The sequence below is a fragment of the Vigna unguiculata genome, chromosome 7 (assembly GCF_037176805.1).
Source record: "Vigna unguiculata cultivar grain cowpea cultivar isolate G323 ecotype 2 chromosome 7, ASM3717680v1, whole genome shotgun sequence".
NCBI classification, from domain to species: Eukaryota; Viridiplantae; Streptophyta; class Magnoliopsida; order Fabales; family Fabaceae; genus Vigna; species Vigna unguiculata.
The window spans coordinates 9,512,942-9,585,030 of NC_140798.1; the positions used below are offsets into that span (position 1 = coordinate 9,512,942).

The 72,089-nt window shown below is 30.9% G+C and overlaps 4 protein-coding genes, 1 non-coding gene and 1 pseudogene across 7 annotated transcripts; all 6 read left to right on the forward strand.

Moving 5' to 3' along the window:
- The first annotated feature begins 2,346 nt into the window (after positions 1 to 2,346).
- LOC114192108 (acylphosphatase family) lies at positions 2,347 to 3,834 on the forward strand. 3 transcript variants are annotated; one of them, XR_003606062.2, is made up of 3 exons: positions 2,347 to 2,623; positions 2,713 to 3,039; positions 3,560 to 3,834. XR_003606062.2 is itself a non-coding variant. In XM_028081698.2 (2 exons), the coding sequence occupies exons 1-2, from the start codon at positions 2,471 to 2,473 to the stop codon at positions 2,977 to 2,979; spliced, it is 420 nt and encodes a 139-aa protein (XP_027937499.1). In that variant the 5' UTR covers positions 2,347 to 2,470; the 3' UTR covers positions 2,980 to 3,302. The 3 variants fall into 3 exon arrangements, 1 of the variants encoding a protein (XP_027937499.1); XR_003606063.2 differs by having other exon boundaries at positions 3,564 to 3,834; XM_028081698.2 differs by lacking the exon at positions 3,560 to 3,834 and having other exon boundaries at positions 2,713 to 3,302.
- Positions 3,835 to 4,559: 725 nt separating this feature from the next.
- LOC146884601 (very-long-chain 3-oxoacyl-CoA reductase-like protein At1g24470) lies at positions 4,560 to 9,860 on the forward strand (annotated as a pseudogene).
- Positions 9,861 to 19,646: 9,786 nt separating this feature from the next.
- On the forward strand, positions 19,647 to 19,728 carry TRNAS-UGA (transfer RNA serine (anticodon UGA)). The gene has a single exon. It is a non-coding gene; the product is annotated as a tRNA-Ser (tRNA).
- Positions 19,729 to 23,720: 3,992 nt separating this feature from the next.
- Positions 23,721 to 24,341, forward strand: LOC114192726 (auxin-induced protein X15-like). The gene has a single exon (XM_028082523.2). It carries the CDS (start codon positions 23,845 to 23,847, stop codon positions 24,166 to 24,168), a length of 324 nt encoding a protein of 107 aa, XP_027938324.1. The 5' UTR covers positions 23,721 to 23,844; the 3' UTR covers positions 24,169 to 24,341.
- Positions 24,342 to 32,683: 8,342 nt separating this feature from the next.
- Positions 32,684 to 33,860, forward strand: LOC114191134 (auxin-responsive protein SAUR71-like). Its single transcript, XM_085675379.1, has one exon. It carries the CDS (start codon positions 32,855 to 32,857, stop codon positions 33,239 to 33,241), a length of 387 nt encoding a protein of 128 aa, XP_085531505.1. The 5' UTR covers positions 32,684 to 32,854; the 3' UTR covers positions 33,242 to 33,860.
- Positions 33,861 to 56,890: 23,030 nt separating this feature from the next.
- LOC114190431 (auxin-induced protein 6B-like) lies at positions 56,891 to 57,655 on the forward strand. The gene has a single exon (XM_028079309.2). It carries the CDS (start codon positions 57,012 to 57,014, stop codon positions 57,390 to 57,392), a length of 381 nt encoding a protein of 126 aa, XP_027935110.1. The 5' UTR covers positions 56,891 to 57,011; the 3' UTR covers positions 57,393 to 57,655.
- The last annotated feature ends 14,434 nt before the right edge of the window (positions 57,656 to 72,089 follow it).

A 72,089-nucleotide genomic window follows, 5' to 3' on the forward strand; every position in this document is an offset into this window, starting at 1 on the left:
AACAAATGAATTAAAGCAATAAAACTTGATTTTGGATCTGGTTGTCAATAAAGTAAACTTAATAGTAGACTTGTGGCATCTTGAAGTCTCAAGTCTCTTTCTTCTTCTCAAGTTTCAAGGAGTCTCTTTCTTCACAAGGAATGTAATATGCCAAAACCTTAAAAAATGGCTCTTAGAAAAGAAGAAAACAAGGAGAGGCAAGAGAAATCACAGAAAGAATAAAAAAAGAAAATAGAATCTAGATTAATTATAATAAAATAAAAATATAATTATTCTCTTCTTCCTAAATAAATCATAATTTACTAAAAAAGTGTTTTAAGTCATTAATTATCATTTTTAATACCAATAATAATTAAAAGACAATAATAATAATTTAACTCAATTTTATTCTAAAATATAAACTTATAATTAATTAATAGAGTTATATTAGTAATAAATATTTTTTTTGAAGTTTTTTTCTCTTAAACATAGTTTTATAATTAATTTAATAGAACTATATTAGTATTAAAAAAATTTGAGGTCTTTTTTTTAAACATAATTTTATAATTAATTTAATAGAAAAATATTAATAATAAAAAAAACAATTTAATATATTTTTTTTTGGAGACCTAAAACAAATATCCAAATTAATTATAATAGAATAAAGAAATATAATCATTTTCTTCTTCGTAAATAAATCATAATTTACTAAAAGAATGTTTTAAGTCATTAATTATCATTTCTAATACCAATAACAATTAAAAGATAATAATAATAATTTAACTCAATTTTATTTTAAAACATAAATTTATAATTAATTAATAGAATTATATTAGTAATAAAATATTTTTTAAAAATTTTTTTAAACATAATTTTATAATTAATTTAACATAACTATATTAGTATTAAAAGTATTTGAAAACTTTTTCATAAACATATTTTTATAATTAATTTAATAGAAAATATTAATCATAATAAAAAAATAATTTAATATACTTTTTGGTTGAAGACCTAAAATGAATATTTTATTCATTTTACCCTTAACTCATCATGTATGCTTCCTCTCATACTTACGGTGAAGCCATTATCCTACAATGCTAAAACTCAAAAGCCTCTGGGTTAGCCCCAAGACTCCAGAAGATATCCTTCGATATACAAAAGCTCTGTACTTTTATCTCATGCATGAAACCGTAAAATACATACATAACTCACCTACTTTTGATCCAAGATTCTTGTGAAGAGAATGTTTAAATTATTTGGTAAATTATGAAAGTAAGGTAAAATGTTCTTTCAACAAACAACATATAGAAATAAAATTATAATTTATTGTGAAATTCTTTTTCTTACATGAAATAAAAAAATACAACTACCATTTGCCATTTATTAAAAATATTTACAACTTCCATGAAATTAAAAAATTAAAAAAATTATAATTTAATTAAAAACAAAATATAATATAATTTAATTAAAACAAAATATATTTTTTATAATAGCTTAAAAATAAAAAAACCAATCTAACCCTTTACTCTATAATTTATAATTTTTTTATTATAATTACAATGACATTGTTTTAGAATGTAATTCAACAAACAACATTGCTCTTGAATTACGAGAGCTTCATTGCAAACCATGTACAATGCTCGAACACAAGTTTCAGCAACATAGTAATCTTTGAACTTTGCATTTATAGTGTACATTAATTTTTTTTTCATAGTGACATATGTTTATATTGATTTATAAAACCATACTAAATCGATTTCTTGAAAAATTAAAAACTTATAAACAAAGAAAATTTTATTTAAGATGATATTTTAACCTCTTTTTAATCTATTATTTTAATTAATATTTAATTATTTATTTTAATTTTTTAATAATATGGCATTATAATATAAATAAGATAATTGAAATGAGAAGTTAAAAAAAACATCATTATTCCTTAAAAATAATATTCATAAACAGAAATGCCTTCTTTTTTTTTTTAACTTTTGGGACAATGCGAACCTTAACTGCGATCGTCGGTGACGAAAACCTTGACGCCTCTGTTCCTCAAAGCGTTAACCACGGTCCACACCTTATCTCCGTTGTCCACACTCTTCTTATCAATCTCCTTCTCAACGTTTAAGTGGACCCCACCTCCCACTCCTACCTCCGGAGCCTCCGTTTTCAGCCGCATCGCCAACACCTCCCCGACGGACGCCGCCGACCTCGCGTCACAGCCCTTCCCCCATTGGAACGCGCTTCTCAGTGCGTGCTCCACGCTCGACGCACTCGCCACCTCCCTCCCGTTGTTCCCTTCCACCACTTTCGCCGTCATGTGCTTCGCCGACACAAAAACCCTTAACACATACCTCATTCCCATCTCAATCCCAATCCCAACGCTTTGGGCTCCCCAATATAACTTGGGCCTTCCTCACTTGGCCCAATACAAATCTAGAAACCCCGATTTTAATCCCAGACACATGTGGCATCAAGGATAATACTAATCGGAGCAATGGCACCATCTACTGTTACGCTTATTCCGCCACGATTCACACTCTTCACGTATCCTAGAAACAACGCTTCTAGAATCTTCCATTTCCGTTCTCCTCTCAGGCGTTCTATCTCCGCCATGACAACGCAGCAAGGATCCTCTTCTACCAAAACGGTGCGTAGAGACGAACTCAATCTTAATTATTGTTATATGCCATTTGTGGTGCGATTGTGATTTAGATTGGCCATTCTGATTGGGTGCAGGAGAGAGTGGTGATAAAGGGAAGGGTGCAGGGAGTGTTTTACCGGAACTGGACGATTGAAAATGCGACGCAGTTAGGGTTGAAGGGGTGGGTGCGCAACCGGAAGGACGGTTCCGTGGAGGCTCTGTTCTCTGGGAATGTTGATGCGGTGCAGGAGATGGAGCAGCGGTGTCGACGTGGCCCTCCCGATGCGCTTGTCACGGGGCTTCAGGTTTTTCCCTCCGATGATGATCCTGGTACTGGATTTAACCGCAAACCAACGCTTTGATCTTCTATCCTTCGATCAGTTCCGTAATTTCACTCGTACGTACCTGCCACCGACCTAGAGGTAGTGAATCTGTGCACCTATCTTTTTCATGCTGTGGTAGTGTATAGGTTGTGTATGGAGAAGAATAAGTAAATTTAGCTTTTAGTCTCGTGCACTTGTTCTCGGATGCCATTTTAATACATAGGTTCTATTTTAGTCCTTCTGCAATGCATTAGTTCCTTAAGTTGCGAGTCTGAAGGTAATGTACTTTGAGCTTGTTTCATTGTAGGAGATGAAAATAGAAAGAAAATTAATAAATTTCTCAACAAGTATTTATAAAAGAAGTGATAATCTTTTTTAGTTAAAATTAGTTCATTTTTAAAAAATTGTCTTGTCAACGGAGATATATAAGAGTTGGCTTGTGCTATTGTATTACTATTAAAGGGTAAATGAACAATTTACCTCCAATCCTAGATCCTAGGTATTTTCCGATGTGGTTAGCGGAATTTCATATGGTTTTGTTTATCTTTCCATTCATATGGTTTCATTTGTGTACACAAGATCTCAGTTAGCTAATGTTTTTGTCAAATTTGGTTTTAAGCTAGACATCGTGGGACATGAAAAAAGATAACAAGAGGGAAGATATTTTTTGGTGGTACCGGTTTGTTGGAAGTTTGACGGTTATTGTGTGGGTTGCTGGTGGTGTCATTTAGTTTTGCATAGGTATGACTTCTTTCCGTTTTTCAAATACCTTAGAGTTGCTTGATGTGAAATTAGGAAAAACCATCTTTCCCTAAATCTTTTACAAATATGTCAGCACAAAATCGTAAATTTGTCTAAGATCCTTAATAATACATGTAATATTTCTTTGTTTCATTTACATTTTTCTTGTCTAAAGAAAATATGGTCTCTATGCAAATTACTGAAGAAATTTATCTTGTCGATTTAGAAGAATGTAAAAATTATTTGCATGGAAATATTTTATTAATAAAAGGGATAAACCAATTACACATTTGGATTTTTGTATAAAGTTTGATATGGCTTGAATGTATTTAGGTCAATGGAGAATCATTCCGCTTAGTAAAGGTTTTATGAATTTGTTTTTCGTTTACTACAAGACATGCGAAGGATTTCGGTAGTTGGGACTTTGAATTTATTTTAACGATTTTAGTAGTTGGAACTTTGAATTTATTTTTTGTCACTCTTCGTGATTTTGCTTAGACCAAAGATTTTGTCTCATTTTTATGAAAATGACGAAAACCTAATGTTAAGTACGCGTACATGAATTTTTTTGGAGTATTGACAATTAAAACTATCTTCTCAATTGTGTGTGGAGTACACCCTTATCCTTGATGATTGCACTATGATTAGGTCTCGAGGATTTTTTTGGTTCGGTCTTAGTTAATTCTGATTTGTTATCTGATTTATTGGAGAAGCCGAATTTTTATGTTTATTGCTAATTTGGAATACAAAAATTTGTCTCATTTTTTCTCTCATTATAAAATATTTGGTCATGAATTATCTCATTGTCAGGGATTATAGCAAGATGACAAAGCCAAATCTGAAACTTGGTGGAAAAAACTTTCATTTTAAGGTTAATGATGAAAGGGAAAAAGATAGGCTCTGCACAAAATTTGGTTCCTTGTGGAGTAGTATGTGTTTTTGGGACTGTTGCTGGGATTGATATTGTTGAGGTGTTACTTCGATTGCTAATGATGAACAATCTTGGTCTTTGAAAGAGCCTCTAATTCACCACTTGTGGGAATCTCTATGTAAATCAAGTATTTTCTAGTCCAAAACTGGCTGAACTAGAGGCTCCTTCCTAGACGATGGTTATTCACCACTAGCGAACTAACACTCCTAACACTACCAGCTCCAATAACAATCCTAGAAACATAAATTGCTTTGCAAATTCCACCACAAGTTGCAAAGGAACTGAATCTTGAGTATAATTGGTTTTATTTTTCTCCTTCTTGAGCATGATTCACAAGTCAAAAATTTTGATTAAAATCCATCAACAGGTTTTTCTCCATTGGATTTGGCTTTATCATCTTGTTACAATCTCCGACAATGAGATAATTCATGATCAATCCACAAGGAAATTTCTCATATTTCACATAAACAATAAATATAAAGCTCGACTTTTCCACAAAAATTTGAGAAGGTAAATGAGATAACAAGTCAACATTAACTAAAACAACACAAGCAAAAAATCTTTCAGACATAGTCATAGTGCAATCGTCTAAGAATAAAGGTGTACTAATATCATGTCAATCGAGAAGATGACCTTTAGCTGCCAATACTTCAAAAGAAGATAATAAGTCATGTTTGTGTACCCAACATTGAATTTTAGCTGCCAATACTTCAAAAGAAGATAATAAGTCATGTTTGTGTACCCAACATTGAATTTTCGTCATTTTTATAGAAGTAGTGACAATTTTTATTCCAAGAAAAAACATTGAGTGCTAGAAGATAAATTCAGAGTTCCGATCTCTAAAATCCTTCACATGTCTAGCACATCCATAAAATTCTTTAGCAAGTGAAATGACCTTCAGTTGACTTAAATGTTTCCAAGTCATATCAATAATTGACAGGAAGTACAGATCCGTGGAGGCTTTGTTTTCTGGAGTGTTGATGCGGTGCAGGAGATGGAGTGGAGGTATTGACTGAAGGTTGTATAAATCGCATTCATAATGTGCAAAGTGGAAAAATTGAATCTATTCTGGTTAAATCATGCATACTCGTACCAAGGAGACAAAATATTTAAGAAAAAAAAATCGTAATTGGTAATGATGGTTTCAAGAATTTCTTCTTCAAACATATGACGATCGTACACATTTATTCGTACCGACATTAATTTTTGTTGCGTCAACCTTGACTTGGGAAATCAAATTCTCTGACTATTCGAAAACTATTGAAAGTTTGTAGTGTAGAAAACTCATTCTCATAAAAAAATTGCTGCATTAACTCTCAGGGTTTTTAAAAATAAGCTTCCCACTTATTTCTGAAAACACTAAGAGGGTAGCGCAACAATCCTTTGTATGGAAATGAGCTCTTTCTTTTTAAGCTTTCAATAGGTTTTCACAGCCTAGAGAATTTGGTTCCAAAAATTAAGGGTTGACATAGCAAAGATTAAACTCGATATGAATACATATTTATATGTTTGGAGGAAAAATTTCTCGAAAACATCATTATCAATTAAGGTATTTTTTGTTAAATATTTTATCTCCTTGATATCTAGTATCCATGACTTAACCAAAATAGATTCAATTTTTTGCACATTATGAATGTAATTTATAACCTTCAATTGGTTGGTATTAGTGTTTGTATTTTTGGTTAATTCTGTGCTGCTGTTTTTTTATTTATTGATTTTAGAATTCAATAGATTTAATGATCTGGACTGGTTTTCGGAAATCAATAAATTTAATTGATTTTGCAATTTTGAATCTTTTGACGAAACTTCATGGATGAGACAATCTGATTTTTCGAGTTGGGAATTTTTCAGAATTGGATTTCAGGTTGATATGGCCGTTGGGAGGTTGTTTTTATTTTGATATAAGATTAAAACCTAAAACTCCTGTGATATAAAATCATACAACATTGCAATATATATTAATTGCAATTAAGTTTTGAAAACTAATGAAATTAATTGTTTTGAATTTCGAGTGCTGGAATTTATTAGACATGATATTAGTTTAATTGATTAGGGATATAAATGGATTTTCTGTTATCTGATTCCTGAAAACTTACGCATAAGAAGACCATATGAATTCCCTTTCTTTCACTATTACCATTTTGTAAGGCGTTCTAGGTTTCATATTATAACCCTTGCGAAGAAGAAATATCGTGTGGTGACAGATGGCAGACAATTGAAGTTCTAGATATAGATAAATTAATGATGATTAATATAATTATAATAAATGACATATATTAAGTTATGTTGTTTCCATGTATATTAAATTTCGCGATTTAGATAACACAGAATACAAGTGATAAGAGATATTAAACATGGCAATTGTTTCCATTTAATAATATTATATTTGAACTGCTAGTTATATACTAAAGTGGCTTGTTTCATCAAATATAATATAAGTTAAAATGTCTTTTTTGTCTCAATTTTTATCAAGTGTTATTTTTTGTTTCGTGTTTAAATAGGTTCTAATTTCATCAATTTGGGTTTTTTTGTTAACATAGTTTAAATAATTAACGCCATGTGTTATTGTGATTTTTTGAATTTTTTGAATTTTTATTAAAATTTTTATTATTTTATTATTTATTTAATTTTTTTTTAAATGTACGTGGTTTTTTGAATTTTTTATTATTTTAACTTTTTGAATTTCTTTTGAATTTTTTTTGAATGTTTTTAAAAAAATTTTAAAATGTAATGTTTTATATTCAATTTGGTTCTTATATTTGTTATTTTTGTTCAATTGAGTTCTAATTTTTGTTAAAATTTACCAATTTAGTTTCTTTTAAAAAATTGAAACTAAATTTAATTTTTCTATTAAAATTCACATTTTTTATTAAATATTTTTATATAATATATTAAAATTCACATCATTATAACTTTGATATAAAAATTAAATTTGATTGATAGGGACCAAATTAGTTAATGTTAACAAAATTGGGACTAAATTGAACAAAAATAACAAATATAAATATAAAACATTGACTTTGATACATAGCACACTACTGGATGGATTGACACTTCTGGATTGACATGTGGACATTTAATTTTTTTTTTTAAAATAAAAAAAATCACGAAGTGACACGTGGCACGTTAATGGGTTGACACATGTACATTTAAAAAAAATTCAAAAAAACCACGAAGTGACACGTAGGACTTATTTGAAAAAACTTGACAAAAATTGGACAAAAAGGTATTTTAACCTATAATATAATATTATATACATTGAATTAGATAGTTTTGAAAGTTTCACTTTCAAATATTGTTTTTTATTTGATCCCAAACGTTATCTTTAATCTTGAATGCAATTTTTAATGGTGATATATAAATTTAGAATTATATATATTTCATAAACTAATTATATGATAACATAAGTATTTAATTTATATATTTATATATGATATAAATATTAATAATTTTATATGATAAAATTAAATGTTTCAAAAATATTAATTTAATTTATATAATTTCAAATATAATTTGTATAAGAAACATTTTATTTTAAAGCATGTTATTATTAATTTTTAGAGATAACTGGATTATCAAGGGACTTGTAATTAAAGGGATTAATAAGACATTTGATGCAACTTTAGAAGAAAAAATAATTTTTTTATTAATTGTCTAGATAACCTAGGAAGTGTAGAGATTAATTACATTATAATTTAGGAGCAACCACAAACAAGAGACTACTTATTATTATTTTTAATTTTGAACAATATTAATATTGTGTATACAAGAGAAAATACTTTATTCATATATTTTAAGATATTATATTTTTATTGAATTAAATATTGATTTCTTTAAAATAGCTATTGCAATGAGTCACAATATTTTTTATATATCGTCTTGACTGTCTAGATCAGACTTGATTCCTGAAAATGGTCTAGACATCTCAAAGATGGCTTAAAGTTTATGGGTCCAAAAATTGAGCCTAAGTTTGTCCATTACTATCTGATATTTTTTGAATATTTTAGTGAGTCAGTTGTTATTTTTATAACCATTTTTTCTATAAATTAAAGATTAACTCCCAAGGTTAGGGCAACTATCTATCTTGTAGCCTTAGTCCTTTTATTTCACCTGAGGTGAAGAGAATGTTTAATTATTGTTTCAATAAGAGCACTCAGATTTTACCATAACATTAACGTCGATCGTGGGGTCTGGTCAAACTTGATCCCAGCCCTATTTACTGAAAAAAAACACTCACCGTATCATCAAATTTCGTGTCCTACACATCACCGGAAACTCCCTCAACGTTTCACTCTTTCATCAGTCGTTCCTTTGACACATGTGATCACAACCTCGCACCACTATCAAACCCTCAAATGCCTCAACCTTCCCCTCTTCGTAACAGTTCCTCGTCGCACCAAAACACACAATAGTTCCCTCATTCTCTCTTTTCCCGCATGGATCTTCCAAATCTGCTTTTGATTCGAGAAGACCCTAATCCGAGCCTACAAGTTCCTAGGCTCTAGTCACTGAAGCCACCTACGGCACCGGAAAGGCCTTCGCCTGTCGGCTAGCATAGCGAGGGCTCAACCGCATCCTCCTCAACAAAACCCTACAGGAGTTGGAAGCAGTTGAGCGTGAAATCAAGGCGAAGAGTCCGAACGCGTGCATAAAGTTGGTGGCGAAGTGCGGGGAATCTGTCGGAGGGGCTGCGGTGTATGGAGGAGGCGAGTGATGAGTTGGATGTTGGCGTGTTGGTGAACAATATGGGAGTGATGTATTCGAACGTGATGTTCTTTGACGAAGTGGAGGAGAAGGTGTGGATGAAAATGGTTAGAGTGAACGTGGAAGGAACAACAAAAGTAACAATGTGTTCTGCGTGGGATGTTGGAAAGAAGAAATGGAGCAATCGTTAACATTGGTTCTAGAGGTTCTGGAGCTACAATGGTCTCGCGCCTTCTGGTCCTCTCTTAACGGACTATGCTGCCACCGAGGCTATGAAAGTAGAAAATCTATGGAAAATCTAAAAAAGTTGTTCAACGTTCGTCAAAGAATAGTTGTTAATGGATAAAGATGACAAATAAACCTGTCTCCGTGCGTATTGCTCAAATCCGTCCCCGTTTTGACGAGGAATCCCTGTATTGATTGAGTATGGGTATGAGTATTGGGTATCTGTCTCCGTTATATCCTCATTCATTTAAATTAATAAAATATTCACAGTTAATTAAATAACCATATATATATATATATATATATGTTCTATTTTTTATTTTTTCTAATTATTTGGTTTGTCATGAAATTTATTTGCATCTTCAATATATTTTTCATTTTATCATAACATTTATGTAATTATGTTCAAATGATGTATGTCATTTATGGGTATGAGTATTGGGTATCTGTCTCCGTTATATCCTCATTCATTTAAATTAATAAAATATTCACAGTTAATTAAGTAACCTTATATATATATATATATATATATATATATATATATATATATATGTTCTATTTTTTATTTTTTCTAATTATTTGGTTTGTCATGAAATTCATTTACATCTTCAATATATTTTTCATTTTATCATAACATTTATGTAATTATGTTCAAATGATGTATGTCAATTAAATATTTATGTCTCACATTTGAATATTTCTATTATTTTTTGGGTTAAATATGTTTTTGGTCTCTTAATTTTCATTAAATTTTGGAACTAGTCCACTTCAAAACTTTGGACTAATTTAGTCTTTCATCTTTTGAAATATGTGAATTTAGTCCCTTTAATAAAATTTGGTTAAGTTTATTTGACATTTCAAGTGCGTTTCAAATGTGTCAAACAATATAAACAACTCAAATATAGTCCTGAAATGTGTATGAAACATCAAATTAACCTAACAAAATTTGATTAAAAGAATTAAATTCACATATTTTGAAAGATGAAGGACTAAATTGGTTCTTCGAAATGGACTAATTCCAAAATTCACTAAAAGTTAAGGGACCAAAAATATATTTAACCCTTATTTTTTAATATTTTTATTTATTGTATTTTTTTTTGCATGAAAATGTTTAACACTCTCAATTTAAGTATTTAATAACATAAATTTTTCATTTACTAGGTAATATAAAAAAATCTTCTTTACTTATTATTAATAATTTTTGTTTCAATTGAAGAACTATTTCGTTTCGCTAAAATAATTTTCGTTATTTCTCAACCATTGAGTATATATGTTGATATTTGAAAAGTTTTCTTAGATCTCTAAGGTATTTTTCATCTTATCATACCCTTAATTATACATTTATTTTTCTTTGTATGATTTCATTCAATAATCTTTTAAATTGTTTCTAAGACATACATTTGTTAATTTGCTAATTTTTTAATTTTTTAATATTTTTTTTATGGTTTATTTTCATCATGTGGAATACTATTTTGATATATTTTATATAATTAATTTTTTATTTTCTAACTCATTATCAATTATACTGTAATTTTGTCAGTATAATTGTATAAATAAATTTTATTTACTACAATATAAAAATTTAGTGTAATTGTCATGATTTTTTTTATCACCATCCAACATATATTGAAATTCAAAAGATACAAGATTTATGTTAAAATTTTATTATTATTAGTCTAATATTTGTTCTTTGCGTCATTTTTATCGAATGATGTATTATAACTTTTATTAGTGTATCAAAAAGAGATTTATTAGAATTTGAAAAATTGAAGTAAACAAACATTTAAAATGTATTTTAATTTGAATATTTGTTTTTCTATTATATTTTTTAAAAAAATATTTTTAAATTTCATCAACTAGGTTCCATTAATGTTTGCAAATTTAATAAATATTTTAGTTTTCATGAAATTTTATTTGGTATTCTAATTTAAAATGTATACAATTATAATTTCTTTCAAAATATTTGATATCGAAGAAATAATAATTCTGTTAATATTGAATATTTGATAATATTATGTTTTCTTTAACATAATTTTTTATTATTTTAAAAAAATTAATTAAAATTTGAAGCAGTAAAATAACGGGTACGAGATTATATCCGTTACCAGGTAGAGATAAGAATGAAACAAAAATTTGATACCCGTTAAATTTGGGTTTAGGGATAAGGATAATTTTTTGCTACAAAAATGAGTATGAAATAAAAAAACTAGTCCTTGCCTCACTCGGTTGTCATCTGTATTAATGGAGGTTTTTGGATATTGCCATCCCTATTAATGGAGGTTTGTGGACACTGAATTCACGGTATCGTATTACAATATCTGGTTTAACCAACTTAAATATTTATATTAGTGTTATATTAATATTATAATTTTAACAAACGTAAATATTATATAATAATAATGAAATTATTTTTAAATAGTTATAATTAAATCCTTAATTAAATTTTTACATCGAAAACCGTATAACTCAAAATTCAGGTTTTACTAAATCTTAAGTTATTTAATAAAAATAAATTACTTTTAAGCAAAATAATACTTGGAAAAAATAAAATACTGAATCTTAAATCATTTAGTAAGAAGTAAATAATTTTTAAGTGAAATGCTATTTTGGAAAAATTAATTTCATAAAATAATAGGTAAAAATATGTCTTTTAAAAAAATAATTATAAAACTTTTTATAAGAAACAATTGTTTATTTTCAAATGTTATACAATCTATTTCTATTTAGTAGAAGTGAATTATTATTAATTGAAACGAAAAAAACATCGAGCTCGGATCGGAGGCAATGAAGTGTTGTTAAAACGACAAACCTCGAGTTTAGCTCGGGAACGATGAAGAGTTGTTCAAGCAACAAACTTCGAGCTCCACTCAGATGCAGTGAAGAGCCATTAAAGCGACAATTATCGAGCTCAGCACGAGGGCGGTGAAGAACCGTTAAAATGACAAACCTCGAGCTTCGCTTGGGGCCGATGAAGAGTCGTCTAAAACGACGACCCAAGCTCGGCTTGGAAACGGTGAAGAGTCATCTAAAGCGACGATCCAAGTTCGACTTAGGTGCGGTGAAGAGACATATAAAACAACGACCCAAGCTCGACTCAGAGACAGTGAATAGTCATTTAAAACGACGACCCAAGCTCGGCTTGGGGACGATGAAGAGTCGTCTAAAGCGACGACCCAAACTCAGCTTAAAGGCGATGAAGAGCCGTCTAAACTGACGACCCAAGCTCGGTTTGGAGGTGATGAAGAGTTATCTAAAGCGACAACCCAAACTCGGCTTAGGGGTTGTGAAGAGTCGTATAAAATGACGACCCAAGCTCAGCTTATGTGCGGTGAAAAGGCATCTAAAACAATGACCCAAGCTCGACTCCGGGGGCGGGGAAGAGTTGTTTAAAACAACGATCCAAAGTCGGCTTGGGGGTGGTGAAGAGCTGTCTAAAGCGACAACCCAAGCTCGACTTGGGGACGGTGAAGACCCGTAAAGCGATGATCCCTTTGAAACCATGACTTATTTTTTCAGCCTTTACGCCTCATATATTGATGCTCAAGGCTAGGGGGTTGTGTACTGTCATGATCATCCAGGGTCAGACTTGATTCTTGAAGATGGATAAGACGTCCCAAAGCTGACCTAAAGTTTATGGGCTCAAGAATTGGGCCTAAGTTTGTCTGTTACTAGTCACTTATTAATTTTGTAACCACTTTGCCTATAAAGTAAAGGTTAACTCCCCGAGTCAGGAGCAACTATCTTCTGGCCTTAGTACTTTTATTTCACCGCAGGTCAAGAGAATGCTTCATCCTTCTTTCGGTAAGAACACTAAGATTTTTATCGTAACAATATGTAATAAATATTTTTATATGTATTAACATATCTAATTATTTTTATTAGATATTTTAATATGTATGCTTTGTCATTGCATCCAATACTTCTTGATGGAAAGTTGGTAGGAAACAATTTTTTGGATTGGTAACAAAATCTGAGAATTGTTCTCATGCAAAAGAAAGACGGTGTTGATAAAAATGATGTTGAATATTTCTTCTATGAGAAAGAACATTGGAAAACGAATTGCCATAAATATGTTGATTTGTTGAAAGAAAAGAAATAAGGTGAGACATTCATGAAAAGTGTTTTCATGATTTTATTAATTGTTATTGATCTTTCTCTATGGGTATTAGCTACTGGTAGTAGCTTTAACATATGCACTTTGTTGCAAGGAGTACAAGTAACTAGATGTAAATTTTCAAGTGGGAAGTGGAGCAAGTGTTGTTGCCAAAGCTATAAGAATAGTTTTCTTAATAATGCCGATCGACAAAGTGCAGTTTTAGAAGATTGTTTTTATGCCCATAATTTTGTTTCAACATTATTTCAATTTGATGGATAATCTAGGTTTTGATATTGTTTTTTAACAAAAGTGTTTGCTCGATTTATAATAATAGTTATAATGATTATTTATATGTGACTGGACATATCCAACACAACATTTATCTCTTACCTCATGTGAATTATAAACCTATTATACATGTTTCTAGTCTTTAACGAGAAAGATAAGTAAATAAAACATATCTTTAACATTGTAGACTCAGTCATGTTAGAGAGAAAAGAATTAACAAGTTACACAAAGAAAGGTTATTTTGACCATTATGATTATGAATCATATATAACTTATGAATCTTGTCTCAAAAGCAAAATGAACCATTTATATATATCCAGCGGCTTCCGATTCAAAGAGATGAATGCATGATGATAAACTTAAGAGAGAAGGCAGAAGGTTCTTAAAAAATGTTTATAAAGAGATTGAGTGTTTTCAATGTAATGGGATTCTTTTATGAAATTTATATTTATGTGTAAACTTTTAAATTAAATAATAGGATCTCATTATCTAAAAATATTGTTACTCTTAAAATTACATTTTCTAGGTTCTCTCAACCATTAGAGCAGGGAAGGGTGTGTAGCGAAAAAATGTTATGAAACTAAATACTGAGATAATTATATATATATATATATATATATATATATATATATATATATATATATATATATATATATATATAAGTCTTTTACGTTACCTAATAAACTATGAATATTTTATTTAAACAAGAAAAGGGACTAGTGGTTGATCTTAATCAAAAAATTTGAATGGGCTAAAATAATATACTCAAATTTTATATATTTAATTATTATTACTAATATAACAAATATATATATATATAATTTAATATTGAAATCCTTGTATGTTTTTCTTAAAAAAATTATAGTTTTGAAATTGTATTTGATATGAAACTCATTTTAAATAAGTTTTTTTTTTTTAAATTTCATCTCTTTTCTTGGATATTTCATATTTGAGAATGTTTTCTTATACTAAGTTCCAAAAAATTAATATGAAACATTTCGTCTATAATTCAAAAGAATTAATATGAAACTTTCCACTTATAATTCTTTGAATCTTAATAAACAGTTTTCTAATTCAACAATTGAATTCCTAGTATCATGCTTAAAGATAGGTTAAGAAGGAAATTTATATTATTTTCATCTTCAAAGATATCTTCCTTTTTATCACTTCCAAAAAAAATGAATCTATTATTTTATTTTTCATCCATATACTTATCTAAAAAAATTAAGGTTTAATTACTCTGATGATACCCACTTTGGTATAGGTATGTCAATCTAGTACCCACTTTTAAAAAAGTGTCAATTACATCCTAACTTTTGAAAAAGCACTTCAAGACAGAGTTGACTAATGCTGTTAGTCAACGTGTCTCGTGTCAGTTTATGATTTTTTTAATTTTTTTTAATTTTTTTTTAATTTTTTTTAATTTTTTTAATTTTTTTAATTTTTCGAAAAAAAATAAAAAAAATGCCACGTGTCAGGTCCTTGTGTGTGACACGTGTCAGTGTCACTATCTGATGTTATTGTGTTGATTTCGATTTAGTCCTTATATATGTCTTTTTGTTTCAATTTAGTACCTACTTATGTATATCTGATTCAATTTTGTCCCAATTTTTTTAATAAGTAAAATATTTTTCTAATCCATTTTTTATAAGATTAAAACTAATTAAATATAAATATTTTGACAAAATTAAGTACTAAAATTTATATTGTTTCTCTCAATTTCAGACCAAATTTATTATTTGTATAAATATTTTACTAATATTTTTTATTAAAAATGACTTTAACATACTACTTTATTAATTATTTTTTTATTAAGTACTCATTTTTTGTTAATTTTTATTTTCGAAATAGAACAATATTGTCTCTTACTAATTTTAAACCAAAATTTCTATTTGTCTTAATGTTATACTATATTTTTTTTATTAAAAATGACTTAATAAAATGACTTTTACCACTAAATTTTAATATAAATATCAAATACTTAATTTTTGTAAAATTTTTATACTTAATTACTTTTAATTTTATAAAAAATGGATTTTAATTATTAAAAACAATTAGGTGAAGATTGAATCAGATACACATAAGTAGGTACTAAATTGAAACAAAAAGATATATATGGAGACTAAATTGAAATCAACACAATGATATCTGATAGTGACATTGACACGTGGCATTGTAATGCCACGTGACATTGACAATGTCACGTGTCACACAGGGACCTTACACGTGGCATTTTTATTTTTATTTTCAAAAAAATAAAAAATAAAATTAAAAATTAAAAAAAAAATTAAAAAAAATTAAATAAAAATTAAAAAAAAAACACAGACTGACACGTGACACATTGACTAACAACGTTAGTCAACTCTGTCTGAAAGGGACCTAATTGAAGCACTTTTTTAAAAGTTGAGATGCAATTGACACTTTTTAAAAGCGAGTACCAGATTGACACACCTGTACCAAAGTGGGTATCATCCGAGTAATTAAACCAAAAATTTAATACTAAAATATAATTTATCAAAATTTAATAAAAAATTGAGAGACGTAATAAAAAAAATGATAATCATGTCTCATTTAAGAAATGGTTATGAAAAAACATATAGTACATAACTTTTCTTTTTATATTCATAAAAAAATAAATATACAAAAAACTCATAAGATAAAAAAAAACTAAATATCAAACTAATATTTTCTTATCAAGAGAAAGGAGATAGTTATCTTTTTTATCTTAAAGAGAACAGATGAGAACAAAGCGAGAAAATGAATTTATATCTAACTTTCTATTTCTTTCTTAAAATAAAAATAAAAAGAAGAGATGCAAAAGTAATAAATGAATACAATATGTGAGAAACTTAAAAAGAAAGAGAACACAAATAAATATGTCAATAAATTTTTTTATTCTTTATTATGTTTAATATTTTATTTTACTATTTATTAATATTAAATATTATATTTTATAAAAAATAAAAATCAATCTAAAAAATTTTTAAAAAATATTTTTAAAATAGTTTTAAAAAAAATTAAAAAATCTTGGGGAGGCCATGACCCCTGCGAACCTTCTAAGATATGCTACTGAAAGGGACAAATATATACATACACATCTCATCTCTATACCTAATTAAAAAAATTAGATATTATTCATACTTATACCCAAGGGAACTTAATGTTAAAAATGAAAAATACTAATTAAAAAGATGATTACAAATTTAGAAAATTTGTAAATTTGTTTTTATAAGAAAATCTCAAAACTTAAAATGTTATAGTTTTCTTATTTAGAATGTTTGCAATTTTAAGATCTTGGTCTAATTATTTTAATGTTTTTCTTATCTTAAACGGAATAGTTAATGGAAAATGTTGGTTAATTATCATTATTGTTATTTTTGAAGATTAATAATATTGATTGCTTAATTTAAATATTTTTTAATAATTATTTTTCATTAGTCATTACTAAAAATAAATTTTATTTATATATGAAATTATAAATGCTAGTAGATAATTGTGAATAGTCTAATTTAAAATTACATGTAAAAATTAATGTATTTCATTTAAGAATTTATTGTAATAGTGATTGTTATAAATGTTATACGTAAAGAAGAATGATGACATATACGTACAATAAAGTGACGTCATTTTTAAATAAATTTGAAGTGTCACTTCATATAATTATGAATAGCATATGCTAAATGTGGTTTTATATTTTATGATGATAAGATTTATAATTATTTAAAATAGTGTCACATACACATGTATAATAAATATAAGGGTTGTAAATTATATTTATATATAAGTAGTGAAAATACATGTATCAACATTTAATTTTTTATTATAATTAATTAATTAAATTTTAAAAAATAATTATAAAATTTAAAAGATAAAATAAAAAATTAAAATTAATAAAATAAAATTGATAAAAAAATATGAATATAAGAAAATAATTATGAAGTGATTATAAAATTAATCTATTTTATTAATAGGTATGATAAAAAAATTTTAAATAAAATATCATTTTAAAGACATTTTTCTATAGTGACCAGCATACCACAAAATAAAATTATCTTTATTTGAATAAAATTACGTAGCGGTGGCAAAACTAGTCGACTAGTTTGTTATTAATTCATTAAATCCGGTCGTACAAACTCATAAACAAAAATAGGCCACTTGTGATATCTCGTCACCTTTTATTTAATATTTTAAAGTTTTTTAATTTTTAATTTTTAAAATTTTTATATATTCATATAAATGAACATTAAAAATATATTTAATTATATAAAATATTTTTTGAACTTTTAATTGATCAATTAATATTTTAATTAGATAAATTAAAATAATTATTGTATTTACATATTAAATTACTATATTATAACTAATTATTAAAATTTAATTTGTAAGTATTAATAATTTAAATTATGATATATATATATATATATATATATATATATATATATATATATATATATATATATATATATATATATATATATATATATATATATATATATATATATATATATATATATATATATATATATATATATATATATACCTTTCAAAATATAATATAAAAAAGTTAATTTTTAATTAATTTTGATTTTGATTTTTAATTTAAAATAGAAATTATGCCACCGACTAGATCGAACTGATCCAGATTTTAGTCCATCAAATTACAGGTTAGATGAGTCGAGACAAAACAATTTTTTATATTATATTTTGATTTTGATTTTTAATTTAAAATAGAAATTATGCCACCGACTAGATCGAACTGATCCAGATTTTAGTCCATCAAATTACAGGCTAGATGAGTCGAGACAAAACAAATAGATTAGTTGAAATTTTCAACCTAATCCGTCTTATTTTGAATGGATTGACAGTCTGTCTGAAAGATTTAGACCATTTTACTGTCTTACAATTATGTCATCAATCCTTAATTTCTTCTATTAATTAATTTCCTAAAGTAAAAGAACTTAAATCTCGTGACTTTACTACCAATTCTTTGAATTAAATCTCTTAACTTTCCTACCAATTCTTTGAATTAACGTTGTCAAGACTGCACTAAGAAATGAGTTTAAAAAAATATCATTCCTCTTCAATTTATTCATTGATTAAATTGAATAATTATGATGGTGTGATTATGGGATCATACAAAAGCAAACATTAGTTGACACTAAAACTGTTATTAAATAGCAATAATAGTTGAATTAGCTCGCATGCCATGCATAGCAGCAGGAGAAACGAGGAAGCAATTCTGCTTTGAATTCTGTAATTACTAATTAATAACTAACTCTGTGTAAACATTAAACTTTTGTTTTTATGCTGCTACCATCAAACCAAACAAAATTGCTGTAATATATTTGAAAAAAATATTATATGAGAGATATTTTAATACTTTTACTACTAAATCAGGTCGATCACCTCTAATTTTTATATGACTATTTTAATTATTCATAAAAGTGTATTAACACACACACCAAAAGTGTAACAATTGTAGACCTAAAATATATGAAGTTGCTCGTGAGCCTTGATGCATATAAAATTGAGTCATAACCAACGTGCTTTCATCATTGTCAATAGAAAGTCAATACTTTCTATTATCAATTTAATTAATTTTCAAGTGGCAGCATCAAATATAATGATACTACTTCAATAATCAATAATATATTAGTTAGGTAATAATAATGCTAATTTTACACGTAAGAATAACTTTTAACAGTGTTTATTTAACAAAACGTCGATATGTCCGAGTGGTTAAGGAGATAGACTTGAAATCTATTGGGCTTCGCCCGCGCAGGTTCGAACCCTGCTGTCGACGTTTTTTTACCTTTTTCTAACAGAAATAGCACACTTGCAGATAATTAAATTTTATTATATTTGAATTCTCATGCTTTCTACACTTATAATTGGAATTTTTTTTACGGATAATCAAATAATTGTGTACTTTTAAACATAAGATTGTTTTGAATATTTTTTTTTAAAATATTAATTTACATGCATGCATACTTAGAATTAGATCTTAAAACCATTTAAACCCTAACAACTTCGATGGTTTTTTTCTCAAAACATAATCTTTGTTATTACTATTGATCATAAATATTTTCTATTGTAATATTTTTATTTTCAAAAAATGTATAATAACAAATTTAATTTTGTTCTTACTCGAATCTTGAGGTAGATGTTTTGATAGGTGAATGGTCGTAGACCAGTTTCAAGCATTTCACATGATGATTTTACTGAAGGGAAATTTGTCTGCAGAAAATTCTTCAATTGATTAATGAGATATCAATTTTATATCCTTATCAAAACAAAGACCAAAGACCTTTTAATAAGATACTGAATCCTTAGGTCCATCAAAGACCATTAATTGAACAATCCAACTCATCACAAACCGTTTATGAAAAATCTAATATATACAATATAGTTAATCATATGTATTATCCATACATTAATAATAATTGTACAATATAATTAAGACTTAGATATAATTTATTGATTAATTTTAATTCATAATAATAAAATGAAGAACAATAATTTTATATAATAAAATTATATAAAATAAAACACAACCTTCGGACACAAGGAAACAACCACCCATACGTTTGTATGGTGCTTTATGTCCTAAACAAATGTATAATTCTTTTTAGCAATTAAAAGTACAAGTAATTATAAATATAAAAAAGAGTTTGTTGTAGCCTCAGTGGAAAGGCAAAGCTCTAACTATTATGCCCATCGCTTGTATTGTTGGAGTCCCATTGAAAAGAGTTAAACCATAGTCTAAATTTCCCTCATGATTATTTAGCAACTTCTGAATCTTAAGCTACAATATAAAATTTTGTCCCAATGAACATTGAATTTATAATCAACCTCGCCATGGTACATAATAAGCATCAAACATATTTTAAGCTTTTGATATAGAAAATGCTTCATCTATTAAAAAAAATATTTGTAACCTTAACCACGATGAGACTCATTAAACTATTCTTTAACAATTATAATTTGTTAGTTGAAGCCTCAAATGCGTTAAACTCATGTAAATGCAATACATCATAGCATTAGCAATGATACTATCAAAAGCCACAACGTGAGGATGTGAAAAGATGAAAGCAAATCCATGAACAGTCAGCACTATTGCGCAGACATTAAACAGGTGACGTTGAAGGCCTTTTTTGTGTTAGTGTGCATTACTAAGTTAGCACTAACGATTATACAAGGAGCTTTAGCTATGCTATAAGTATCTACTATCAACTATATTTTGGGATTGCAAACGAAATAACTATTACATATAGAGAGAAGAATTAAATGATTTTAAACAAAGGAAGTTTTTAAGAAAGAGGTAAAAGAACAGAGTTACTATTACTTGGATTCAACATAATTGAATGTAAATCTTAAGCTAAGAATTCAATAAATTACCTTAGCAAGACACAAATAATAATAAAAAAAAAGGTTAGGAGGTGAGTACCAATTAAGGAGAAGGCATTAGACATCATTTGCCAAAACCATTCCACCTATAGAAAATTGTCCAACACTCATGTCGGTAAAAGTTTTGGATAATTGTATACATGTATACAAGTATGTATACAATGATACTATGTGTTTTTTAGATGTGTTGGGATAATACATATATAAATAGGGTTTCCCTGCTAATTTTGCTAATTTTGTAATTAAGATATACTGATTACGATAATAATCATTTACTTGTAATTAAGATAAACTGTCGAGATATTATTAATTAATACATGATCTTAACTAATGAAAGAGAGTTTTAAGAGATGTTTAATAACTCTTTTGGACTCCTGTATCCATTGGACCAATCATGTCTAATTGGACTGGACATGCACCAATTTCAAATTATATTAAAAAATCATATTTTATTTTATTCCTTCTTTTAAAAGAGTTAAAATTTAAACTCAACATTTTTAATTAATTATTTTAAATTAATTTTATATAATTTTAACTTTTTTTTAATTTATTTTCCTTCTCCTTTTAGAAGAACAAAAAAGGAAGTCCTTTTGAAGAAATAATGTTTCAATATATCTATTTAGGAAAATAATGTTTCAACTGGATTATTTAAACACAAACTTCTTTAAAAAATTTAGTTTGGTAAAAAAATCGAACAACTTTACCAGAGTGATGACAGTTACATTTTTAGATTACAACTCTATTACTACAACACTATTTACGTGTTACTAAGTTGAATATTATTCATATAAAATGCAAAAAACTATACTTTTTAAACGACTTTTGGAGAATGAAAAAGTACTTATAGGAATTAATTTTTTTGAGAGCCTTTACAATACGAGGAACATTTTATAAATCCAAAATGTGGTTTAGTTGTATTTTAAAATTACAAATTTCAATTAAGAAATCGTATTTTAAAGCATGAATTCGCTTTTAAAGTTTAGTTTAAATATAATTTCAATTCCTCAAAATTTAGGGTAATTTTAATTTTGATTTACTAATAAAAAAATTTATATTTTTTTTTCAATTTTATTTTAAATTTTGTTTTAAGAAATATTATAAAAAATAATTTAGAAGAAATTTTTACTAATTGCTTTGTAAATTATTTTATACAAAATATTTTTCACAGAAAATCTTATTAAAAGTACTTATAAATATTATAATTTTGTAAGAAATTATAAATAAAAAATTACATGTCAATTAAAATTTTAAGAAAAAAAATATAAAAATAAGTTTTTTAACAAAATTTTATAATAAATTTACAAGAAAAATATCGTCAGATATGAAAAATTTTAGTTATGATCGTTCAAGTTTAATCCATTGAAATTAAAATCATACGGCTTTCGTGTGTAAATAAAAAAATTGAAAAATTAATTATTCTTTAAAAGTATTATTTTAGTCACTCAAAATTAATATTCAAAATTAAAATCATATTTTACTAAATTTGAAAGACTAAAACAATTTTCCTCTTTTCTTTTTAATTTGAATCACTAGAAAGAAATTTATCACACATTTTTTTCACTGAAAACAAAATTAATTAAACCTCTGTAATTTTCTTAAAAATAATATCAAATTTTTATTTTAAGACACATATATTTTAAAATCCACCTTCAGTTAATTGTCTCAGTTAAAGCAATGTTTTTTTAAGTTATGATTTTATATTTATAAAAATGTCGATTTAAAATTCTATTATTTTTAAAATATGATTTATTCATATCCATTATATATATATATATATATATATATATATATATATATATATATATATATATTTCAACGTTCATTCATATGAAGTTAGAAGCTCCCAAAAGCAAATGGTTCTCCACACGACACTTCTAAACATTAGTCTCTTGAACCTTAACCTTTAGTCCAGCCAAGTTCAATATCACATACACATACACATACTTTTCTCTTCTGCTACCTCAAACTCTAAATCAATTTCACAATTCAACCCCTAAGCCAAAAAACACTCACAATTTTGCATCAAGACTTTGTGTTTGTTTTGATTTCTTCCAGCAGCAACAAACCAAACTAATTATTGCATTAAAACCCGCTTTTAAAATACACTCTGCAATCAATATCAATGATTCTGAGGTGTTTACACTAACATGCATATGAATGTTCTTCCGCAATTTCTCAGAATACCTATTTAAGTTTCTGGGTCTTCAGATAGAAACATTAATTATAGTCTAAAAAAACCAAATTCTTGGATTATGGTAATTGAAGATGTGCATTATAAGAATAAGAGAAACACGGGGACAACGAATTCCAGCTAGGCCCTCCCTGAAAGATAAGAGGATCCAGCAAATAATAGAAAATTGGCAATAAATGCAGTGCATGAAAACACGTCATCCACTGTTTGCAAGAAATTCCGCGTTTGCTCGATAGCATAAATAGAGAAATTGTGAAGACAACAGCAAGCACTGAAACTTGTAACTGTTTCATATCAGAAGAAAACAAAGTCCGATCGAAGATGCTAAGGTATTTTGTTGGGAGGATTCAAAAGGGTCTTTCAGTGTTTGTGGGTAGAAGGCCTGCATTTAGCTATTTCAGTGAAGATGGTGACCCAAATGAGGCACCAGGTGGTGATGTTATGGAAGGTTATTTTGCTGTTCTTGCAATGAAGGGTAAGGAAAGAAAAAGGTTCATTGTTGGGTTAGATTATTTGTCTGATCCTGCGTTCTTGGGACTGTTGGATAGAGCTCAAGAAGAGTATGGTTTCCGACACCAGGGAGCTCTTGCACTCCCTTGTCGGCCTCAGGAGTTGCAGAAGATTCTAGATGCTCCAAAACCATAGCCACACTTCCCATTGTATAGAACAAATGTTAGGAAACAAAGTCTAATTACTTGTTACTTTTCTGTGTCGGCAATAATCCAAGTGCTTCTCTTATTAATTAACTCCCTAAAACAAAAGTTAAATATGATTTTACTTGATTGTACTTGAAATTGAAATTTGTTGTAATTTTAAAATTTTATAGGTTTTAATTTTTAAATTTTTTTAAAAATAAATGAATATAGTCTTCTTAAATTAACAATATTAATTATTTGTACTTATTAAGCTATACTTTAAGTTGATATCTGAACTTTAACTTGTCATAGAAATAATTTAAATATTATCTTAAAACTTATCAACACACTAAAAAATGAATTTAATACAATAGAGTAAAAGGATTATATTAATTCATTTATTATGTCTGAAGATTAATCTGTATCAGAATCTAGGATAAAGACAAAGTCTAATTTCGCATAAAAATTTATGATAAAAATTATATTTAACAAAAAAACATAATTGTGTTTCTCCAAACATTCGTGTTCTTTGAATGAAAAAAAAGTAAATTACAACTATTGTTTTATTCTGGGTAGCTTTAAAACTTTTTATTTTTCTTTTTTACAAGTCAAATTTTCTGCTTCGAATACCATAAATTCCCAAAGTCGTCAATAGTTTAAGAGGTAAAAAGAAACATGAAAGAGATAAAGATTGACGCATCCAAAACATTTGATATTATCACATCCAGGATTTCTCTTGTAGATAGTTTAAATTAATATTCCAAGTTAGTATTACTTTAGGGTTAAAAGACAAAAAACTGTGTAGAGCAGTTGTCAGAGAGATTATATCCTGTAAGTGTTGTGAGTGTAAGTGTGAAAGAAAAAAAAAATGTCATATTAGATGAAAATGGAAAGATTGAGTAGCATTTTTCTTTTTCTAGCAGACTAAATGTATTAAAAGAAAAAAAAGTAACCAGAGAACAGAAGTTCAGATATAACTTTGTAGCACCATAGTTTCGGATTCTCTATGGGCTGAGCCAGGTTGTGAGTAAAGTGATTTTGCCCTTAGAAGATTTGAACTTCATACTTCATACTTCCATGAAAATTATTATTACTCGTGAACTTTGCAGTTCAAAGTCAAGCAATTTCCAAGGCCAATTGTTTCGTTATTCTGTCATGCTGCTGCTGAGAAGAGTCATAACTTACTAATATATTTTTGGCAATATCCAAGTATCAATTCTTAATGTGAATTAGGTTGTTGTATCTCTCTAATAAATTCTTTCTCGATAGACCATAAAATATGTTAAGGGTTGAAAGAAAAAAGGTTGTACTTCAGCTTCATAAGCTTTAAAATACCACACACCAATTCTCCCAAATACGGAGAACCTCTAGCAAGACATGAATATAAAATTTCAACAAATCATGACCTAGTGGAGTCCAAAAAGTCCTGATTCATCCGTTTTTTATCATTTTGGATAGTTTGTGTTCTTACGAATTGAGGCAAATTTAAACAAATGAATATGTGGGGACAATTCTGTACCCTTACCAGGATGAACTTCAAACTACCATAAATATCTTCGGGGTAACAATAAAAAAGAAAAATCAAAATATGCTGTGAAAATAATTCTCCAAACATGTAAGAATCTATGAAAAACAATAACATAAAGAAAATGATAATAAAAATCACAAAAGAGAACACCAATATTTATACGTGGCTCAGAAGTAAAAACCTATCGTTACAAGCCAATAAATCAAGTTCTTCTAAGATTAAATATGTGTATAAGAGAGTCAAATCAAAAAGCACAAAGAAGTGCATATAACTAGCTAATACATTAAAGGAATAATGCTCTCAAATATGAAGAACAAAAAAAAAGAGAAACTTAAATCATAAATCTTAGACCTCCAATTGTCGATCCCTACAGTCAAAACGAAAGATCCTATGCCACGAACCTGTTCTCAAAATGTTATCATGATCCAATGGTGAATAAAGTGAGAATCTTAATTTTACTGAGGCAACTCGGTGCCAACAAATTTTTTCTCTCTTTTCTCTCTTTCAAGTGTTGTGAAAAATAAACCTCTCTCTTGATCTAAAATGTCCCTCTCCACTTAATTTAAATAGTGAGACAAAATGAGTTTGACTAGGTTGGACTTTTTAGACACACAGTTGGAAACCCAACCCAACAAAATAGTCACCCACTTGCATTGACATGAAATAAAGGCGAATTACTAGATGTGTTTAAGAGATTATATAAAATATTCTAGCTAACTAAAATTGGTCCTATACAAGATTATAGATAACTATCACTCAACATTCATTGAAGGAAGTTAGAAGGAATAAAAGTTGTACAGTGGTTAAGGTGGATTGTCAGAAAGCGTATGATTCAGTCAAATGAGAGTTCCTATTGTACATGATGAAAATATTGGGGTTTTGTAAATCAATAGATGAAATGAAAAAAGAGATTTCTAGAAAAATGTACTGAGTAAGATTATGAAAGACTGTCAAGGTGGAAAGAGAAGTTTCTATCCCTTGTGGGGAGAATATGCCTTATAAAATTAGTCATCACATATCTACCTCTATACCACCTTTCCATGTAAGGCATCAACAATTGGAAACCTTGAAAATGAGAGGATTCAGAGGAACTTTCTATGTGGTTGGGGTCATGAGGGTAGGAAAGTAGTGTTTTAAATGGGCAAACATATGCAAAGCAAAACAAGAGGGCGGACTTGGAGTGAAACTAAGCTATTTAATAATGCTCTATTAGCAAAGTGGAAATTGAGGCTTGGTACTAAAAGACAATGCATATGGAAGGACATCTTATAATCAAAATATCGGTTTTGGAGGAACTTAAATGAAAGAAATAGTACCAAGTTTGAATCCTAGTTGGGGAGGTAAGGAAGGTAGTTGGTTTTATGAGAATAGGACTTGGAGGAAAAGTTCAAGATAGAATAAGGTTCCAAGAAGACACATGGTGTGGGGAACATCTTTTATGTTTAGATTCCCCGACAATATGTTAAGTATCAAGAATTAGGAAAATCAGGATGATAATCTGTACTTGTATTATGATGATGGAATTGTTACAAAGGCTAAGAAGAAAACTATAGCTTTATTAGTGATAAGTTCATACTTATGATCTCATTTAATGTTTAATTCTAGGTATTTAATTGAATTTTTGTACTTAAAAGAATGTCTTAATTGGCAATTCTAATAATTGGGTTTATTGAACTTGTACGATAAAAATGTCTTAAAAAGCGATTTTAGTTGCATAAAATATTCTTGGATATTCTAACGTTTGTTGATGCAACAAAAGTTAAATTTGGTTCATTAAATGTGTGAAATTGAATGGTTCAAAGTTACAAAATCAAGCCACCACTTTCAAATCTGGCCAACCATATGCTACCACGTGTCAACCTCTCAATGGATAGTCAAAGATGGTCAAAACCTGGTCAAAGTCTGGTCAAAATATTCAATGTGAACTTTGGGCAAATTCTGGTCAAAGCTGGTAAAATGGTCAAACTACAAGGGATAAATTGTATATTATGAAAATCCATTTGTGTATTTTGGTATGCCAATTAGAGGAAACCTAAGGAATAAGAAATTTTGGCAACTTATGGTTGAAAAATTCAGAAGTAGGCTCACTAGTTGGAAAGGAAAATTAATATCAATTGCTGGAAGGGTTTGCCTCATAAAATCATTAATCTCCGCTCTTCCCCTATACTATCTATCCTTTTTTAAAATGCCAAGAAATGTGATTAAGGAACTAGTTAGAATACAAATAAACTTTCTTTGGGGATGGGGATCTGAAGGTAGGAAAACAACATGGGTAAGTTGGGACAATATATGTAAGTCAAAGGAGGCTAGAGGTTTAGCAATAAGAGATTGGCAATTTTAATATAGTGTTTCTTGCCAAATGGAAGTGGAGATTGGGAATGGAGGACCATGGTGTATGGAAACAGATTCTAGACTCAAAATATGGATCATGGAGGATGCTCAATGAACCTAAAACATGCACAGTTGCTTCAAGGTGTTGGAAAGACATTCATAAGGTGTGTGGGAATATTGAGAGTGGAAAATGGTTTGATAATTGTATAGAGTGGGTGGCAGGAGACGAGAAAAGAGTAAAATTTTGGGAAGATAAGTGAATAGGGGAAGAAACACTTTGCTGTAAGTTCCTAGACTGTACCTGATATCAGAATGTAAAGGAAAAGTTTTGGAGGAGGTTGGACATTAGCAAGCGAATATATGGGTTTGAGACTTAACTTGGAGGAGACAGAGACTTGTGTGAGAGACAACTATGGAGGAACAACTTCTTCTACTATTAAATGGCCAAAGTCTAACCAAAGGAAACCCAGATACCTAGAAGTGGGTAGTGGATGGGAAAGGTGTGTTTTCAATTTGATATGCTTATAATAAGCTACAAGGAACCTTTGAAAGGGGGGGGGGGGGGGGGGTTGAGAATAATGTGTTTGAAACCTTGTGGAAAACAAGGGTTACCTTGAAGGCACAAGTGCTAGGGTGGAGGTTGCTTTTGGATAAGCTTCCGACAAAGGCAAAACTAATAGTGAAGGGGATTCCCTTACAACATAGCCTTTGTGAGTTTTGTATAGAATGTGAAGAGACAACAAAACATCTATTTTTCTCATGTAGTATTTCCCAAAAGGTATGGAATATGTGCTAGCAAAACATCTATTTTTCTCATGTAGTGTTTCTCAAAAGGTGTGGAATATGTGCTATAAGTGGATGGGATTAAGTATAGTATCCCATATTAAGGTGAGGAATAACTTCCAACACTTCTTCCTTTTGAACCTACATAGGTGGCAAAATAATGTATGGGATGGTATGTGGTTAGCAATTATAGGGGAAATTTGGAAACATAGGAATGAGGTAATAGTCAAACGAAGTAAAGTAGAACCTATTGAGGTTTTTGGTCTTGCCCAGGTTATGGCCTAGGTATGGATGAAACACAAAATCCCAAGTGTAAAATTCTTATATAGTGATTGGTGCTTTTCCCTGTATACTTGCTTAAAATCTCTTAGATAAAGTAACTGTTATGTGTTCAAGTGTGCTAGGTAATCAAATAAAGGATCTGTTCAAGTGTGCTAGGTAATCAAATAAAGGATCTTTCGAGGAAGGAACCCAATTATTGCAAAGCTTAATAATATCATATGGTCGAAGTGCATATAGGGATTATATGAAGGAGACACCTCTGCCTATGAATTGAAGGACTTATTGAATAATTGAGTAAAGGATGAGGATTACCTAATTGTGAATATAATGTAATTAACAGGTTTGCTTGGTAACACATAGACATGTCAAAGTGAGCCAACTCGGCTCACACGGGTTGGCTCACCACGAGTCGGGTTGAAAATGAGTGAACCCAACCCGACTCACTTTATGGTGAGCTAGAAATTTTGTAACCCGGCTCAACCCACCACGGATTGGTGGGTTAGGTGGGTTGGTGAGCCAACCCACCTAAAAAAAATATTTATTTATTTATTTTTTAGTATTCAAATATTTAAATAAATTTTTAAGTAACCCATGAGATGACAATCATACTAAAATCAAGAACCAATGTTTTGATCATACTCACCACCAATATATGAAGAATTATTTCCAAGAAAGTATCCATATAGTCTAAGAAAACATGGCTAATATTACAAATTTTCTATCATGCTATTCAACAAAATATAAATAAAAAAACTATACATTTTTTTCATGCTAATTTAGAAAAAATTGTTTATAAAACGGTTACTTGAGTAATTTACTATAAATATTATAATTAAAGATTAAAGTATCAACATATATAACTTGACAATCAAATTAATTAAACATTCAAACTATTCAAATATAATTAAGCAACATTCTAGCATTTAAAAATATGAAATTGTGAACAAATATAATAGGAGTAGTAAATAATTATAAAAAAAATAAAAAGAAAATTTTAAAAAAATTGTTAAAAAATGTTGGTGGGTTAAGTGGGCCAACCCACCTTCAACTCGGCACGAACCTGTTTAACCAGTGAGTTAAGTGAGCCGGGTTGAGTTCAACCCACTTTTGAAAAAGTTGAATTTTTCTCAACTCAACCCGGCTCGAACCCGTGGTGAGCCGGGTTGACTCACGGGTTGAAACCCATTTTGACATCTTTAGTAACACAGGTGATTGACCAGATAAATTGTGTGTTCACACAGTGGCCATTGTTGTGTGGAGCAGTTGTACCCAAAATTTGAGTTGTTTTATACCACTGTGATGATTTTGTTGTATTTACCCGACTCTTTGGAGATTTTTTGTGTAGATGAAGCCAAGCTTGTGCTTCTACATGTACATGTGTACATCTTTTGTATATGAATTAGAATATCCCTTTAATGTGTACATTTTTGTATATGGATTAGAATAACCTTAAATACTCTATTTAATTATATTAATTCTTTGCTGAAAAAAAAAAACAGTGGAATAACAAACATTATTTGGTAATATTTTTTTTCACTAATAAAAATTGCATCTGCTTCAACAACTTTTGGGACGGTAAGTTTAATCAATGATTTAAATAAATTGATTTGAATAAATTAAGCTAGTTAACTCAAGACTTTGTATATTTTGGACAATAAAATACAAGACTTTATCTTTTGTACATTTTTCTGTTTTACTTTTACCCCTTAGACAACCTATGCCTTTTCACATTATTTTTTCGTTTTCTCTCAATATCTTTCATTTATCTATCTCCTCAGTCTTTTAAGAAACGGAAAACAAGCATTATTCTGTATTCCACAGTGCATAAAAGACTAGTTTTGAAAAATTATTTCATCTAATAAGATGGAGTATATTCTTATGATGAAACCAGACAAATTTAATAGTTTTGAACGATTGTTTTTGGGTCAATGATTGAATAAGTTTAAACACAACCAAGAAAAGGAGAGGAGAGAGAGAAAACAAAGAGTGTCTAGATTCAAAATCAAACTCAAATAATTTTTGAAGAAGCCTTAGGATTTTCAAAGGGTGAGAGAGATTATGATAATTTTAAACATCTTAAAATCATTACATATCATTGACTTGCAAACAGTAACTGTTAAAGATCCAACAAATGGAAGAATTGAATGAGCCAAAGGTTGCATTAAATGAAATATGTGGAATGCCTCCCAGTCTTATCTTGCTTAGACACCCGATGGAGACATATTGCGCGTTCTTGCATCAAAATCCAATGCTAGTTCACTTTGTAACATTCCTGCAATAATTTGAAACATCAATCTAAATCGTGGTTGCAATTTATTGTGAAAATTTGTGAGAAAATAGTAGTTGATGCAACTCAAATTTCAGTTGGAAAATGATTTGAAGTAAGCAATGAATTCTTTATATTGTCACTGTAGTTGTGATGCAATTTAAAATCATGGTTTAAACTAAATCTAATGTTGAAATTCCATTATATAAATCAAGTTTTGAGTTATGTTTTTTGTTTGTGTGTTCCGATCCACTCAATAGTTAAATATTAAGATTTGAGTTCAAACATAGTTTAAATGTTTACTTCTCCTTTTATCTTTCGATACACTTTTTTAAAAATAAAACTGTAATAGAGTTTTACATTTTAAAATGGACAATACCTCGAAAACACGGTGGTCGTGTTATGGGTTGCACAATTGTTCCGTGACAGAGGCTAGGTGCGTCAAGTCACGATCTAAGAGTGGGATTCCTAATAGGACAATTGTTGAAGAAAAATTGTTGCAGGTAACATCAATTATCCCGTGACAGAGGCCAGATAAACCGGGTAACAATCGAATTGTGGCGCTGGGACTTGTGTTACATTTTTAAGTAAAAAAAGTTGTATCTTCACTAATGACTATAACTTTTAGTTTATCGACAAGGGTCTGATCCTAACCTATTGATCTTAATAATACTGCTGGGTGTCAGAACACTTTCATTAGCAAAATAAATATAATATAATCATATTATAAAATTTGAAAAGATAATATTTCAAATGCGATGATGGAACTCAATGATATAATCTTTTATGGGACTTAGGAGTTCGAAGATCGAAGAAATATATCATAATCGAGTGGAGACTCTAATGAAGATTCTCAAAATCCTTGATTGCAGAAGTATCATTCAAAGGTCATCCACATTCCGGACCCAGAAAATCGCTCATTGCAGTGATGTTGATGACGAAAATGAAACACCAATAGTGATGCCACTTGCCAGAAAGTGTTAAAAAGAGGGTAATATTTTGGGGGTACGTGGTAGGTATCATGAAAAGAGGCTCATTTATTTTCCATGGGTGATGTGCAAACATGTAAGTACATCTGAAAAGGATAGTTTCCAAATAAAAATCAAGAGAAGGGCACAAAAAAAAGATGGCAAGGCTTATAAGAAAAGAAATCATAGTGCCAGATTCAATTTACATGAATACATAGCACGGGTGATCCTCACGGAGACACCGCGTAAGAGATACACGCCAATTGTCTATATGTGAGTCCAGAAGGTTGAAAATGACCTTCAAAATGTTGCATTAAGTGTGCATGTTTCTGCACCAATAAGCAAAGGCTCCACAGTGGTACCTCTCAAGAGTTTTCATGCATTGTTTCTTCATCTTATCCTCATTTTCATCATTATAAATATCCACACTCCATAATCATGAAACTGCAACCTCATCTATAAAAGAATAAGCTTTTCCTAGCCCTTGATCATCAAGAGTTTAATTAATTAAGACAATATATTATATTACAAAGTTCATATGATGTTTTTGTCTTTCTTTGGGAAGATTCACGATGGTCTCTCAGAAGTGTTAGCACCAATAAGAAGATCACTAACACAGATGATCAAGGAAGATCCACTGAATAATGCATCAGCACAAGTGCCAGAAGACGTTTTGGAAGGACACTTTGTGGTTGTTGCTAACAAGGGTGAAGAAACCAAACGGTTTGTTGTGGAGTTGCACTATTTGAGTAACCCTTCATTTTTGGGACTGCTGGAGAGAGCAAGAGAAGAGTATGGTTTCAGGCAAAAGGGGGTTTTGGAAATTCCCTGCCACCCTCAAGAACTAGAGGAGATTCTAGAAGAAAGAAGAGATGAAAGTGTGGGAGATGGAAGCAAATTAACAGATTCAATTCAAATGAGTTGAATGTAGCACTATATCTCTTGCAATTGACACATGAAGTTGAACAAATTTGTAGAATTTACTTAAACGATTAGGTTCAAATTGCTAATGGCTCCATAAGCATAACTTCACTGCACCAAGCAATTGAGAATCAAACTTCTCTTTGATTTAGCTTGGTGCAACAGCTACAACCTTTTTTTTTTTTCTTTTGTTTCTCTCCATCCACATCATGTATATGTTTGATCAAAATTCTCTCTTTTCAGTTTCTTTCTATTTGGATTAATTGTGAGTTGGAGTAATTAACACTATTCTATAAAAAAAGTCACCAGATCAGGAAGGTTTTAATTAGTAAATATGAAAGAACTATTTAGGGTTCGTAAGTTCTATTCTTTGTGTTTGATTCATAGCAAAATATGATTTATAAAATGGAAAATAAAGCAAATTGAAGATCTAACAAAAGGGTCTCATAATTTTAGCTTCAAGAGATCACATGTGAAACTACAGCAGCAACAGTGGTGGCAGATGACATAAGCTAAGAAAAAAAGTTTCTGCATATTTCTTGAGACTACTAGGGAAAGCTACAGAAGAGTCTGACTTTAGACAGAGGAAAGCTCTTCTGCTTTCTCAGGACAGAAGAAAGTGAGAGATGAGAAACAGCAAAAATAAGTACTGAGATAGTGTAAAAGTAAGTCTATAAATAACCCCAATTTAGTGCAGTGGAGATTCTGAGTAGTCACTGCAATTGGCTACCATATGTTGTTCAATCAGTATCGGGCAATTCAGATTTTAATATCACCAAATCTGACCTCTCACTTGCAAGTAAATCTCAGCCATACGTGGGGTCTGAAGTCTTAATATTATATAGATATATATAAATTCCTATAGAACAACGATACTTTAATTCATTTTTTTTACCCACTTTTAACCCACTATTTCAATCACCATTAGATCATCACATCACATCACATTATTTAAAAAAATCAAAATAGATAATTTAATGATGATTAAATGAATGGATTAAAAGTGGATTAAAAAATGTGGGTTAAACTATCTTTATCCATTCCTATATTATGATTGTTCTGATCAGTCTAATCATAAAATTATTGTTAATCACTATATCTTTGAGATATTGTCTGTTTTAAAATATGTACTTTGTTATTATTTTGTCTTTAAAAAAAAACATCGAAAACTAAAAAAAGAAAGAAATATTTAAATTGCCTTACATCTCGACTTTTAAATAATAAGACTATTAGATGTGGTAAGAACAAAAATAATTAATATATAAGTAATGATTTTACGAGCCAAACTTAAAAGACCATTTGTCATTGATATAGTTCTCCTTTTTTTAATTTTGTTATATTGAAGATAGAGTGATTTTATTTTTCAATTTTATGCCTTATATATATTTGGCTATATATGTTGTTTATGTCTTTTCTGAAGCATGGGAATGGGAAGTATACATATCAGTATCAATGTTAGACCTTATTCTATTCATTAATTCAAGTACTTTATGCAATATTTTCTTGTATCTCTGTTCACTGATTCACATAGTACTAAAAAAATATGCATAAATGGGCTCAAAGCTTTGCTATTCAGATATCAGTGAACAAATTAAGCAAAAAAGAAAATTACCCTAAAAGATAAATCATTCAGGAACAAATTGATGACAATAGCCTCAATATGCAGGTCTTATCCGAACTTATTCTTTTCTACTGTTTATTTATTATTGATTTCTTAAAATGGTTAAGGGAGGAGGATTTTTTTGTGTTTGCACCTTTCAAGAATCCATGCAGTTATGCATTATTGCACTCACTTGTCCCAGGTAGGGCTGGGCAAAATAAACCAAACTGCACTGCACTACCAAAAACTGCACTGAACTAAAAAACTGTTTGCATGAATTGCACTGAACTGGAAAACAATTCAGATGAACTGAACTGAAATGTTATTCTTAAAAATAAACTGGACTGAACTGCACTGCACTGAACTGCACTGCACTATAATATAAATTGAACTGAACTATTATAAACTGAACTGTTTTATGAACTGCACTACGTCAGAACTAAACTGCACTATTTTTGGACTGAACTACACTAATTTTTAACTTAACTACACTGTTTTTGAACCATTTTTGAACTGAATTGCATTGATTTTGAATAAACTTCACTCCTTTTGAACTGAATTGTACTATTTTTGAACCGGATTGCATTGATTTTGAATTGAATTGTACTATTTTTGAACTGAATTACACTATTTTGAATCGAATTGCACTAATTACATATGATTGTACTACGCAATAATAATTTAAAGTTTATAATTTGAAAATGCTTAGAAAATAATACTTGAAATATGCATCATACTTCAATACACCAATTAACATTTTTATAATTTTTTTATTTATATTAAAGTTTTTCGTAACTTAAAATGTAATTAAAATATTAAAATTAATATAATAAATATAAATATCGGTATTAACTTATTTTTTATATTTTAAAATCTTATGTAATATTACTTTTTAGTTTTACAATGTTTATTATGTTGCGTAAAATTTTTTAAAAGGATTTATTTTAGAAAATTCTCAAAATTAATATTTTTTTTTAACATTTGTATTCATTAATATTTGTGTGAAAAATGTTATAGAAATTTTATGAAGTTCTAAAATTAATATTTTAAGAATTTTTTAAAATAAATTCTCTTTAAAAAAGTTGATGCCACGTAATAAATATTTTAAAACTAAAAAATAATATTACATAAGATTTTAAAATAAAAAATACGTTAGTACCAATATTTATATTTATTATACTAATTTCAATATTTAATTTACAAAAAACTTTAATATAAATAAAAAATTATAAAAATGTTAGCTGTCACAGAATTTAATTTTTAAAAATAACTTCTGTAAAATCATAACATAAAAATAACATTACATAGTAAAATTCATTCAAAATAAAATAAGATATTGAATTAATTTATAATTTTTTTTAATAAATTAATTATAAATATTTTATATTTTTCTCAAAGAAAGAGTAAAGAAAAAAATTAAGACAAAATAAAATAAATATTTCAATATGAAAGAGAAAGAATAGAAGGTAAGATATAAAACACATAAGTCCAATTCTTATCCTAATACTAATATTTTATTTGAGGTATTTTGCTCTTTCAATCTACTATAGTTCAATAGTTAACTTAGTTAACTTAGTTAACTTAACATAAGTTTAGTTTCTTAAAACTGAACTATTTTATAGTACAGTTCAATTATTATTATGAATAGTTTAGTATATTTTAGTTTAATATAGTACAATTAACTATAGTTTAGTATAGTTTAGTAAATTATGCCCAGCCCTAGTCCCAGGCCCTGTATGACCCTACTGCAAGCGTTTTGCTTCATTCACATTGCAATTCGCTGACATGATGAGATAATTATAAGTAAAAGACAATGCTAAAAATATCTTATTTTCGTACTTCCAATAATCTTACATTGGTTAAAGATCGAGAGTTGATAAAAACACTTTAAATACATCTTTCTTATGTATTCTAAAATGTTTTTTAAGGAAAAAAAATCATAATTGAACTAAGTTTTACACAGTGTACCTTTGTCTCAAACGACTTAAGATTCGAAGACATGTATTCCAATGAGTGAAGAATATGATAATTACAAGTCATGAAACGCATCTCATAGCAACGCTTTCTCTCCCTTTTGGGATTTTAACTGTTATCAGCAAATGCATAGTTTAAGATTTTGACTCAAAATAATGAGAAAGATACAATGTCTGGCAACACCCACTATCAAGTTGTTCAGCGTCTGCACTCAGAAAATTATGAATGCATTACGTTTTAGCTATAAATAGCCTTGCAGGCAGAGAACCCTAGCTTTGAATTCCGAGGGTTGCAAGTTGAGTATAGATACCTATTCTATAACGAAGAAGAACAAATTCTTCGCCATTTAAGGGAAGTGTACCTACCGGGTCCAATTTTGTTATTATTGTCCGGCACAAAATAGTCTAATAATAAAAATAAGATCCAAGATCCAAATGTAAGATATGAAAAATTAACATCGCAAAATTAGAAAAAAGATTATATTTGGGATAATATAAACATAATTCAAGTTATGGGGAGTTTGGATACCGGTAAGTCCAACCATCTCAGATCAACATGTCAAATTTTCCGTAAAAACTTTAGTTGTTATTGCAATATAAGAGTTCATTTATGTGTTGTAAATTTTCTTCTTTCAAGTTTTTATTATACTTACAGATATGATACATTTTTCTAACTTTCACTAAGAGACATCAGATACCTATAAAATTTTGACTCTACTTTTAATTTAAAAAATTTTAAAATAAATTTATAAGATGGGTTTGAAGAGATTTATAGAGGAGGGTGAAAGAAATTGTAAATTCAACTTTCCCGTTAATTTTTAACTGACAGAAAAATTATAAGTAATATTTACTTTTCATCATTTTTATTTAATTTTAAACTTAACATAAACTTAAATTTCCAAATATATTTATATATTTTTATCATAAGATTACTATTTGAGCTTGAATGATGTTGTTGAACTCAGACAGTAATGACCTCTTGCAGTACTGTCGACATAAGAAATTGCAGAAGATGGTAAATTGTCGGAGGAGAATGCACAGCACACTGCAAAGATGCTGTAAGGTATCCTTGCCTTAATTTTTTTTTTTATTTCTTATTAATTTTTCAGATTTCTATTATTAAAAATTGGTATGTAGTTTTAATGTCTAAGGTTATATATCTACCATTTTTCTTTATTTACTTGTGCAATTATAGTCACTTCGTTTAAAATAAATTCCTAATTTTATTATAATACTTACATATGCCTTATTTATTTTATTTTCGTCCAGTTGAATGTTACACCTAATATATCCAACTAAGATCCAATCAAATATACACCAGATCAAAATTACATGTTCTTTTGACATCACGATAAAAATGGAAGAACCAAAATCAACCTAAGAATGGAAGAGGACAAAATTCTAATTAATCAAATATATTTTTCAAATTTATACTATTTTTTTATATACACCTTTGTTTTGTTAATTTTACAAGTTAAATAAATTTTTTTAATTAAAGTAATTATTTTACTAATTTTATCTGAGGGACAGCTTAATTAAATTTAACTTTTTTTACGTAATTTAACTATGTTTTTAAAATTAAAATAACTATCTCTAATAAAATTTATCTACAAAAGAAACAAAACACTATTTATAATAATAGTGTAAAAATTATTTATATTTATTTTTATAATTATATTATAATAATAATTAATTATTTCTTGTTATATTAAGAAAAAAGAACAACTGGAAATAATAAAAAGGATACTTTAAGAATGAACGTACTTAAATTAGCGTAGAAAAACAATATCAATAAGGAACCACAAAGACTACCTAATATGACATTTATTTGTTACTTTATTTATTTTATTTGACAAGTATAATTACGTTGAATTTTTTTAATATATGGGATATGTTTTATATTAATATTGAAATTGTTTATGTGTTTAATACATTCTGACTTAATATTTATTGAGAAATACGTTCGAAACCTAAAAGATAATTAACAAAATTGGATTAAAAGGATTATATTCATTCATTTTTAAAGTTTAGGGACTAAAATTTATCAAAGTTTCGACTAGAAATAAATTCTAATTTTAGGTCAAAGTTCAAAGATTAAAACCATACTTAATTCTTATTTATTTATTGATTTATAGTTATTCTCAAGAACCCGAATGCAAAGTCTGCGATCCATAAGCACATGGTTTTGCTCCAACTCATCAACATACGCACCAAAAGGGCTTGTGAAAGCGTTAAAGAATAAGTACAGAAAAACAGAAAACAACGAGGATAGGAAAAATGGAAAGATCACTCTCATTGAAAGAAAGCATTGAATTATTAAAAACTGATAAAAGAAAATCTGCTACATATAGTACAAGAAATGTAAAACATGAAAAGACATAAATTCCTGCTTGAGTGTGGATTCGATGAACGAGAGATGACAAAGTGAATCATGCAGAAATCGTTTTTCTATAGAATTTTGAGAGTCCCTTAGATAATAAACATTTCCAACTTGGAACAAAGATTTTGAAAGGTTGATGATGTCGGGTTGTTGAAGATTAGATATATATGGAAATAAGTTTGATAAGACCTTGATGAAGTTTTTCCTTGAAAATATAACACTTAATCACTATATGTTTGGTGCGTTACATAAAAGACTTGATTGGAATAAGTATTTTTCATAGTGGATTGATTACGAGTCATTGTACCTCATAAGTGGTGGAAGCAGTTCTACACTTAACATCTAAAAAACTTCTAGAGTCTTGTTGGTTGCTTCTTAGATTTTCAAGACATGAGAGTGACCAATGTAGTCACTGACAGATAGATATGAATCATGGCACTCAACCTAATTTAAATCATTAAAGGCTTTGAATTGAACTTCATTATTGGCAACAAGAGAACTTTCTTGTCCATGTGCTTGTTTGAGATACCAAAGGATACACAAAGAGGCTTTGTGATGCTGAGTAGTCGGAGCAACAACAACAACAAATTGACTTAGGTGGTGAACAACGTGTGTATATTAGGCCTGGTGTTGGTGAGATAGATAAGTCTACCGAGAAGTCTTCTATAAGAAGAAGGATCTCTGAGAGGTTTTCTAGTGCTAAAACTAAAATGGGTGCAAAACCAAACATTTCTATTTCTCTTATAAGATCAAGCAACACATGTGTATTCTTACGCTACTCTTTTGACTTCTTTCTTTACATTTCAACAAGTGTACTAAGTTAGATGTAGCACCAAGACAAGTGTGGTATTCACATAGACTTATGCAAAATCTCAAGTATCTTTAGTCTATTATGACTTGTTATGAAGTGTGCTATAAAACAATATTGATAATGTTTATTGAAAAATATTTAAACAAAGTTAAAACAAGATTGAAAATAACCAATATATGAACATAATTGGTTTCATCTATCTTCTTCATTTGTACTTTCAATAATTATATATATATATATATATATATATATATATATATATATATATATATATATATGCAGTTATGTAGTGTTATTAAAATTTTTTGGTTAGTTCTAACCCTTGAGTTTAGAAACTAAGGATCTTAATCAAGCGTTAAGTGCATCCTTGCTTTAAGTGCATGCCTTTTAATTCAACTAAAGTCTTTAACTTATTCCTAGTATTTAAACGCATTAATGACTTGGTTAATGACTTGGTTGGACCTTAGATTCAAGATTAGTTTCACAATTCAATCCAAATTAGTTATTCAAGATTAGTTTCACAATTCAATCCAAATTAGTTAGATAAGATGAGTAATTTATTCATCCAAATGGTAAAGCGTAAAACAAATCATTAATGCATGAATAACAATAATGATATATATAAAAGAAACATCAGAAGTGTTTCAAAAGATCATGTTGTCAACAAGGAAACATTGCCAAAACTAATGAGAGATAATTGTATGTATGTTGAACATTTGATGTTATAGGTTTCATTTTATCTAAGTAAAAGTAATTAATTATATATTAACTACATTTTCTTCTATTAACTTATAATTCGAGTTTAAATTTATAGGTTCTACTAATTGTTTCATGATAAAGATTGAATGTGTGAAATTATAATCCTAAGTCATAGTAAAGATTCAAATTTAAGAAAAACATGTCATAACAACGTATTTTAAAGTGTGATATGGTAACTTGACAATAATTATTAAGCAACTTTATGTAAACCAAGGGGAGGGTGGTTTAGGTATCAAAAATATAAAACTATTCAACAAAGCTCTCTTGGCTAAGTGGAAGTGAAGATTAGGTATTGACGAAAAGGGGCTATGGAAAGATGTCTTAGAGTCTATATATGGATCTTGGAAAAGTGTGGATGATAGAAAGACTGTTCAAAGTGAATCTAGATGGTGAAAAGATTTAAGAAAGATTTGTGAATCTAGTGATGACAAAAAATGGTTTGAAGAGAATGTGAGGTGGAAAGTAGGTTCAGGAAGTAGGATTTTATTTTGGGAAGACAAATGGACGGGGGATAGATCACTTAAGGAGGCTTATCCTTGGTTATATGCCAACACATATAACAAAGACAAAACAATAAGCAAATACGGGAAGTGGGACAATGATAGATGGGAATGGATTTTGTCTTGGATAAGACATTGGTTTGAATGGGAGAAGCCTCAAATTGAAACTTTCTTGGAAGAAATTGATACCAAAACTCTTGTTAGAGGAAGAAGTGATATCTGGATGCGAAATCATGGGGAAGATATGATATACACAGTTAAGTCAGTATATAATTTGTTGCAAGGTTCATGCCCTTCAGATAAAAAACAATTCTTTGAGGACTTTTGGAGAGTAAAGGTTATACCATCTACAAAGTTCTTTGTATGGCGGACTATTCTAAATGGGGTGCCGATAATGATTAACTTAAGGCATAGAAGGGTCTTTTTAAACAATGTTAGTTGTGTTATGTGCGGTGAGCAGGACAAGACCATAAACCATCTTCTGATTACTTATAAAGTGACTACCAACATATGGAATATGTGTAACAAATGGATTGGAAACTTGGGGGTAAGCCATAACCAAATTCAAGCACATTTTGAGCATTTTCTTCTTTTAGAGTTAGACCTCAAAGGTAATATGTTATGAAAAGGGGTGTGGATTGCTATAGTATGGACTTTATGGAATCATAGGAACAATATTGTTTTTAGGAATGGTGTACCAGACCCTGAAGAGATCTATAGTTTGGTCCAAGTGAAGGTATGGGCATGGTTGAAAAATAAAATGACAAATGTAAATTTTTCATTTTCTGATCGGTGCCTATGTCCCATTCTGTGTTTAAGGTCCATAACTTAGAAACTCTTTATCCTTTTTGCTTTAAGGAGCTAGGGGCAATAATAGGCTACATGTATAAAGTTTTCTAACTTATAGCCTAGACTTTACGGTCTAGAGTGCTTGGTTTTTTCCTTGCAGATGTAGTTTTCAGCTCTCTATATGGATTAATCACTCTATTCTATGGTTGGATGAGCTCTTCGTAGAGTAGTTGCAGGGAGAGGTCTACTTGGGAATTCATGGGAACCACTTTCTTCACTTGCATTTCAATATGCAAGAGGAGTGATTGTAACTTGTGACAAGTCGATATTTTGTGCTTTATGGCTAAGTATAACATAAATGAGTAAAAGAATAGTCTCATGTACTCACTTTACCTATATGTATAGGATAGTATTCATAATCCTTTGTGAAAATCTACAGGAAGATAAAAATATTCTTGGTAGCTAAAACTATATGGCATACTTGTTGGTTTTGTAATCAATGAACTAGTTATTTTCTGTGTAAAAGGGTTAAAGCACCCTAAGTGCTTTATTATTAATATATCATTTATTTGCCGATAAAAAAAATCTTAATTAGTAGATTTGTTTTTTTATACAAGAATATTCATTGGAATGAATTATCTTATAATCCAACTTGACTCAATCTAACACAATAAAATTGAGTTGGATTTCATTTAAAATGGAGTAGAATCTAACTTAACCTAACACACTTTCATATGGAATTGTGACGGGGTGACTTAACATTTAACTTGAAATTCGTTATAATACTTGTTTTATAGACAAATTGTCCATATGTTTTTTTTAATTAATTTAAATAAATTAGTTTTAAAGATTATTTTATATTTTAATTACATTCACATTTGAAAATTACAATTTTTAATAAAAATAAAGTCGTTCAACATTTTAACCAACGTGATCAAACTCAATGTAAGGGGGCTTCTCCCTACAATTTCAAACCTTTCTCCAGTACCCCCAAGTGTCAGAATTTATGACCATAATAACCTCACATACTTTGTATTGTGGATGTCGATATCTGCAATAATGTTAAAACGAAAGTCATTTTTGTATTGCGGATGTCGACATCTGAACCGTTTTTTTTTAATTTTCATTTTGAATTTTTTTGCTTGATTGTTGATCCATTTAATGTAGTAACCACACTATAACATGTATAAACATTAATATATTAGTTGGTTAATTTATTTTCAATTATATGAAAATAATTTAATTTTAAAAAAGTTAAAAATGATTTTTATGAAAAATTGTATTGCGGATGTCAACATCTGCAATAATGTTGAAACGAATGTCATCTTTGTATTGCGGATGTCGACATCCGTAATAATGTTGAAACGGAATTCATTTTTGTATTGCGGATGTTGACATCCGCAATAATGTTGAAACAAATTTCATTTTTGTATTGCGGATGTCGACATCCGCAACCTTTTTTTTTATTTTCATTTTGAGTGTTTTTGACTTTTGATTCTTGATCAATTTGATGGAGTAATCACACTATAACATGTATAAACATTAATATAGTAGTTGGTTAATTTATTTTCAATTATATAAAACTGATTTAATTTTAAAAAATTAAAAAAAAAATTATGAAAAATTGTATTGCGGATGTCGAGATCCGTAACTCATAAGTCTAAATCGGATCTCAACATCCGTAAATATTAAGGGTGCAGGATTGATTGGGATGTATCATAAATAGAGGAGAGAGAATAATTACTTTTTATGTTTTAATTTTTTTTAAGGGCAAAAGGTAGAATTAAATTTTTTCTAGGAGTATTAGAGAAAACTTTGGAGATGCAGGGAAACGCCAAACGTAATCCACTATTGAGTTAGGTTGGATTTAATATAAAAATATATATATACAACCACCCAACCCAATGGTTTTTTGTTTTGTTTAGTATATCTTGAATAATATATTTGCTCAAATTCATTCATTAACATCGTTATTTCTATATACTATTTTAGTCAAATTAGTTGTATAAATCATTAATAATACGACTACACATATTCTTAATATAAAATGTACAAAACGATCGGTAAACAATGTGATAGACTTAATAACATATGATTAGATCCATCATCAAAGTTTAAATTTACGTTAATTCAATTATGAACTAATTCATGAAGTGTAAAGTCTACATACAAAATCTCTAACACACTAACTTGATCGTTATCATTTATCAGCATCAGATTGTGAAAAAATTCATGAGTACGATGATGCTGACCTTTTACAAGAAATATTTATACCATGCAGATCAATGTTAATAAAAGAAAATTGTTACATCCTGTGATCAAGATTAAATGAATTATATTACAATTCAATCGTAACATTTAGAGTATTACATTTTTAAGTAAAAATATTATACCCTAACTAATGATTATAACTTCTAATTTAATGGTAACCGAATTGTAACAAAAAATACTTAAATGTGTATTGAATGAGCTTGCGTAGTGAAGAAAAAAATGATGCAAACTTGCATAAACATTTGAAGCAATACATTTTGCCGACACTTTGGATCATTGAATTATGAATTCCATGGAGAAAGGCACCAAAAATAATGCAGCGATGAGCCCCTCAGAAACACAACGTACCGAGTACACACGCCGAGTGTCGTCTCGAAAAGGACTCTCAGAAGGTGCTGGATTAACTGACACCCTTTCTCTCTCAGGCTCCACAAATTTCGTTAATGTTTCTCCAACTTAAGTAAGTACCTTAAAATATCGCCAATGCTATGCTTTGTTGATGAGAGGAAAGAAATAAACAGAAAAAAAACAAAGAAATAAAAGTTTATTACATAAAACTTTAGAAAAAAATAAAAAATAGAAATATCAAACTACATAATGAATCATGTGTTATAATTAAATACGGAATGTTTTAACGTTAAAATCACCTAAACAAAATCATTACAAGAAAACATGAATTTATCTTCTAAATACCAGTGATGGGTTAATGGGTTAGCATCGACTTCAAATATTAGAAAATTATGTCCAGTTCGAATTTATTAAAAGCCTTTACTTTGAGTCAAATTGACCAACAAATGAACATGCAATTATTACTATAACACACTTTCAATTAATTGAGAACAGAGTTAACATATTGAGTTCACTTAACAAACAGTTAGACAGATAGACCAATATGATTCACCAGATTAAAACAACAATTTAACAGATTGAAAACGCTCCAAGTCTCTTAGACCAAGCAAATTGTTCCAAGAATTCAAAGAATACCTCAAAAACATAATTATTATTCATCTTCTGAAAAACCAGACTTTATAGTTTGTCTATCAACATATTTAACATGTTGATTTATCTGTTCAATTTGTTGATTACACTTGACTTAAGTGAAATCAGTTGATTGAATGATAATTTAGTTGAGAAAGTGTTAATAACAGAACTATAGTAGCCACCAATTAACTTGTTAAAAACCCATTCAAAAGATTAAAATACTGAAACTAGAAACAAGACACCTATTTTATGTCAAATTGTCTTCATGTTAAGCTTCAACATTCAAGTTTCAATATCTACATGTGTTAGCCAGATTAAGCACACATTAAGCTTAATCAACACACCATCTTTTTTCAAGTCTTCATTACTTAGTCAAGTCTTCATCAATTGATAATAGCCTCATCATGTCTCTATGCAATATCTTCATCAAATCTTTCTTTATCAAAGTCATTTGTGCTAACACTTAGCCAATGTTATTAGCCAGTGTCTGATTAGTTCACGCTATTAGTGTTCACTTAGCCCACTCTATTAGCATCTGCTAGCAGTAGCCGACATTACTATTTTAGCATCCACCATTTTAACGTCCTTATCTTTCAGGACTCAAATTCATTGCATTGGGTTTTAGTCAACTCTAATAGTTGGTTTTCTTGTGTTTAGAAAAATATGATTCAAATTGTATATTATCTTTTATCAAGTTTTTATCAATTCTTCTCCCTTTCATCTAACCAAATTATTGCACATTCCTTTCTTATTATTATTTTCCTAGCTTTCACCTCTTTCAAACATATCCTAAATTGGGTTTTATTATTATTGTGCTGCACTGGTGACATCTCTCTTGTTGAGAGGGTGTTAAAGGTCAGGTTGGGGGTTTGATAACCACTGACAACAACCTGCCTTGCGAAGTGGGGGGACACTTGGGGCGAGGGGTTGGGGTGTATTGGGCTGCAGACCTGACAGGCCCTCTTGATAAGAGGGGTGTTACAGTAAGTGTGCGTGTTCGTTTATGTGTGTGTGTGATGTTTAAGATTTGATTGAATCATTAACTTTCATAATTGTTGTTTTCATTTCTTATTTGTTTTGTAATTTTATATAATTTTGACTTTATTTTACTATTTATAAAATGTCAAAGTATTTGTGTCCTAAAAAAATTTATAAGAATATTATTATGTTCATTAATAAATTAGTATGGTGTTTAAATATTGTATATATAAAAAGAAGTTATCCTCCTTTGAGATCAACTTTTTGTGATATTTTAGATCACTTTTTACACAAATCTTTGTCTTAGCCAAGAGGAGTGATTGTGTGTTGAAGAATACTCGATGTGTTGGCTATTATCCAAAAGAATATTTTCATTTTACCACGATCAATTAATTGTTTAAAGAATAGAGAGTGGCTTAGCCAGGAGAGGCTACATTCTAAAGTAATACTTGATAGGGTAGCTAATGTTTCAAACCAATTCCTGATGGATTAGGTAGGAGTGGCTACATTGCAAAAGAATACTCGACTGTAACTTGAAACATTAATATGAATAGTGAAACATAATATATGATATAGTAGGGATGTAGTTTGCAATATCAGACAAATTATTATGAAAATTTGAGAGTAAATTTTTATTTCCTTATCTTGTTAAAATTACTTCTTATTGCATTAGCATTAGCATGACTTGTTATTAATTCAAAAACTATTGTTTGATTGTGGATCATCAGATGATAACTATGAATCATTTGCAAAAAGTCTTCAAATACAATTCAATCTTTCCTTCTTATGTTTTTGGTTTATTTTCGCATTTGGTCTCTAGAGGAAAAAATCCAACAATAATGACAAGAATAAGGCCACATATGATCATCAAAGAGCTTCCCTCTCCTAGCCTGATTGAGACCAGCCAAGGAGATCTAGGACTCCTTGATAAGCAACTATGAGAGATTGAGACCAGCCAAGGAGATCTAGGACTCCTTGATAAGCAACTATGAGAAAAATGGAGATGTTCATCTTCAACCATGATCAAGCATATTGTTAAAATAATAACACAATTAAAATAACACACAAATGACATACACAAGACTTGAACCCAAGTCCTTTCAACATAAGGAAGTACTCTTAACCACTTAAGCAAGTACTATTCCTTGTCATAATTACCCACATTAAATGTCATAAATATTTCATTACCCACATTTATATTAAATAATTATTTATTTAATTATTTAGTTTTCTCGGGTCTTAAATAGTGCACTAAAACTCTCATCCAACCAATATTTTTGACTCCAAAATGTTTAGAAACTCAAGGACAAGTAGATTTTATGTGTAATATCTCGTCCAGATATTACGAATTTAAATAATAAAATAAAGAAAATAATAAATACGTATAATTTATTATAACCTCATTTCCCAAAAATGCGGGAAATTTAAAACTTTATTAGATCATTGAATAATCCAAAATCCATAAATTATAAAACTCGAAATGATATAATAACATCCCATAAGTGTTTACAATTTATTTCAAAATCATAAAACATAAAAAGTCCTAAGCTATCCTCGCTTTGTCGCTAAGCCTCACCAGATCCACCTGCAACATCATCTGCTCACGTGTACCGCGTACACGATCATCATAAAAAACAAGCTGATAGGGTGAGCTAACAGAATAAAACATATTTACAACACATTCATATATAACACAATCATACCAAAGGAGTTCCATCCTTTGATTTCATACCTGGCCACAACCATGTTAACCGTGTTCTATTTCTTCTAGTGAATACCTCAAGATGTCTTGTTGCCATACCTATCGGCCACAACCGATAGAGCACATGCGGGAAACCATGCTATGGATCAAATACCGTAACGCCAGGTGGAGTTCCCAATACGAACATAGTTCGTAATGTTCCAAGACTACTAAACTCGTCAGCTAATTACTGAGGAGGGCAACACTCGCCAACCTGAGCCACAACTTAAGAGTTCCTCGTGTTCATCCACCATCCCGAGCCACAACTCAAGAGATGCTATTCTGAGCCACAAATCAAGGAATACCACGTGTTTAACCCCTATCCCGAGCCATAACTCAAGGGATCCGTTTCAAGCCACAACTCAAGGAACACCAGCAAGCCGAACTTTAAGATATCCTAGAAGCCTTGTAGATCACGCAAGTAATGCCAGCAACCCAATTTTGCTGCAGCAAAATCGCCTGGCGCTGCTCACAAGGCATTAGGCACTGCCCGCTTCTAAACCGCTTGGCGAGGGACGCTTACCGCCAAGCGCCTCAAACCCTCGAAAGCTGTAGACACTGCCTGGTGGGACCCCCCTCACCGCCAGGTGCAACCGTTCTAGGTCATCTCTGATTTAGCATCTATCGCCTGGCGGTCTAAAACCACCGCCAGGCGCTATATCAGTACCTGCACATTACTGGTGTTTGGTAGTCCCGAATAGATTCTGCTCCTTAATCCAAGCATCAAGACTCACGATATTTTTCACCAATTTAATAGAATCATTCTTTCAGTGGCTAACTTATTATCAAGGTGTGTACTTCCATTTAAATTCCACCACCCAAGCCTACACAATTTGGCTTTCTTAAAGTTAACCATTATTCATCCCTGGGATACCACAATCTACTCATATTACTTATTCCTTAACCTTGGTTCTAGTCATTACAGCCATCCTCAATCCATTCCATGTCAACTCCTCCTAGATGGATCACAACTCCACTCACATTCCAAGTATTAGCTTTGTACTTAATCTACATTTACTACTACCTAAATGTTTACTAGCACTTCACTCATAAACCTAAACTTACTCACAGAATAGGTCACGTTTCTGGACCTCCTTCACACAGCTTGTCCAAATCCATAATTCATACTATGTCACAGTTTATATGAAAAAGTCTTAGAATAGCTAATATCATCACATTCTATGTTAAGTCAGCCTCTTTAATTCATGCCTTAGTACTCTATCCTTCATTACTCAAAGATATCCCCAAATCCATACTTCCAGTTCCCATTTAAGCCTGCAATAGAACCCAACTCAGTGCCTGCCTTCACAGCCATGCGGTATCATTGCCCATGCGTTGGCGCCTGGCGGCAAGCCCCGTGCCGCCAGGCGGTGCTTAAATTCTGGGCAATTTTCTAGAATTTCAGCACCTGCGAAGACTCCCTGACAGTTCCCCACTACTCTCTTTTGCTTATCTCAGCTATTTCGCACATGACCATAGTAACAATATCACAATTATTTAATTTTAACAATCCCCAGCACAATTTTAATGCAATCCCGGCTATTACACTCAATTCACTAAAACCCCCAATTCTGTTAACCCTAACATTCCAATATCGCTATATTCACTTAATTCTCATGCGCCACACGAATTTTCATAACTTATCATCTCTCTTTTTATCAATTCACGATTACAACTTCATTTCCACTAATCCAGATAGCCCAAAAATCATCAAACATCAAAATCGAGTCAATATGGCTTGTGTCGCCCGGCGAGTCAATTACCACCGCTAGGTTGTTCCTAGCAAACCCAGAAACTGGGTGGTGTGGCTTGTGTCGCCTGGTGGCCAGGGATATCCGCCAGGCGATTCCTCTACAAGAACCCAAAACTGCATAGACAGTGATGCGTCGCCTGACGGTAATTCATCACCCGCCAGACGGTTTCTAGAAAAATTCCAGAAACCCAGAAAATTAACGTGAACAACAATGTAATCATGCATAAATAAGATATTTCATCATATAATTAATCCAAGTACGCAATTTAACGAGTAAAACTCTCATAACCTGGTTTCCTTTGCTTAAAATTTGATAATTAAGAGCTCTCCTTTGTGATCACCAACGGTCTCCTTAATGCTACCACCAATTTTCTCTGAATTTTCACTCCTCACAATGTTCTACAATGGCATACCAATGTCAAATCAATGCACAACCATTCAACTAGTTCATGTTTTGTGATAATTCATATAATCTTATGATTATATTGTCAGTTCACATGATCACGCATATTATAAAAATAAAAATAAATTAAATAACACACAACTGGCATATATAGGACTCAAACTCAAGTCCTTTCACACAATTAAGCACTCTCAACTACTTGAGCTAGTACTTTTCTACGTCATACAAGTCAGAATTAAATGTCATAAAGGCTCCCACTACTTGCATTTATTAATTAATTAATTATTTAATTAATTAAATTCCACGAGTCTTACATTAGGCACCAAAAACAGTATCACAAATTATTCTACAATTGAATTGATATTGCTAATGAATTGCTAGATGCTTATGAACACTTAGCTCCTATGTTTAGGCTCAACGAACCAAATCAAGATAAATGAACACAAAGCTAAGAATTTTATCAAACACATTCAAGTATTGGAAACAAGGACAATAAAACTACAATTGTACATATGACATATGACTCAAGCAAAAGCTAAGCACATTTAAAGACTAACAATACATAAACAATGACACAGAACATGTAGTTATCATGCATTTAAAACCAATAATTTGTAGCTTTATGACTAAGAACATAAAACATGTTATCAATCATTATTTTGTGTAATTCAGTAACCACAAAAATAGTAGGACAACATAGATACCCAAAACCTTCATCGTAGCTATAGCGAACTTAGCGCCCAACGGCTGTGATGCGCCTAACAAAGTTGTCTAGTAACACCAGCGCCTAGTGGCCAAGGGAGAGCACCCACCAGTGGTGGTGTGTAAGATCCACTAAATTTAATTAATTAAATAAATAATTAATTAATAAATGCGGGAGCATTTATGACATTTAATTCTAACATGTATAACGTGAAAAAGTACTAGCTCATGTGGTTGCGAGTAATTGGTTATGTTTAGAGGACTGAATTCAAGTCTTGTGTATGCCATTTATGTGCTATTTAAGTTATAATTATTTTAATTATAGCACAAGCCCTTAGTGGCCAAGGGAGAGCACCCACCAATGGTGGTGTGTAAGATCCACTAAATTTAATTAATTAAATAAATAAATAATTAATAAATGCGGGATCATTTATTACATTTAATTATGACGTGAAAAAGTACTAGCTTATGTGGTTGAGAGTAATTGGTTATGTTTAGAGGACTTGGATTCAAGTCTTGTGTATGCCATTTATGTGCTTTTTAATTATATGCTTGAGTATGATGGGTGATAATTTAATCCTATAATTATAGGAATTATTATGAAACATGAATTGGTTAAATGGTTGTATATTGATTTGGGCATTGACATGGTTATGGGTTTGAACCTTGGTAGACCAAAATTAAGCTTTCTTTTAATCTTATTTTTGGCATGAATGGAAAAGGGCAAAGAAAACCCTAACCGCCAGAAGGGGGTAGCCAAAGGGGTTGGAAAAACAACCAATGGTGGACCTTGAATGGCAATTACACTCCTTTTAATGCTATTTTCGTTTTAGAGTCATTAATCATTATTAACACATAATTAAGTGACCCATTTGAGAAAGAAAGAAAGAGTTTGGAGTCTGCCATTGTTCTGCCCATTACAGAGAGAAAGAGAGAGAGAATTTAGAGGGAAATTAGTATCGTGAGTGAAGCATAGAGGCTAAATTGGAGAGGACTAAGGCAAGTCACTGAGAGTAAGGAAGAATCAAAGATTAATCAAGTTTAAGCAAGGATTTCTAGGTTAGGGGATCTGAACTCGAATTGTTGATGTGTTTTGGTTAAATTGTATGTGTATGAAATAAACTGTGAATTCATATCCGTAAACATCTCGAATTCTTGGGTTTCTGGAATTTTTTCTAGAAACTGCTTTGCAGATGACGAACAACCATCAGACGACGCATCATTTCTTGCATAGTTCTAGGTTTCGGAAGAGGAACCGCTTGATGGTAAGGTCCTGACCGCCAGGAGACACGTGACTGATTTACCCAATTTCTGGGTTTTGAAAATTGGAAAAATTAGGTTTTGGATCAAATTAATGAAAGAATGTTAATGAAAATTGATGAGTTGGAATCTGTACGAAGGAATGACAAATGTAAGAACCTTGTGTAGCCTTTTAAGGTGAAATAGAGAGAAATTGGAGGTGAGAACCAGTATAGGTGCAGAATCAATTCTGGAAATTCCAGAAACTGATGCACCACCTGGCGGGCCATAATGTGCCGCCAGGCAACAAGTGTAGAATAGTGGATGGTGCATCTGAGTTGGCAGTGAGGTTAAAATTCAGCGTGGGTTGGTTGTGATACGTAAAAGCAGAGTCAAAATAAAATGTTGGATATGGCATTAGGGAGAGTGATTAATAATGCATGGAGTGGGACTAGCAAGAATGATAAGGATTAAGTAGTGTTAAAAGAGTGAATATAATGATAGTGCAATGGAGATCATTGGAAACTAGAACATTAATGAATGAGGAGGCATAATCTAACTTGAGAATGGGTTGTTGGAGAGAGAGTTGCTTAAGGCGAAGAAACGATATGATGTTAAGGTATGTTAAGGTAAGTTATAATTGGGCATGTTAAGCTTAAGTGATTTGAGCTTGATGTAACAATGGAAACAGTGATAAGTTCAGGTCTGGTTGTGACTTTGGTCTAAAGTGGAGTAATCTGGTTTTGCTTTAGTTGACTTAAAGGGATTGTATGATCAAGAGAGTGAAATTGTCATTAAGGGGGTTGTGATAGCAAGGCATAAGAAAGGCAAGTTCAGGATCATAGATTGGAACTGGTATGATTGGTAACAATTTGATGGACCGTGGAAAAGTTGAGGAGGACCGAAATCAAGTCTGAAAGGCCTGAACCAGTACAACTCAAAATATTGGTATAGCGCCTGGCGATAGAGTTTGGACCGCCAGGCGAGAGCTAGGATAGCAGGGGCTACTAGAGAGTGTGGCGCCTGGCGGGGAGGGTCATCCCGCCAGGCGACACCTGAAGATAGTGGCACCAGAGGCACTTGGCGCCTAGCAGCACGTGTCCCTGCCAAGCGGTCTGAAAGCATGGTACGACTGGCGACTCGTGTGCTGCGCCAGGCAATACTGTGAAGCAAAGGTGCTTTGCTTGCTTTGGATGTGCGTGGTCTACAAGGCTTTGGTGATAATCTTGAAGGTCAGCTTTCTGGTGTTCCTTGAATTGTTGCTCGGAACGTATCCCTTGAGTTGTGGCTCAGAATAAGGGTTAAGCACATGGCATTCCTTGAGTTGTGGCTCGGAATGACAAATCTTGAGTTGTGGCTCGGGATGGCAGATGAACACGAGGAACTCTTGAGTTGTGGCTTGGGTTGGTGAGTGTTGCCGGTGTGAGTATCGCGTTGTGGCGTGTACAGATGGGTCAAGTTAGATTGCCCTCCTTAGTATTGAGTTGACGAGTTTGGTAGTCTTGGGACTTTACGAATGTTATTCGTATTGGGAACTCCACCTGGCGTTACGGAGTGTGGTCAATAGCATGGTTTCCCGTATGTGCTCTACCAGTTGTGGCTAGTAGGTGTGACAACAAGACATCTTAAGATATTCATCAGAAGACGTAGAACACGGGTAACATGGTGGTGGTAATGTGATATGAAATCAAAGGATGGAATTCCTTTGATATGATTGTGATATGTATATGTTTGTATATATGATTATTTTTATTTTTAGCCCACCCTATCTGCTTGTGCTTGGTGATGATCGTGTACGCGATACACGGGAGCAGATGATGTTGCAGGTGGATCTGGTGAGGCTTAGCAATAGAGTAGGGAAAACTCATGGGAAACAGTTTTATTGAGTTTTTATCATTTATGATTTTGAATAAAGTTGTAAACTTTTATGAGACCGATTTAGTATTTATTGAGCTTTGAGAATTTTGAATTTGGAGTTATCTTTATATTGTAATAAAGAATTTAATTTCTCACATTTTTGGGAATTACAGTTATATTAAATGAGGTATTAATATTATTTTTTTATATTATTTTAAATTTGTAATATCCGGTCGGGATGTTACATGGTGCAGTGATGGTGTAGTGATGATGGTGCCAAATGGTGGCAAGGAGGTACCTGATGGCACGATAATCAGTGGGTACTGTTAGAATATATGGCCAACGAAACAAATGGTGCCCATCGTAGCACGAAACTCAACAACACTAACCTTTGCTCACTATTTTGCTCATATCTTTTTAATAGATTTCCAAGTGAGTTGATTCCTTTTACATTGGATTATAGACTCAAAGGGCTTTAGTTTTACTATAATAACTTTTTGTTGGAGCTTTGAGCTAGATGTAGTTTAATTTTGAAAATTGCACGCGTTTACAAGGATTGGCTACCAGCCAGTGCACCTATGAATATGAATGGTGCCCATCGAAATTTAGCAACTTGATTTTTTTCAAAATTGCACCAATTTAGCCAAGGAGGGGTTGATTTGGACCATTTTAAGATATGGATCCATCTTTTATTTAAAATGAGTGCAAGATGTTTGTGTTAAAGTTTCTTAAGAAAGCTCCAAGAAGACTCTCACTAAATATTAAGATAACCAAATGATTATCTAGATGTGAATGTGTACTTTAAGGAGCTCAAAAGAAAGGAAGAGAGAGTTCAATTGAAACAAAGAAATGAAAGGTAACAACAATGAACAATAAGGGTGTTGAAGCATTAAAAGGAACAAAGAACGTAAAGAATATAAGAACACTAATTAAAATAGCAAAAGATGGAGAGAATAGAAGGAGAATGAAGGAGAGAAGAAGGGACACGACTTGGGGGAAACAAAGTCTCACCAGTCCTAAGATAAGTGGTGGTTGTTGCCACTTGAACCAAGGTTCAAAATGAGATTATTAGTGCAACATTCTCACAAGAGCAAAACTCACAAATGCACACATATGTGTCTCTCAATCTTAATATTAATCAACCATTTGCATATGTTACCTTATCTAGACATGGATAGGGACCTCTAACAAATATAATAAACATATTTCTAGAAACTAGGGCAACCTATGGACATCTCCCGTGTCTTGGTGAGCAAGTAGGACCTCTTAGAAAATACAAAGACATGTTTCTAGAAACTAGGGCAAACTCTTTTACCTTGGAAAGCAAGGAGGATGTGTTGGGTCTTGATTTCTAACTCCATTCTTCCAAAAGGGCATGCCTCTTATAAATATTGGTATGTCCAAGAGCAACCCTACAAAAACAAGAGAGTAATCATGAGTCTATAGTTTATTCTAAGACAAGAAAAAGAAAAACTAAACCACATAAAAGAAAGAATGAGAAGAAACTTCCCTTCTAAACATGTATATTTTTTCTAAGCATGTGTCTTCATCCTTGATAGGAGTTAGGGGCTCCTCCGTCGGGACCAACTAGGATTGTCTTCGGTTGCGACTGACTTAAGCCGATTTTCGATCGAGACCGACTTTAGCTGATCTTTGATCAGAGTTGACTTGAATCGACCTTCAACCAGGGTTGACTCGATAGATCTTCGATTAGGACCAACTCGTGGGGACTTTCAGCCTAGTCCTCATATTCGTTGGCTCAACTTAGACAACATATCTTGATTTTAAATTTTCAAAATCTAAAAAATATCAAATCCAAATTCAATTAAGTGAATTGGGAATTGAATTTAAAAAAAAAATATCTATTCTAAATTCAATTAAGTGAATTGGATTCAAAATCTAAAATATGAATTTAGATTTAGAATAAATTCATTTAAATAAACTTAAAACAATATAAATTTAAATTATTAAAAAATAAATCTCAAAATTTGAATTTTTGTATCTTTTTGTTAGGTAACAAGTCTTCTCATCATTTCTCCCGGTGGAAAACCTAACAAGAATCAAGATATCTCTAGTATTCTTTCCTTTTAAAAAAAGAGAAAAAAAAACAAAACCACCCACTTCTTTTTCCTTTTGTATATTGTATGTCTCTACTTTTGCTCTCTCGCTCACTCTTCTTACCGTACCCTTCCTTCCTTTTTTTCTCTCTCTTAGGTATATGTCTTTTCTAACGATTCGGGTTTAAGAATCTTTCTCTGTCTTTCTCTTTCAATTTTTCAAAGATGCTAAGGTAACTTCGTTACTCTTCGTAAATGTAATAACTTTAGTTTGCGGTAGAACTCATAAACTTTAGTTTGCACCGCCTTGTAATATTATTATTCATCAAACAAACTTTAAAATTAATTTATAGAATAAAATACATTTTTCTCCCTTTAAATATCTTAAAGTCCGTTTTACTTTATTTAAAATTTAAGCTTTTAGTTTATATCAAACACGTGTTCTAAGTTACACCACGCTTAATAAATGTAAAGATAATAAAAAATATATATTAAATATTTATAATCGTTGAATTGAATTTCAAAAAAGTGAATTATATAAGATCTTTTTAATATGAAAATTTATAAGATCACAAAAATTCTAATCAATTAATAATCCAAACCTATTTTTGAAAAAATGTCTCCTATTTGAACGTCACCATCGACCCGAAGAAAACACCGTACTCTCCAAGAAAACAGAGGGTTGCATAATGATACATACAAGTCATGAAACTCGGCAATTTTTTTCCTCCCTATGACGATTTCGATTTTAAAATTAAAGATTTTGACCAATGACCTGTCACATAATGCATTAATTAATAATGAATGCAATGTTTGCCAAGACGCACTAGCAACCATGGTTCCTAACCAGAAACTTCGTGTGTGTTTCCTCATCATCACAATATAAATATCCAATTTCTTCTCACACGCACCCAACTTCAAAGTTCACACCTTTCAAGTCCAAATCACGAACAAATCATCACCCAGTGTTAGATTCCACGATGATTAGGTCTTTCGTTGGAAAGATTCAAAAGGGTGTCTCGCAGATTGTGCCTGGAAAACCTGCACTGAACTACATCAATGAAAACCAATTTGAAAACGCAGGTTCTGTTCCAGAAGATGTTAGCAAAGGGTATTTTGCAGTTATTGCAATCAAAGATGGTGAAATCAAAAGGTTTGTGGTTGAGTTGGATTACTTGACTAATCCTGCATTCTTGGGACTGTTAGATCAAGCTGGAGAAGAGTATGGTTTCAAGCAACAGGGAACTCTTGCAGTTCCTTGTAGGCCTAAGGAGTTGCAGAAGATTCTAGATGGTTGGAGAGTGAGACCAGACAGCATCAAAGGTGCAGGAAGGGATTTATATGTACCTAAGTTCCTATGATTGGAGTATAAGTGAAAGGTTTTAATTTTTCTAATCATTTTTTGGTTTAGTTTTATGCTTTTGGTTGAAGAAGTGTTTGTAGTTGTGAAGGGATGGGAGAGTATTGTGGAGAAATGATAAGATGGAGAAATTGTGATTCAAATATAAATCTACAAAATCTTTTAGTTTTTTACAATTATATTTGTAATTTGAATAGAAAATATGTTTATATATTGATATTTCGTGTGAAAAGATATAAGATTTATTGGTATTAATACTTTTAATGTATCGTGCAATCTGTATTTCCCATTTGAGTTCTATAAATAGATTAAACTGGAGTGATGTTTAGGTCAAAAATTGTAATTAATAATCTAGATTATCTAATTTGATTAGGTTAGGTAAATTAGATATTCAATAATCTAATTTGATAAGGTTAGGTCAATTAGAAATAATAAAATTATCTAGTCAACTTGTTATGAATTTTTTATTTTATTCTTTTTTTAATTTATATGCTTCTCGACTGTTCTCTTGACTCATAAGGCCCAGATATCTAGCCCACATTCTTTGAACACGTCCTAATCTTCTAGAATTTCATCTTAAGCAAGGATACTCAAAAGAGTATTTGGTTTAATACAAAAATAAAATAAAATAAAATCCGTGTACCTGCTAGAACTAATTGAAGAACTAAGAAAGATGCTATAATGATAACTCAAAATGATAGCAATGCTATGCATCAATTAACAGAAAAGACAAGAGAGAGCAGAATTCAACAATTTGTGAACGTCTGAGCCTCTGAGGAGTAGAATTAAATTAATCTTAATAAAGAATTGTAACTACTGCCACAACGTCCTATTTAATAGATAATATATTTAAACGATACGTAGCACGTTATAATATAAAGAGTAAAATTTTGGAGTATAAAGTCACTCTTAAAAACATCATCCAAAGTACTTAAAATAGAAAGTATCAAAGACACATCACGATGTCGATATAAAAGAAAATATGTCGACTGATATAATTTAAAACAAGACTAAAAGACAAGACAATACATGGACTATGGTCCTGAAATAAAACACTCAGACAAGTGGAAGTCATCTTAGAGGCTAAGCAGCGAAATCACCATTTCTCTGTTGACCACGAGTATTTCTCGTATATGCTCACATCAATAAATTGATGATCATCGCAAAGAGAGAAAACCACACAAACAGACATACAACAAATAAAAGGGTAAGCTAGAGCCGAAAAATGGTTTATCATACAGTTACATACAATTTCATAGTTCAAGATGCATATGTCAGCCAATCATGTTATGACTTGCAAGCAATACACTAAGACTCAGACACAACTTATCCAGATACATATAATTAGTCGGATTCAGTGGATGCTTGCACTTGTGGTAGCTTTTACTACTCTACCGAGCTAATTGTTCCAGTGTCTCATTTCCCCACAGACAAGGTTAGTCCTTAATGAGTTCTAGGCCTCCTGCTACTCTCACCACTCGAGTCAGTATGCTCTATGTGAGACTAACTGACTCTTTAGAGTGTCAGGATGCAATCCTTACCTTGAATCCTTACTCAATTATATAAATGGGACACCACCATGAACTCCCATAAACCATTCCATACATGTAAATTTGCTCAAAACATGCTTTAACATCATAATCCAACTAAACATGTGGCATTCACCCAAGAACAGAGAAGTAATAAAACAAGAACGCATTCTCACCCAGCTCCTCGCTCAGACGAGAGGTTTCCCTCGCTCAAGCGAGCTCCCTTCGCCTAAGCGAGAGCTCGAAGAGAGGAACAAAGAACTCTCGCTTAGGCAAGAACTCAGCAAGATGGCTCTCGCTTAAAACAGGAGCTCGTTACCAGAATGACAGCTCCCTTCGCCTTAGCTGCTTTAGGGGCCTTGATACCCTATGGGCCAGCCTTTAGGCCCAACAGTGTGGCAGCCCTTAAACATTAGGACACTCAATAAAAATGGGCCTTACATATGTTATTAAAATAAGTATGATAAAAATATTTTTAAATTATTGATTTAAAAAGTATGTATATATTGATTTATTTCACATTAATAAATAATTTATTGGTTTAATATTTTGACTTATTCAAATACCTATCAGAATTTTAACACAATATATTTTTCTTTCTTGGCGCTCAATTATTTTTCATGACTTTATCTAAAGAAGACATACACATCTCTTAACTTTTCATTTTATGAACAAGTTGTTACATGATACAAGACATTTGTCCATAACAAAAAAAGAAAAGAGATTTATTAATTAAATAATTATATCAGCTTTAAAGAAATTTACCTAAAACACGTGTTCTATTATTTCCGTATATTTAAAAAAATGATAAACTATAAAATGTGTCACTACATACCTATATTCGCGTTGGGTAGACAAAAATGTATATATAGATCAAATGAAAAGTAGTAATTAAATCCACCCATCTTTAACAAGTCTTTTACACCTTGTATGATTTTACACATATTTCTCTTGTTGACAAAAATGGACATATGGTTAGAGAGTGAACTTATAATTTTCTACTTTTACAAGTTATTCTTACACCAAACAAAAATTCTTTGCTGTTTGTTGAGGTCCAAATCCCTTTTAGTTATATAGTTGTTACATGTTTATACTTTATAACCCATTATAATCCTCCCATTACCATAAGAAAATTATGTAACAGTAACAGATACAATCCGTCGATAATATCAAAAGTTTGTTAATAATTTTAATTTATCAATGTTATGTAAAATTGTCATTAATAAGTTTTATCAAAAGATTATAAAATTTGTCAGTAAATGACAAGTGTTTAGAATATGTAAAATTTTTATATAAACTTGACACTTATAATACTTTAATTGGTCATATTTTGTAAGTAAATAACCAATTTTAACTTATAATTATAGAATGAGGTATTAAAAAGAAGAAAAATAAGAAGTTGATAAATTTTTAATGATTTTGCACAAAATTCTCGAAGAATTAAAAATGATGCAGTTGAGTCCAAATTCACAGTTGAGCTCCAGTAAGGCAATCAAGGAAGGATTTAGAATATGACTTTTGGAGTTGAGCCACAACAAAATGGTGGTCAGCACTTAAGGCGGTGCATGGCTGAGAGCCAAAAGTTGGGCAGAGCACCGTCCAAAAATTCCTATAAATAAAGAGCTTGGGTCCTCATTTCAAGCATTGAGTGGAGGCTCCACAATGTAGTCGTAGGATAGAATAAGGTCAGTGAGACACGAGGGAGGTGCTCTTAGTATAAACCTTATGTGTAAATGTTGTTGGAATTGCATTGTAATATTTTATAAGTAGTTGAACCCCTTCGTGTTCAAGTTTGATGTAATCAATTCTGATTTTATTCACTTCTACTCCTTGGGTATTTATCTCTACTTTCATTCAATTGTTTGTGGTTTAATTTTGCTTAATGATGACTTGATCACTCCTCTATTTAACTGGTTTGGATTAAGTTGGGGAACCAACCTCAAATTGTGGTCCAATCAAATCATCATACATGTATTGGATGCTCCATGGCATACTAGAGTGGATGCTTGAGGAGAGAGTCTTGCACATTAAAGCAAGGACTCATTATACCAGGAGTTGAGGAATCACACTAGGTTTGGAGTCCTTAGGTTCTAGTGTATCAGGGATGAATATAGATCTACATAGAAAGATTACTCCTAGGATATTGAGTGATTTGAAAAGTAAGTAACAAGATGGTAGTGGTGTAGTAGAAAAAGATGAGACAAAATCAATTCATAGCCCCTACTCCACTCAATCTATCTAATAACTACTCTCTATTTTTACTTGCACTCTCTATCACAAATCAAAAAATCAAACTACCAATATACTTGCTAAATCCTTGTGAATACGACACTTGTTGATACTAATACGTACCAGTACACTTGTTGGGAAATGGTTGTGTTAAATAGTCATCAGTAAATTTTTCGGTATCTATCGGTAACTACTAACAAATTCTAGCAACCAGTAAATTTCATGATGGAGTCTTCTTCTTCCTCTTTTTCCTCTTCTTTTTTTTTTCCTCTTATGCCTCTCCTTCTTCTCCTTCTCCTCTTCCCCCTCCTTTCTTCCTTGATGTGTCCCCACAACCTTCATGGTCGTGTCAAGTGTCTAGTGCATCACCTTCGGCTTCTCTTCCTCATCTTCCTCTTCCTTCTACTTCTTCTCTTCCTCCTTCTCTTTCTTTTTTTCGTCCTCTTACTCCTCCAACTCCGACTGCTACCATTGTTGAGTCATTATCACGCCACCGCTGCCACCGCTTACTAATGGATCTTACCAACAAAAATATTCATCAATAATATTCATCAATAATTTAAATTTTAAAATATGTCGATAAATTTGATTGGGTTAACTATGTTTTAGGTCCTCAAACTATTGAGCATTTTTGGTTTTGGTCCCTCCTTCAAACTTTCACCTATTTTGGTCCTCCATCTTCTGAAACTCGTGGAATTGGTCCCCATTTTAGGACGTTGTTAGTTTTTTTTTTTGGAGTTGGTAGACGGAGTTCCACGTCACACGCCATTTTTAAGAGACAGTTAAGCTACAGTGAAACGAAGAAAATGAAAATTAAGCCTGATTTTTTTAACTGAGAAGTTGTGGTTATGTTAATTAGAGAGTGTAGAAAGTAAAGGGACTGTAGGGATTCGAAGAGACCCTTCACGAGATTGCCTTAGATGATAGTGGGATTGCAACTTTCATTTCGAAGACGAGCTTGCCTTAGATGATAGTGGGATTGCGAATTGGAATAGGGTTTTGATTTTGGAAGAAAAATTGGGGGTTTTGGTTTCCAACTCGAACATAAATTGGGAGGTTCGTCTCACGAAGTTCTTCGACGAAGGTAAGTTGTCAAATAATTTCATCATTATCTTCGTATGTTTAGTTCCATTAGGTTAGCATCAAAATAATTTTTGTGTTGATTTCTAATGTAGGGTTCGAAATGGGTTTTGATGTCGTTTTATATCATATGGGAAGGTTTGAAAAGAATAGGGGAGTGAAGTATGTTGGTGGAGAAATACATGTAGTTAAATGCATTGATCATGATCGATGGTCGTTTTTTAAAGCATTAGGGATAATCGAAGAATTCAAGTATGGTGGTGAAGTTAGACTTTGGTGGAAGGGTTCATTTGAAAGCCTATACAACAATCTAAGGCTACTGAGTGATGATAGGGAAGCATTAAACCTAGCTAAGTATGCAGAAGATAATGAAGAATAAGTTGAAGTGTACGTGGAGCATCTTCCTAGTATGCCAAAAATAATTAAGTGTATTGAAGGAGTGGGTGAAGAGGCAGGACAAGAATATGTTTTATAGCAAGAGGTTTTGGAGGAAGTGGTTGTCGACCAAGTGGTTGTTGATGAAGTGGTAATGGGGGAACAAGAGGTTAGGGATAATGAGGGTAGGGAAGAAGAGGTTCGAGATAGACTTGATGAGAGTGAAGAAGAAAGGGTTATTGATGATGATGATGGGTTTGGCATGGATAATGACAGAGTTGCACATGATGTGCCATGTAGAAATTTTCAATAGGTATTGGAGAGGTTGAAAAGATTGAAAGCAAAGTCCAATTCGGTAAGGAAAAAGAGAGATGTTGGTGAAGGGTCATTTTTGACTAATGACTGCATTGGACAACATGAAATCAATGAAGAATATGATAGTGAGCAACTGTGCTTTGATGTTGATACTGATAAAGGTGTTAGTGAGAAAGTGCAAAAATTTGTGAAGTACAAGAGCTTCAAATTCATATTAGGGATGAAATTTTGTTCCTTGAAGAATTTCAAGCATGCCCTTATGGAGCATAGTGTATTGAATGGGAAGGAAATCAAATTTGTCAAGAATGATGACAAAAGAGTAAGGGTTGTTTGTAAAAAAGAAATGTGGCTTTCTAATAATGGTGAGCAAGGTTGGTGGTAGCCAAACCTTTAGAGTGAAGACACTTGTTGGCAGTCATAGGTGTGGGAGGGTTATGTCCAACAAGAATGAAAATAAAGATTGGATTGCACAGGTTTTGTTGGACAAATTTTTAGATGTGGGGAACATGACCGTAAACCAAATAATTGATGAAGTTAGAAAGAATTATAGTGTTGGGGTAACACCTTGGAAAGTTGCCAAAGCAAAGGAAATTGCAATGGACTGCACGGTGGGAGATGGTCAACGATAATATGCTCTCTTTTATGATTATGTGGCTGAGTTATTAAGAGTAAAGGCTGAAACCTTTAAGATCAAGATTAACCAACCCACTCCTACTTTATAATCAAGATTTAGGTCTTTTTACATGTGTTTAGATGGCTACAAGCAGGGGTTCTTTGACTGAATGTAGACCTTTCATTAGTGTTGATGGTTGTCATTTAAAGACAACCTATGGTGGTCAATTACTGGTTGTAGTTGGTAGAGACCCATATGATCAGTACTTTCCATTAGCTTTTGCAGTGGTGGAAAATGAATGCAAAGAAACTTGGAGATGGTTTCTATCATTATTACTAGAAGATATTGGGGACATCCAATCTCATCGTTAGGTTTTCATTTCAAATCAACAAAAGGTAAACCAAATCATAACCATTTTTCAACTCTAATTGTACTATTTGCAGGGACTAATGACATTATTCAACGAGATCTTGGAAGGAGTGGAGCATCGGTTCTGTTTGAGACACCTTTACAGCAATTATAAAAAGAAATTTGGTGGAGGATTTGTCATCCGGGATGGGGGTTGGAAAGGCTACCTTTTATCAAGGATGGGAAAAAAAGATAGGTGAGTTGCAGAAAATTAATGTTGATGCTTATAATTGGTTACTTCAAATCCCTAGGAAATCTTGGTGTAAACATGAATTTAGAATGTATCCTAGGTGTGGTGTCTTGATGAATAACTTATCTGAGCCCTTCAATAGTTCAATTCTGATTGTTAGAGATAAACCTATCATAACTATGATGGAATGGATTAGATCATACATCATGGGTAGGTTTGCATCCCTAAGACACAAATTCAATTTATATACTGAAAAGTGATGCCTAAACCTAAAAAAAGACTAGATAAGGAAATTGAAAAAAGTGCAAATTGGATTCCAATCTGGTTAGGGGGCCAAAGTTTGAAGTGACTCAGGGGTTCACCATGGAACATTTTGTTGTCGACCTAACTGAACATAGCTAAAGTTATCATTTTTGGGATTTGGTTGGCATTCCATGTAGGCATGCAATGACTGCAATTCACTACAAGCTAGAAAACCCTAAAGATTATGTTCATCCTTATTACAAGAAAAATGCATATCAGGCTTGTTATGATCTTGAAATAACCCCCATAAATGGACAACAAATGTGACCTAAAAGTGATTTCCCAGAGCTACTACCACCTATCTACAAAACACCACCAGGACGATCCAAGAAACTACGTAGGAGAGAAGCAGATGAACATGTTAGCCATTCAAAGATAACTAAGAAAAATATTGCCATGAAGTGTACAAGATGTAATCAATTTGGGCATAACATCAGGACCTGCAAAAAGAGAAACATAATCAAAACAACCAGAAAGGTAATATTTGATTATCAATTTCTATCTTTAATTTCATATACAATATTTAAAAAAATTTCAATACCCATTTCACAGAGTAACACACAGAGGAACACCCCTGGACTTGCAACAACTCAAGTTGAATGTAGCAATTCTGCAGAATCAAGAAGGTAGAGGGCGAGTTGGAGGGAGAGACCCACATCCTTGGTTGCCACCAACAACCAACGACTAACAACAACACGAAGAAACACAACTCTACAAGTTATAGGGTCCCAAGCAAGTAGCACTGCACCCACTGGACAACCCATGTGATTTGATTTATTGTAACTTTGTAGTTGGTTTTTGGTTTAAGTGAAAACGTTGTCTCTTTTGTGTACATTTATGCATTATTGTCACCCACTAATGGAACACTATAGTGGTGGGTAGGCTTATGGTGGACCACCTTTTGTTGCAGGCACCACTTTTGATGCATGGACCACATTTAGATCATGGACTACTACTAAACTATTGCGAACATTATGCTTTTTGTAATGACTTATCAGTTGGTTAATTGATATGGTTGCAAGGTCCACTTTATATAATTACTTGATCTTAATCATTTGTTTGATTCAAACTGTCATAATTTTGAAATTACTAAAGAATTAATTCATTTATGTCTTAGCCAGATTTATAGCAATCTTCACATAAGCTAACAAAGTACCTAATTTAAAACAAACCAATATGTCATTAAAGCTACAAACAACAAACATGACACAAGAAAAATAGCCTGCGTGCAGTTACAGATATGGCCAAAAGATTGATGATAATAGCACAAAAGGAAGAAAATTAAAACTCTGTAGCAGTAAAGTGACCTGACTTTCCAAAGATTGGACAAGAATTCAACAACAATGCAATCATAGGTTTTAAAATTCAACATGTAACCAATAGCAAAATTAGTGGACAACAATTTCTTATATCATTCAGTAATAGCAAATTCCCACAAATACATAAGCTATCCAAAAATCATCACTACAACAACTCAAAAACTTAACAACCCGTAGAACATTAGTGCATATCCAAAAGGGTTAACCCTATCCAAAAATCACCACTACCACAGCTCATAACTACAAACCTAATTACAATTCACCTTTAACAAGAACATAACCACAAATACAATTTTAAACGCCCACGATATAAGAAATAAAAATTGCAGGAATTTCCCTAATCTTCTCTCTTTTTGCAATTTCCTCATCAACTTCTCGTTTTTCTTTGTCAATTCCAGGATAACTTTCTCCCTATCCAAGCAAACTTTATCTTCTTCTACTATTTTTTTTTTGTTAGCTTCAATATCAAATTCTTTACCTTCAAATTCAGATTCCCTTCATTAACCCACTCAAAATAGTTATAGTGTGAATTGAACTGCAAAAGAAAAAGATTAAACCATTACCACAGATCAAACTCAATCAAAAGTAATGGAATTTGTTATACTTACAGCCTAATTTCTACATCTCCAAAATAATTTGCCCTTGTTCTTCACAATTGTTGCCTTTACGAGCATCAATCTTTCCCCACACCCACATACTTTTGATGCTATTTCTGAAGACGAGGCACAACTCTACGACATTTTCGAACCAATCTTCCTTTATGTAAAATTAAAACCTTTGCTTCTACTCTTCATCACTGACTCAAGATATACACAAAGATGAATGTGTTGCCTTAGTTTCCCCAACACGAACACTAACTCCACAAATTCAGTGACACTCTTTAGCACCTTAGCACCGTTCCAATCCTCAAATCATAATTTTAGGGTTTTAATCCTCTTTGAAGCTTATGAGTAAAATAAGATAATTAATTTTCATTTTCCATGTTTCATTGTAGCTTAATTGACCCTTAAAATAACGTGTGACGTGGAACTCCGTTTGCCAGCTAAAAAAAAACTAACGACATTCTAAAATGGAGACTAATTCCACGAGTTTCAGAAGACGGGAGACCAAAATAGATGAAAGTTTGAAGGAGGGACCAAAACCAAAAATGCTCAATAGTTTGAGGACCTAAAACATATTTAACCCAATTTGATTTACCAAAAATTTGTTTTCGTTAATAAAACCACATTGATAATTACTTAAATTCTTGTAGTGTTTAATCATATTATGTACTAATATTGTCTCTTCTCGAAACAAATAATTTCTTCATCCATATGAATGTTTTCTCCTATTCATTTGTTCCTCACTCCCCCATATTACCTATTTGTTATAGTTGTTGTACAACCAAGTAACATGATTTGTAGATGATTTCTCCCCATGAAAAATATTATTCCACAAATAAGTTTTTGTCCTCATCTTCTATTTTATATTATCAGTTGTTTTACCATTTATCCTAATTTCTTATTCCAAATGCTTTGTTAAGCTCTCTCCATTAAATTCATTTTTTTCATTCTTTTTTCTTTATTCATGAATGGATGAATGACGATGATCTTAAATAAACTTCAAATGAATAAAGATTTGTAGAATAAATTAGTATTTGGTTTATAAATGCTATAAATTAGAAATTTTCATTCAAGTAAAAACATATGCAATTCATAACATTTTTAATTGAGCGTGTTGAGCCCAAAGAAGTTAAAGGTGTGCATAAAGAAGTATGGAGGAATTTAAAGCTTGTCTAACCCATTTAGGAGCTTTTAATTTCAGCCAACACTTTTATCCAAAATTATTGAGTGAAAGAAAGTTGAAGTTCTAAAATGTCTTTAAGAAAGAAAGTCTTATTTTTTATTTGGATATTATTTTGATGACTCAGTTCAACATTTGTTTTGAAGCATTTTCAAGTGACGTGCCTTTCTCCATTGAACTATAAGCACCTAACAATGGACTTATGCAGTACTTTGATGTTAATTTGGTGCTAATGAGACTTCAAAAATTTTGAAATAACATTTTTTTGGTCTTACTTTATCTCGTGGTATATAAACACCCATTCGAATTCCTTACATTCTTTGCAATGGATTTTGTACTAAGATTTCCAAGATCAAGCAATGAACGTGACTCTATCTTTGTGGTAGTCGACATATTTTAAAAATGGCTCATTTTACTCCATACTTCAAAGTTGATGATATGTTTCTTATTGTTAATTTGTTTTTCAAAGAAGTGGTTAGATTGCATGGGCTTCTTAGAGACATTATATCTGGCTGAAACGCTAAGTTCCACATTCACTTTTGAAGGACTCTTTGGAGCAAGTAAGGCGCTACACTTATTTTTTCAACTAATTTCACCTTCATATAGATGATCAAATAAAAGTGGTTAATAAAATGTTTTCCCAACTTTTTAGATGCATGATTTTTAAAACTCTCAAAGAATGGCAAATACACATACCTTAAATTAGGTTTGCATATAACAGAGTAGTTTATTCTACTACTACCCACTTAACTTTTGAGATTGTTTTTGGGTTTAATCCTTTGATCCCCTTAGTATATTTTTATTTCCAACTCCAAAGGAAATGATGTTTAGTGATGTGAATGCAATAGTAAAGTTAAAATAATGAGACAAGGAATGTGGAAAGAAGTCATCTTTGAACCTAGAGATTGAGTTTTGGTTCATTTAAGAAAATATAGATTTCTAAATCAATGAAAATCCAAACTCTAGGGTGGAAGAGATAACCCTTTTCAAATTCTCAAAAGAATAAACAATAAAGCATACCAATTCACTGATGTAGATAATACCGATGTAATAAGTTTAAAAATTTTGACATCGGTTGTAGAACAACTAATGTGATATATGGCATTGAAATGAAAAAAGATCCTCCATTTATCTACCCCACGCATAAAAAGGCACAATAGCAACAAGCAATAATCAAAACCCTAAGGTTCAAAGTATCTATTTGGCCATAGGAAGAAGAAACCAAAGACTTACCTTCTTACCACTAGCGGCGAATTCTAGAAAGTTTTCAAGCAAAGTCATAATGCTATTTTGGGCCCTAATTCCATCGTTCCAATAAATACGTTACCCACTCTTGTCTTATTTTTTTCATAATGACATCCGGTATAGGTGATGGATTCTTGAATCGTTAAAAAAATAATACAAGTTCGTTATGTGTGGATATTAATATTTAAAGTTTGATGTGATTTCTAATATGTGAAAGGTATATACATATACATATACATATACATACATATATATATATATATATATATATATATATATATATTTATATATATATATATATATATATATATATATTTATATATATATATATATATATATATATATATATATATATTACATATGTCCACTCATCTCTAATTGCAGCTCAAATGATGATTTTTGTTCAAGACATGACGTAATAGCCACATTCTCATGAATCTTGCTATTTGTTACACTAAACATGACAAAGAAAATAATCAGAAATCAAGGTCATAAATATGCAAAAATTAATAACTTTAAGATGAATGAGTTTCAACCTTTGGATATAATACTTGAATTTTCTATGCTCTGGGCTTATCCACAAGTATAATTAAATTGGAAAATTTGGAAACATAGGTTAGTATTAATATAACTGAGTAGATGATACAAAAAAAAGTAACACCTACATTTGTAACATGAATTTCAAATGAGGTTTAATCTTCGAATGCATGGAACAAAACCATACAATCGTGCATTGTCTTGGAATGATGACCAATAGTTGTTAATGACCCCTACCATCAATCACAAATACTTAGTTGACAAAATTTCAGTAGCATTTCGCAATGGCTTTCGAAGTACATGAAATGAAAGTGATCACTCATGACCAAAATCAAGTATGCATCCGAAAAACAAAACAAAATAGTCTCAACTAAAATTTAATCAAATTTATGCATAAACCTCAATTTACAAGTTATAGCAAATTATCAAAAATAGTTTTTTCAAACTATTCGATCGACAATTCATGATTTAGTATGAACGATTAAAAGTTTAACCATTTGTATTGAAACTCAAACAAAAACTAAGGTCCGCTTAATGTTCAAATAAAATTATAATATATAAAGAAACAATACACCTAATAATAATAAAAAATCCAATAAAGCTAAAATTATAAATCACAATTGACCTAATAATTAACCACATCTAAAATATTTCTTATGTAAATATCAACATTAAGACTTACATAAAACTAATTTTAATACTAATTATTCTAAAAATCTAAAGGAAAGAAAAATGACAAAAATAAATCTACTAAAATATTTGGTGAAAGAAACTTCTTAAAAGAAGTTCCTCAAATTGCTAAAAAAATTTGTCTAAGATTAAATAAAAAAGTTAAATTGAAACTCAATACCAATCATGCAATCAAGAGACAAATGGCAATATGTATATGAAAACCAAAAACTAACCTTGTACCCAAACATCATAGCTTTGAACGAAGTTGGAGGATGACCTCAAATCCTCGTCTCTACCGCTGAAGAGGGTGGCCTAAGGGAGACATCACCACCCCTTTGGAGCCTTGAAAATGCACCTTCCAGAACACTATTTGGTCAAAATGAAAACAAGGCAACATGCATTTGAGTTAGATAAAACTCAACTCACCTTAGTTCCTTGTCACCACCGTTAGAAGTGGCATTTGTCATCGTCGTCGTTGCTGCAAACAAAACCCTTAAAGCCTTGAAATATCAGAAATGCAGAAACCATTCGATTCAAAACTCAAGAAAACCACAACGAAGACAAGGAAACAAGATGCATTTCAAATTAAACAAAGAAAAACTCACGTTCATTCACGTAACCGAGGTCATCGAAATGCTGGGGAAGAGAAAGCGCGAAAGAACAGTGAAAAAGAAATGGGTCTCGCCTTGTTTCTGTTCTAATTTTTAAACAATTTGATGTTGGTGGTTGTGGGAACAGACATCCAAAGACGTCAGAGATGAGGTAACAGACGTTTTAGTACTCTAAAGACATCGGAGTTGTGGGAACCGATGTCGAAGATGTGGGAAACAGATGTCCAAAGACGTGGAAGCTAGGGCTGTTGATGTCAAAGAGGGTTTTGACATTGGGTATTTGAAGGGCCGACGTCATTTTTGACATTGTATTTACAAAAATATCACCGGTTACTTTTTCATGTTAGCTCTTTATTGCTTGTGTGATATAAAATGGGTGACGTGGAAAAATTTTTTTGTGTTAGTGCTTGGAGTTTAGTGTGAGTGTGACTGAGGTTTACATGTACTTGTTATTATTAATTCATTAAGAAATATCTTCATTGTATGTAATGTGAATGTGGTCTACACTATTTCATCAAAACGTTTCCATTACGCGTAAGGGGAGGAGGGGGCATGGAGACAAGTCTGTGAGTACAAATACATCAGTCTCTATCCAATACGTTCATACCCGTCCACAACACCGTGCATCAGGTTCGTCAAATGATAAAGTTCTAAACATAGTTATGGAACCATGATCAAAATGAGAAAAACAACAAAAGAGCCTTCGTAAAAACAATCAAAGGTGAATATTAGTTTTTTTTATTGAGTGTAGTTGAGATTATGCTTTGTGTATTAAGATTTCGTTTTTCACAATTTAGTGTAGTTATTTGGAATATAGAATTAAAAGTAGAAATTTCAATAATACCGAGTCATCAATGCAAAAAATGAGGATAACATACATATGTCAACTGAGAAAGATGTTTTCATACATTTAGATACATATTTAGATAATCTATAATCCTCACAATTTACATTCCTTTTTCTTTCACAAACCAAACACTTGTTATTGACCTAATCTTTAATTATGTAAGAAAAAACTTTCAAATAATTTTTTATATTCAAAATTACGTTATTTTTGTTTTGAAAAAATGTTTTTTTCATTTGCTCTAGTTGAAAGTCTCTATAATAGATTTCTAAAGCAAAGCATTCATATAGTTAAATTACTTTGTGAATCTACCACTCTATTTGTAGAAGTTGGATCACTATTGTTCCAATCATTTTTTCAGTTACTACAACTCACACATTCGATATACTTGGCTTTAAAGGCCTGATTTTCTAATTAGTTCAATCAAATTCAATGCAGAAAGTCTATTATACAAACAAAGAACTACATTAGAAAAACCATCTACTAAATAAGATAAAAATTACATATTAACGTTGATTGGTCTAGTAAACAATTCTAGATTCAAATATGATTTTTTTACGTGAGGGATATTAAGTTGATTTAGTGATAAGTTGGAAGGAAAAGTGAAAGAGATTTATAAATTCAACTCTCTCACTAATATTTGAAA

What these genes read in the sequence shown, in the direction of transcription:
- LOC114192108 (XM_028081698.2), top strand. Translation starts at nt 2,471, where the DNA reads ATGGCACCATCTACTGTTACGCTTATTCCGCCACGATTCACACTCTTC. An exon ending in GATCCTCTTCTACCAAAACG is followed by an intron (nt 2,624 to 2,712) that starts GTGCGTAGAGAC and finishes GATTGGGTGCAG; the next exon opens with GAGAGAGTGGTGATAAAGGG.
- LOC114192726 (XM_028082523.2), top strand. Translation starts at nt 23,845, where the DNA reads ATGCTAAGGTATTTTGTTGGGAGGATTCAAAAGGGTCTTTCAGTGTTT.
- LOC114191134 (XM_085675379.1), top strand. Translation starts at nt 32,855, where the DNA reads ATGATGTTTTTGTCTTTCTTTGGGAAGATTCACGATGGTCTCTCAGAA.
- LOC114190431 (XM_028079309.2), top strand. Translation starts at nt 57,012, where the DNA reads ATGATTAGGTCTTTCGTTGGAAAGATTCAAAAGGGTGTCTCGCAGATT.